This window comes from Rhipicephalus sanguineus, chromosome 2, assembly GCF_013339695.2.
Source record: "Rhipicephalus sanguineus isolate Rsan-2018 chromosome 2, BIME_Rsan_1.4, whole genome shotgun sequence".
Taxonomy (NCBI): Eukaryota; Metazoa; Arthropoda; class Arachnida; order Ixodida; family Ixodidae; genus Rhipicephalus; species Rhipicephalus sanguineus.
In genome coordinates, this window is record NC_051177.1 from 186,659,200 (window position 1) to 186,731,288 (window position 72,089).

Consider the following 72,089-nt stretch of genomic DNA (forward strand, 5'->3'; position numbering starts at 1 on the left):
TTTCTCTTCGTTGTATGGATGGCTCTCTCACTTTCTCTCTAATTTCCTACTATTCTTTTATTCCCTCCTTACCCCCACCCCTACAGGGCGCTTAGCCGTGTCGCAGACGCAGACAGAAATTAGCGCCCTTTTCCTTTCCCTCAAGAACAACTCAAGAACACTGCTTCGCATCGCCTCATGGTCCCCTTTAGCGGGAGATGGTGTGATTTTTTGGCAAGATTTTTTTTCAATTTCTTGCTATTTTTGTCCTTTTGATCTGGCAACCCTGCCGGTGCCCGGCTACTGACTCGAAAGTCACGGGTTCGATCCCGGCCGTTGCGGTCGCTTTTCGATGCAAGCGAGATGCCAGAGGCATTTGTTCTCTGTAATTTCAATGCACATGAACACCAGACGGTCGAAATTTCTGGAGTTCTGCACTACAGCGTGCCTCATAATCATGTCGTTGTTTTACCACGTAAACCGCATGGATATATTATTAACCCTTTTAGCTATCCCATCGACGAGTGACGTCTTCAGAAGACACTTGACGCCATCCACTGGTCGCCTGCCCGCCCCACCGGCGTCGACTACGGCCAGCTTGCGCACTGTGATCGCTCCTCTCCCACGAAGAGCGAAATGTGCTCGCAGGCTGAGCGGCTGCTCGTCGCATTCGTGGCCTCCTTCGAGGAGACTAGGACCCGAGTCGCGCCCGGGGCCCTTCGGCCTTCCCCACCTGGCGCCGGCCTCCAAGCGGGTCTTCGGGGAGCTGCTCCAGGAGTGCAGGCACGGGACGTCCGTCACCTTCGACCTCGTGCTCAAGGAAATGTAAGAGCGTGGGAAAAACGCTGATGCCTCTTTGTAGAGCGTGGCGTCGTTAGGAAAAAAAAAGGACTTATGTCACCATGAATCTTATTACTGTAACACCGTTAAGCGTTTCTGGTTAATACGTGAAGATTAAGGATAAGCCACGGACGCTTAGCGCAAGCAGCGCTGTTGAATAAGCGAGAAAGAAGCCCGCGAAGCGTGTTGGTGTATCTTAAAAGCGTAGCAGCAAAACTTACGGTTGAACAAAAACGTCACGCTTGACATCGTACCACTGCTGTAAAATTTATAATATTAACTGTTGGGATTTAACGTCCCAAAACCACGATGTGATTATGAGAGACCCCGAAGTGGAGAGCTCCGGAAATTTCGACCACTTGGGGTTCTTTAACGTGTAGCTAAATCTAAGTACTCGAGGCTCAGGCATTTTCGCCTCCAGCGCTGTAAAATTTGAATGAAAGGGAATTGTTCTGTACACGATTTTACATAGGACACATGGGCGCCGCCGTCTTGGGCTGTTAAACGAATGTTTTCTTATTTTTGTGTATCGCGACGTGAATGGATAAGGTCTGGAAACGGCGAATGCACCAACCCTAACCGTTTTGATGCGTATGCGTCCACCGTATCACTGTTTGCTTACTTGATAAATATACTAAACGGCGAGGCTACAGTCCAACATGGCGACACCGAAACCCATCCGTAAAGTAGTCTTTGTAGTAAACTTGGCGCCAAAAACACGACCACGTATGAACACAAGGGAACACACACACAGAACGGGCGCCCTTCCTGTCTTTGTGTTCCTTTCTCTTCATCGTGTTGTTGGCGCCAAGTTCACTACTGATACTAAACATGCACCAACTAGTCCAACAGCGAGTATTACTATAGGGCAAGGTTCATCCTGGCGTGGAGTGAGCATCGCTATTTTGCCAGTGTCACTGGTTAACCCGTGTCACGAAGGGGGGGGGGGGGGAGGGCAGCAACGTATGCCGTGCCGTTTCACGGTTCTTGCACTGCCAGAACCAGACTCGACAGCGACGCGTCTCTGTTACGTTGACGTCTTCCGTGAGGTTTCTGCTTAAAGAGTAGCTGAAGCGCTTAAAAAAAAGACTTTGGAGCGTGTCACGACAGTTTGGACCCTGCTGAATTCGAAAAGTGATGTGGGCGTTCTCGAAAGTGAACGCAAATACCACTTTTTGGGAAAAAAAAAAAACATGCTGTGGTCGCAGGGCTTCTTGAGATGCTGAGCGAATGCGGCGGCGTCATCCTCGGTACGCCGCGTTATCTGCAACAGCAGCGCTGCTGAAGCGTGGCCTCCTCGATTAGCTACGCGACGGCGCGTCACGAGTTAGTCACGGAGGCCACGGTTGAAGTTACGAGAGACGCTTGTTCACGTAGCGCTCGACTGTTTGTCGTTATTCCAGATACATTTATCCAGCGTCAGGACATTCAGCTTCGCTATGCTTACTTGAGCCTTCGTCACATAAACAACGCTAGTGCCGTTCGAATGAGTGAGCGGCCGGAACATTCCGTCGGAGTGCAGCATGGCTTCGCCAAAGGAACCGAGGATGACGTAGGTTTCCATGCCCACACTTTCGACGCGCTCGCGTGGGCGGAGCAAGACACTTTTCTTTCTTTCGCGTATTCTGAAGCTCCTGCTGCAACAACTGCGGAAAAATTACGACATCCTCGACAATAATGTCGGTTCTTGCTAACCACGAAGTTCTATCGAATTCTAAAACCTCTTCAGCCTCCCTTTAACGGGAAGTTTTGCTGCTGGACTCTTCAGGGTATGGAACTTCGCGCGCAGTCGGCAGAAGATTTATTTCCAGCGATTCTATAGTTCCTACCTGCTACATGAAGTGGGGAGATAGCGTTGGTAGTAAATGTGACATTCTTTGCCGCTTTTATTTATTTTGATGCACGTCGCGTTAGACGTGATTTCTGTAACGTGAGTGTTCTTGGAGAAACGAAACTGAAAGTATCGGAGAATATTTTAACGGAATGCATACCGGGGGACGGGAAACGCAGCCGAGGGTGGCATAGATTTATGTGGACTGATCACATTGTAGCGAACAAGAAGAAAAGCAAGTGGAGCAGTGGGACACGATCTGAGCACGATGCGCGAGCGCCTATCGCAAGCTGTTGGCGTTGAGAATGTCATCGCTGTGCCGGTTTTCCGCCTGCTACCTGACGTCAATAAAACCCCTTCGAAAAGTAACACTCCGCAGGCACAAAGTGGAATCAGCGCGCTCAAGGTCGGGTACATTGGAGATCATTGGAGAGGCCTTCATTCTGCAACGCACAAAAAATAAGCTGATGTGTTAATGATGACAAACTAAAAATAACGGTGAGCGGTTAAGAAAATCACTAGCGACGAAATTACGCTGTCACTGTCATAGTGTTGGGAGAGTTTGCACAACGTAACAAATGTCGCACATAATTCCTGTAACAGCCAAAATCCCATTGAGCGTCTGAGAATAATGCGACGTATTAAGGAGAAAAACAGGTTACTAGACAAAATTTATGCGAAGGAAAAAGATATTTTTATTCGTTTAATAATGTGTTTGTTTGGGAGAACAACGCAAATACCTAATACAACTTTTTTATGATATATTACTGCATAATGACTGTTAAAAAATTGCATGACAGCGATGCTTCGAAATCTCAGATCTATAATTGTGTTTTTTAGTAAGCTATTTCACAGCTTGATGGCGCCAGTCAGTGCTGAAAAGTGAATACCTCGTGTTCGACCGCAGATGTATCGATAACGGCCCTGATAATGTAGGTGGCGTGAAATGCTATATGTGCCGGGTTGAGATCACAGTCTAAACAGATTCTAACCGTGAACTGTCCTATGCGACAGACAAAGAATTGGGATGTGTCTTGTGTCACCTTGTGTCACACGAGGTGACACAAGGTGTCACTTTGTGTCGGACACGCTAAAATAGTGAGTAATAGCTAAGCGGCTCAGCGGACCAGCGGTCCCAGCGGAAGAGCGGAGCGATCAGCGGAGCGCGAAAGAAAGGAAGAGTAATAGCTAAGCGGCCTAGCGTCGCCCCGCTCGTTGAACGTAGAACGCACCTCGCGTTCCGCTGTGGAGTCAGTTGAGCGTAGCGTGAAGGTGCGTCCACTAGGTTTCGCCGTCGTTTTGCAGCAAGCTGACCGCGTCTCGACAAGACGCGCTTGCGAAAAACGCGAAATGTATGCAGTTCTCTGCACGTCTGTGAACACGCGATCAAATGTAATCTGTACGAAAAGATGTCAAAGTAGCACCTATACTTTCTCAAGTTTCTTGTGTCTTCTTGTCTCGAATTTCGAATAAAAGATCAACACGAGCTTTCGATGATTTGAATCCACTTTAGGTCATCTCCAAATGCCCTCGTCTTCAGAGGTCTTCTTATGTTGAAAATCAGCGCCGGACTTTTTTCGCCTGGAGCAGAGCGAGCGCTATGTTGGCGGGTATCGCCGACAACATGCGCTGCCGCTTGTGTTGGGGGTAGCCCTCTTGTCTCGCGAAAACGCTGGTCCGCCGGCCACGCTCCGCTGAGCAGAGGATACCAGCGGCTGAGCGGTCCGCTCCGTAAAAACGCTGATGGCTCCAGCGTGCCGCGCATGCGCAGTTGGCATCTCGCTCGTGCGCTGGGCCCGCTGGCCCGCTTAGGCGCTTAGCTATTACTCTCTAATGTCGCTTACGGCCAAGAGGTAAAATGCATGATACATTTTTTGAAGAGCTTCGTTGGAGCGATTAGGTAACCCCTGAGAGGTGGTCACACGGCGCATGCGTGCTGTAGTTGTAATGTGATTCTGGGATTTTACGTTCCAAACCACGGTAAAAATACGAGGCACGCCGTAGTGACCAGGAGGGACTCAGAATTAATTCTAACCACCTTTAAGTTCACTAACTTCAGCATAAAAGTAAGCGCACGGGGATCCTTGCATTTCGCCGATATCGAAATGTGGCCGCCGTGGCTGGGAATCGAGCCCGCGCTCTCGAGCTTAGTGGGCGCGGGCGAGCTTAGTGGGAGCTCAGTAGGGTGCGACAACTTGCCTGCTCAGCTAACACGGCGGGTGTACTGTTCTGGTTGAGAGCAAATCAAGGTTAATATGTATGCGAATAACTGAACGATGCTCCCTGGAGGCTGCGCTTTTATAGCCCAGAACACGTGGTGGTTTGGCGGCTATCTCTGCGTGGTGTCGACCATGATAGGTTGTGGGTTGGATGGATACCCAAATAATTATCGCAGCTGACGTGAGTTAACGAAATATTGAGTAAGTGAACGCACTTTTTCATTCATTCATTCATTCATTCATTCATTCATTCATTCATTCATTCATTCATTCATTCATTCTTCTGTGTCAGGCTGGCCGAATGTCATTATCTTAAAATCATAACTGTTCAGGGTAGGCCTCTGGGCATTTTGAAGCTCTTTTACATATTCAAACGAATATTACATTATTCTAATTCGCTTCGACAAGAATTAAATATTTGTGAAATAAATTCCCGAGTGTTCGAAACGAACGAATAAACGTATCTTACTGCATTTAACCCACCTGTAAAGGTGCTTTCACTGCAGTGTGCGCCCCCAATGCCGTGAAACCGCCTAATCAAGGAACATACACGCTGAAGCGAAGCCACTCTTTATATTTAAGCGTGTATATTACCTGCGCCCCGCTTACTTTTAGCGGCGAAGCTCCTTAAGGCGGCACCCGTTCGTCCCTCGTAGTCGTAGTCGTAGTAGTCGTAGTGCGTAACCAGTCTTACGCTTTGACCTCCAAGGTGGTGCCGGTGGGAGATTTTTCCTGTGCGTTTGTTGAACAATAAAAATTCGCAGCGTGCGCGTTAACTAAAAGCCGAATTCTTCTGTCTCTATTCCCCATTAGCAGCCATTGGCATGTTCCAGTAGGAAACGTTAGTAGAAGTAGAAGTGTAAGTGTTAGCTAAAAGCCGACTTCTTCTGTCTCTCATTCCCATTAGCAGCCATTGTTTACCTCCAAGGTAGTGCCTGGTGAGATTTCTCCTGTGCGTGATTAAACAATAAAAATTTTGTTCAAAACGCCGTTGATTGATGAAATAAACCAACGAAAGACGCCAGATGTTTTGTAAAAGCAAAACGAAAGAACGCCAGATGTTTCTAAGCAAAACGAAAAGACGCCAGCTGCTTAACGAAAGACGCCAGATGTTTTCTAAAGCAATGGTTTTCTAAACAATGAAAATTCACAGCGTACATGTAAAATTAAAGTGAGCTGCAAGTCGTCATAACTCATCGAACCTTTAGTATAAACGCGCCCGATCTCACGTCGGTGATGATGTACCGGGCAGAATTCACGGAAGATTCACGGTTTACCGATGAACCTCCGCAGCTTCGCCCACTCATCATCATTCACTCCGTGGATATGCTGTGATTTTCGTTTACATTTAAGGTCGTGTTATGCGGCCTAAGTATCGCACAGTTAAAAATGAAACGCAATTTGCCGCTTATAACTTGTACCCTACTACTATTAAAATCCTGCTGTACATTGAATTCCCCTCGAAATTATTCGATGCTAATTACAATTCGTTTCCTTCGCTTCGAACAAAAAAGAAATACAAAAATAGATATTCGCACATGCAGCCATCTGCTGAGAACACACTCCAATCACATCATGATCTTGGTGAAGTGCCAGAGAGTCGGAAGAGGAGCGAATTTTCTACAGATGACAAGTTCATCAGGGAACACTCGTATGGTCGATGTGATCAAACATAAATAATCGTTACTGAACACGAAAAATAACGCATCTCAGACGCTTCCCACGGGGGAACATTAGATGTTCACGTTTGTGAGCACGATAAGTTGTGGATAGTCGTGCGTGAACTTCTCGTGGAATCAGTGGGTTATCGAGGAAAGAGATGCTTCAAGAATCTAAAATGAAATAAGAAATTGTTAGATATCAATCGGAGCGTAGCTGCGCGATTTAATGTGCCAGTGTGGACCAAGACGTGGCATCTATGTTGAAAGAACTTTGTAGTTCGTGTATATTTTGTCCCGCTCAGAGCTGCTGCGCTATCGTGCACTTTTATAAAGCGCTTTATAGCTTTATATAGATATCTCACAAAGCTTGGGCATGTGCTCTCTTATGCAAAATGTGTAAAGTAGTTTTTCTTAAGGCAACAATATGGCCCTTTGCTTTGTTTAAAAAAGTAAAACGTTTCAGTAATGTACAGCTTTGTCTTGGCTGTGAAACGTTTCGTATAATTTGCATAACATCGATCAATGAACGAGGTGCAATCGCTGCGTGTCTAATTATCCCCTGTACAATCAGCGGTGCCCGCGCGTGCATCAAGCTGAGCGAGAGCCCGGACTCTGAGCTGTTCTGCGTGTTGGGCAACTGGCGTCGCTCCGGTGATCAAGGTGCTTCGCTTCGAGTACGTGGTGCGCCACCGGGACCTGGTGTTGGCCGAACTCAGAGTGGGAAGGCAAGTGCCCTTCAGTCTTTATTTGTGAGAACGTTGTAAACCGGCTAATTAGCATGGTACTAATTCACAGTGCGAAAACTTGCGCGGAACGGCGGAAAGAGAAAGTTAGACGCTATGTTGCACCGTCTATAACACTTCGAAGGCATAACTCTGCTACACGCTTGGTGATTCATTTAAGTTATACAATCGGGGACCAGACTTCTTGCAAGATACCACGAGCCACAGTGTGGCGTTGTGGGATTGCATTGTTTCTCACCCTCCCCTCACGTGGTGTTGCATACACCTCCGAGATTGGCCGACCTTTGACCCAAGCGAGAATGTCATCAAATGACGTCACAAATTTTGATGATCTGCGGCGTCATGATGACGTCATAACTAGACGTCATCATTACCCCCCTGCACGCTTCTAGCTAGGAGAACGTCACGTGGGTTTTTGTACCACTTCATTCACCTGCAGCGCGTGCTTCGCTCGAGGTCACTGCGCAACGAGGCACGGAACACAGAGAACGACTGTACGAGGCGTTCAGTTAGCACTTCGGCCGGTCGTTCTGTGTCTCATGGCCTGCGCAGGCTCTTGGCGCGGAGTATTCAAACATCAATTGCCCGAAGCTGTCTTTGTTTCTATAACTTTGTCCTATCGTGGAGTTTCTTTGCCGATTACTACTGAGCCAGGGTCGGAGATTGCGCAGTCAAAGATGTACGGCGACCTGGTGGCCGATGATGACATTACTGCTGTTATATCCGTACACGCATAGGTGTTGGTGTGGTTAGTGTAGAACAGGTTGCTCCGGAGGCAGTGCAATTAACGACAGCGCTAAAGCTTATTCTGATGACGCTATTGTACAACTGCAGGCGCACGATATACCGGGTGTTTCAAGAAATGCGTTTGGAAGTCCTCAAAAATAAAGAAAATGGAATATTTATTCGCTGCCTTCGTAATTACTTTTTTTGTAGGGGAAGAGTTCTCAAGATGACTAATACATCAGTTTCGGCAGTAATTGAAGAAATTAATATAATTACCTTTTTAATTAATGCAGACAGGCGGTGGGTTCGTATGGGAGAACTGAATCCATTTAGCGAAGAGCACATCGCCGCTTTCAGATGTCGAAAACGAAGCGCCTGGTAATTCTAGCGGAGTAATGAAATTCGACAAAGTTCACCAGGGAAACCAAACCCGATGTGCTCCATGACCGCAACTAGCAGGCGACCAGAATGACGGCACTGGTCATGATAACGATTGCAGTGTTGTTAGTTCTGGATTCGTTAAGGTATTTGCGCCATGCTTGTATAATCGCAAGCGCAGCCCTCACACCCACAAAGCGAAGTCTATCGATGGTTGATACAACGACACTTCCTTACTCTGGACGTCTGAGAAGAATATGACAGTTGCGTTCTTACGCGTTTCGGTTCGCAGGCGAAATGGTCAGATCTCATTACTCTGCGAAAAATTTCGAGCGGCCGCTTTTTGGAAATCTCAAAGCGGCAAGGGTCTCTTCGCAGGAAGAGCTCAATTCTTTATTTGACGCCACCTCCTGTCTCCACTACTTAAGACGTTAATTTAATTTTCTTAATTGCTGCGTAATTGATGTCTCTGGTCATCTTAAAAGGGCCCCTGCAACACTTTTCCAAGTAATCGTATAATGGCTTCACTAAAAGAGCTTATCGCCTCACGAATAGACTGCCGCAAAAATGTTTAGAATCCGTCAAGTACGAGCGGAGTTACAGGGATTTGCCACACGCTTTAAGCGCTTTCTCGCTCCTCTCGTACAAGCGAGCGATCTGAAAGCTACGCAGGGAGGGGTATGACGAGAGGGCAAAAAGATGCGTCCCCTTCGTCCGCACGCTTCGTGACGCTGAGCACTTTTCATTTTTTCTTCGAATGCGCGGCTTACTTTAAGTGTGACCGCGAGCACGCGCGGGCACATGGCGAATCCCGCGGCGGCCACGGTAACTATGCAGCTCACGATGCTATAATCAGCTAACGGTCGGGACCTTAGGTAGATGACGCAGTAATTTGGGTATATGGCATCATTTGTTGAGAGAAGACGGAGCAATTTTAGCTGAATTTAAGAATTTTAATTGCAGGCGCGTGCTGTGCGATCACGTTTTGGCTCGCGTGCTCTCAGGAGCCTCTACTAACGATCGGCAACGTTTTCTGACAATGCTGAAAAATTGTTGCCGGGCCCCTTTAAGACGTCTGCCGCCACAGAGAAAAAGTAATTGCGAAGGGCAGCGAGAAAAGTATCGTATTTCGCCTATTATCTAGGATATTGAGGGACATTTCTTGAAAATACCCTTCGACGATGTTTTTTAACAGCGGTTTCGAAGATCTAGGAGAATACTGCCAGCACACGTGGTTCATCTGGAACGTTAAGGAAATGTCTAGAAATTGTATTGCCATTATTCTGAGGCACCTCCTTAGTAAAGCTCAGCCCCACCTCCATTTAATTCAAATTTGTTGCTCACGGAAGTTACCACCTTTTCAAAGTCTCTAACCACTACAGAAGATCAAGTAATCGTCCGCATAACGAAAACCCTTAATAACCGAATTACCTAAGGCGCCTTCCAAACGATTTCAATCTTGCTAAGGTATAAATCACTAAGAACCGGAGCAACCTTAGAACCAATACATATCCCTGATTTCTGCACATAAACGCCTTCCTTCCAACCTACAAGCGTCGACTTTAAATACATGGAAAGGATTTCTCGAAATGCCCCGGTAGAAATACCACATTTACCGGTGAAAACCGTCTGGTGCGCTTGTTCTTTAATACATTCATTAACACAATTTAACAAGTCCTCATGCGGCAAAGAATAATACAGGTCTTCAATATCCATACTAAAGCTTTACAACAGCCGGGGTTCTCCTCTGAGAGGAACTGAACTAGCGCCTGAGAATTACGCATACGAAAAGGGTCTGAAAAACTCAAAGGGGTTAAGCAGTTCTGCAAATAACTAGATACAGCGACTTGCCAGGTGCCTTGCTCTGAAACGATTGCTCGAAATGGGATCTCGTTTTATGTGTTTTGGCTGAAAAAACAATTCTAAAGTAAGTGATTTAGCCTTCTTGACATTACAAGCTATTCTCTCAAGATTATGTCTTAACAAAAGGTCGACAGCACGTTGCCTAACTACCGATGGCTTAAGTTTTACCGTCCTAAAATTCTTTTCTACGGCTGTTAATGCTTTTTCTGAGAACAAACTGTCCGGCATAATTACAAAATACCCTTCCTTATCTGAAATTACTGGCCTGAGTTTCTTCTCGACACAGTAATTAACCAAAGGCCGGATAGGATCAGAACACTTGAGAAGCATATTAGAACCCTTGATGCTAGCAACGCAGTCTGAAATGCAGTGGGAACGCTCTTCTTCAGGAACAAGTCTAGTGATTGTACGCGGCAAACTTAAAACGTCGATTGGTTTCAGGTTCGGCTTAAAACAGTATTTAGGACCTAAGGCTAGGGTTTTGCAGTGACTATCATCTAAGGCAGCTCCTCCAAGGACAAGCAAGTTATCTTGCGGTGAAACAGTAGAAATAATCTTCCTCTTACATGGTTGAAGTTCTCGAAGTTTTACCCTCCATATGAAACTTCGACAACTTCAACCATGTAATAGGAAGATTATTTCGACGATAACTTATTTGGCGCTTTATCGAGGTTCAGGATGGGTGCATAGTGGACGTACTCGGTTCTATCCCGCCCAGCCATGGCGCAGCGGGGGAAAGAACGAAGAGCGGCTGTAATGTTAATCTACAAAATATTCGAGAAGAAGCACTTGCGGCGCTAGTCTTAGGGCGAGAAGACGCTCGGTAAGCGAGAAAACACGCAGCAATAAAATACATGTGGCGACGCCGCTTTCAAGTTCCCGCAACAACTCTATACGTGGCGTCACCAATTTGACAGCGTCTGCTGTAGTACCTGCGTAATTATCTGTCACTAAGAATCAATGGCGTTATGTTCTAGTGGATCGAGATACTTAACGTGACAAGAATCTGGAAGTTTCGTTGAGACAACGGGGTCAAAATAGGAAAGACTTTGAAATTTGTGACGTCACACTGAGATTCGCGTGCCCAGGTTTTGGCGAGAAACTCAAAAACGAGATATCAGCCTCTACTTTGTCTTTAGTAATCAACCGATGACTGCGAAATTAACGACAGCAGCGTTCAGGAAAAAAGTCACTTTCGATGTAAGGGCGAAGTAGTAAATGCGATAGCAACAAATGGTAATGCTATACGAAGCAAGCTTAGCAGCTCACACCTTTTGCATGCGATCTGGCGCAAGGAAACGCTGCCGCTGCAGCGAGCGAAGCCATATCGTGCTGTGTATGGAATGAATGGGAACTTTGTGATGTGAACGGAGCGTACACGAAGCTATGAGCCGTTTGCTGATCCCTGTATATACGGGGTGTTTCAAGAAGCGTGTCGAAAAACCTAAAAAAATTAGGGAAATGCGATATTTCTTCGATGTCGTCACATTTGCTTCTTCTATAGCGGCAGGCATCTTAAGATGGCTAAAGACATCATCTGGGACAGTAATTAAGAAAGTTAAATTAGTAAACTTTTTAATTAGTTCATTTAGGTGGTTATGTCAAATCGGAGAATTGAAGTTCTTCATGCGAAGAACCCATCGCAGCTTTGAGATATAGAAAAAGCGGCCCCTAGTAATTATTGTGGCGTAATGAAAGTCAACCAAATTCAACGGCGAAGACCACTGAATTTGGCTGAATTTCATGACTGAATTTCATTACTTACTAGCGGCCGCTTTTTCGAAATCTCAAAGCTGCAAATTGATCTTCGCATGAAGGACTTCAATTCTCCCATTTGACATAACAATCTAAATGAAATAATTAAAAAGTGACAAATTAAAAAATGCGACAAACTAAAATTATCCGATTAACACCGAATTTTATGGGCGATCGAGTTGTTACACGCCTGGTTATTTTGTGTTAATGACTCTACAATCAATGCTGCGCGTTTGTGTTCCTCCGCAGAGCTCTGCAAAGCATCGTTGCCAATCTGCAGACCAGCACCGCGGGGCTCTCCCGTTTGCGGACGTGAGTTCTCGTTACACAGTGGCGCAGTGATTGTGAACATATCTCTGTGACACAAACGAACGGTACTGGCACCGGCGGTCTGAGCGAAACCTCATCAGCAGGCTCGCGCTTAAAATGCAGGACGTGTGGGCGGGTGACCGCGTTGGATTACAACGACGTGCGCAGTGAAAAGTGAAAATTCAAAGCACCAGATGCTTGGCCGCCTTTCTTTGTGAACACAGCATTCTCAATAGGAGGTTTTTCAAAAGCAGATAGCTTTACAAGTGTCGTCCAAGCACAGGCGTTGCCCTGCAGAGCCAGCCAAGTGGCGGCTGTTCAAAAACCATTTACAGTGTGCGTATATTATAACAACGTTAACCAGCGTGGTAACTGAAGCCTAATGAAGTTAGAATAAATAGAAAAACGTCTCTCTCTTATAGTCGAGAGTGAATGTAAGCATGAAATGGCTGCCGGCAAAGCAGATTGGTTGGAGGTGATACTAGCCACCATCTCAATATGGATATAGTGAATGTTCGCAAGGGCACAAACTACTGCACTTGTGAGGTCGACATCATTGAAATGAACGATGCAGAAGCGTATGCGGCTACGACGGTATTCAGGCTTGAAAGCTTACACAGCCGAAATGAACCTGTTTTGAACTTTTTTTTCTCCCTTTTGCATCTCGTGGAGCAGTTCCCAAAGCTGTGGGACATGACTCTCGCGGTATACGCGGACGCGAGACTGAAAGAAAACTAGCGGTGGCGTCCCACACGACAGCTTCTGAAGAAATGAAGAAACTGCTCTTACGTCACTCGAAGCAGCTTCTGGTATTCCTCGGTGCCGCTGGCCAACAGCTCTCGGTACACGTTGGTTTGACCGAGATACTTGTTGACATAGGCGTTGTCAGGGTTCCCCACTAGGGGAGGGGGGTAAACATTTATCGCAAACATTTATCGATCCACAACTGATATTCCTCGTACACAGAGCAATTGAGAGCTTAGTTCTATGACGTCACGTGAATAGGCTGCTGGCGTCACGAATTGTGACGAAAGACGGATAACGCCAGGGGAGATCAACGCGCTCGTTCTTTGTATTTTCTGAGGATGTTCAGGGGCCTTTTAAAAACACTATGCAAGTGCATTACGATCGTAATTGGATCGTGTTACTTGTTCCCTCTCTCTATACCTACTGACTGTTTCTCACTCCAAAAATATAACAGAGGGCTTTAAGCAACCCGACAATTCATGCTCGAATTAGTAACTGCAGCACTATCCAGTTGTATTTCTCAGCTCTTGCGTGCTCGTATGTCCTGTAATATTTGTAACTTCTGAGTTTTTCACTCAAGCCTTCCGTTCACGTTGTCACGTGCTGTGTATACATTGTGTACGCGATGTGGTTTTGAGTGACGTCAAAGAAAAGCAGCATAAACTGGTCCTTGGGTGGAGGTTACTGCAATCATACTTGATTTGTATTAATTTAACTTGCAGTGTGCTGCGTATCTTTAATGGTTAATTTGCATGCGTGTTGACAGATAGGATATTTGAAACGCGGCCAAAGGCGATATATATTAAAAGAACTTGTGCGTGTGCTTCGAGCCGGTGATTAAATTATTTAGACGCGAGGGCGCAATATGGCCGACTGCACAATTAATACATATGTAGATACTCTGTAAACATCATGGTTCATCACAATAGTTTCATAGCGCCACCTTAACTCCTTAACTTTATTGCAACTAAGAATTCAGCGCCTTTTTGTAATAAATTATTCATAAGTTGACGCGTGCATCAGCTTGCTTCGCTCCTGAAGAAGATAAACTCAGTATAGGCGCATTTAAAATATTCGAAATTTCAGGTATATATCGTATAGTCTTTGCCGTTCGATGTGTTTACGATTCGAGAAGTCACTATTCAAAATTTTCGTATATTTGTCTCTATTCGAACATGGGGGATAACAACGCTTGATTCAAGTCGCAAGGCAAAGCAACTTATGCAAGTGGCGACTGTTCAGTGCCATTCTGCTTAAACGAATTAGTCGTTGCTGTGCAGAACCATCACTCCCAATGCGAGTGCAAAGGCAGACAACATCCGCTAAATAATATCTAGTTAGGTCACGTTTGCAGTTGTCTCCTTCTCTTGTACGGGCTACGCGCGAACTAGCTATGACAACTTAGACAAACCAAATGTGATAATTTGGCCGCTCTCAGACCATCTTTGCATTGATTTAAAGCAGTCTGCGATGCTCCAGTATCGCCGACACCTCACTTTAAAGGAGCACAATATGTCATCTGCATACGTCTGTATGATGACGTCCTGATCACATATTAATTTAATGTCATTCATTGTTACCGTAAGATAAGCAGGTGATTGAAAGTCTTTCAGACTTACAACTGTATCAAATGTGCAAGCTTTTCAGTTGACGTGGGCGATTGAGAACAGGCTTAGAGTACCGAAACTTTACTAAAATTTAAGTATATCTATGATTATAAGTTGGATAGCCACTACAAGGCGAGTAGAACTCGTGGCTCATGATCATCTATGTCTCGAGGAGCCCAAGCTGAAACGAACATTCGTGAACAGTTTTCTCTCGGGGTGACCAAATCGTGTGTTAATATGTACAGGGCTGCGTGGTATGATATGCCTGGTTGTGAGCCGCTTTGTTGCACCGACTCTGCGGTTCCGTTGCATTGATCCTTATACTTCTGACAGCAGCAATTGTTGCTATTTGTGTAGTCACGTGACATTTCTACGTGCACCCAGGGCATACTGCGTGTGGGGAAAGTATCCGGAACTGTTGACCAGCGCCTGCCGCAGCTTCCGGGAGCGAAAGAGTTCCGGTTTTGTCACCGACGGTACGTCTCATATTGTAATAAGTGCATATATCACGTGGTATTCACATACGGTGTACGTTTTGCAAATTAAGAACCAACGTGCGTGTGTGGGAATACCACGAGTGAATCACAAAGTTTTTCCGTGCTACCCATAGGCAGAACTAGGCAGGTATGTGACTATAGTCATCGAAGAATGAAGGAAGGTTTAGTCGAAGAATACGCCTTAGCGAAAAAAAAAAGAGAGAGCAAGCATCGGCTAATACTGACCAAACGTACGCTGCTATCACGGAATGTGCATTCTAACATCCCGTGACTCTGATCGTATATACTATTTCTCTAGTACTGTTGCACGACTAGTGCAGCGCATTTAACACCTGCGGTGCAGTGCCACTTATTAAGGGTCGGCGCTGCCCGTACTGATCCCGAATTCGAGTTAAACCTGACCCGAAAGAGTGTGCATGATTCAGGCGTCTGTCCGCTTAACGCCGTGCATACTCGGGGATCATTGGGTGCGCGCTAAAGAAAGTGTGTCTTAGTGTAGATTTCTGAAGACGCTTAAGTTGTTTTAATTGAGCAAATAAGCGATGCTGTCCTGCAAGTTTCCTAACGTTTATAAGAGGTTTCAGAGCGCTGCACACACGCCCAAAAAAGACAGAACTTCAGAGGAAGATGGAGGAAAGAAGTGATGAGAAATCGTTGAACAGGGAAAGTCGATTGAAACAACGTGTTGCTGCCCTGACGAAGACAAGTCCACTTGTCGAAACGTTGGCTTCAGCGACATTCCCTGCTCAACCATTTCTAATTAGTCATCACCCATATACGTGTAACTTCACAGTGTTAACGAAAGCGCAGGCCCGTATAAAGTTGCGGCAACAAAGTTTACCATGGCTATAGATGCCAGGTAATTTCCTCGAAGATGACGAATCAATATTTTTGCGAAGCTGTGAACTTCGAAGGTGAGATATATTCCGAGATCAGCCAGAATGCACGTGAAAAACACTTGTTTTTATTATTACTGTGGCGCAGACGGGCACGACCTCTCTCTACCTTACGTGGTTCTGCACATGACCTTCGCTGGCTGGCCGCTTAGTAGCGCTACGGTAAGGATGTACATTTGATTCGTTCTCAGTGTGCATGGGCAACCGCAGAAAAGCGTATGCAGCGTTCAGTAATTATAACTGCACAGTGAGGTTTTTCCCCTCTTTATAGAGTCTGCCCCGTAGCACTATCCCATCAGTCGTGCATAGGGTCCTTGTTGTCGGTCACGACCTTTCGTCGAGACTTTCCTTCTTCTTCTGCCTCTTGGTGTTTCTTGCGCGTCTGGCGCTACGGTATCATGTCCTTCTTTCGCTCCAAGACACTACATTGGAAAACTACATTGGGAATGGCGGGCAGCGGAAATGAAGGTATTGGGCACCGATCTATGCCTTGAAGAAGAAGTGATCACAATAGGCGCGGCATAAAACAAGCTAAGAAGCTAAAATGAAGAGGAAGAGCTGAAATATTTTTCGGGGGCCTTCAACACATGCCAGGAACAAGAAATCTGGAAGATCCCACGCATTGTGGGAATAAAGTTCATGCGAAGCAGTCAGGCAGTAGCAGTCTGTGCCGGATTGTTCACTGTGAGACAAGTGTTACGGGGTGGTTGGTCGACTTGGTATAAACTTAGTAGTTGCGCGCATGTCGTGTGTTTGCCAGGCACGCCGAGTACACGGACGTGTAAACGGTAGCTCATGGTCTGACGTAACGTCGGCACTCTCGTTAGAAGAAAAAAAAAAATTCACCATCTCCCGCTAAAGGAACCATGTGGGGATGCGAAGGAGCGCATGGGTCGACTTAAAGTTCAGTTCATCACGGGCACCTTGCCCCGATGTTAACTCGTCCTTGCATGTGGAGCCCACCATGATTCACTGTTGCTGCTGTTGCTGTTACTCATCCCGAACTCTTGTTGGAGCACGCCACGCGGGTTCATGGCGCGTCTGCAGAATCTCATTCCCCGATGCCATCACGTGATTGCCGAAAGAATGTAAGGGGGAGAGGCCGCGGCGTCTAACCCAGCCCCTTACACAGGCCCGAACGTGCTCACACGTGGTTTTGTCTGCGTTACGCCAAGCTAGGACAGCTTACGGCAGCGCTGGCCCCTAAAGTGCTCTGCACGTATCATCATCAGGCGGTTCGAAGAACAAGACCGAAGAAGACTTCTCCTTGGCGCGAGCGCGGCGCTCAGTATGTTACAGATAGCTATGGTAGGTTTCAGAAAGCGGACGGTCGCCAATGGAACTACGGACAAAGCCCAGCGCAAAAGCTGCTTCGTATCTAAACACCTCATATGAATCGTAGCGCGTTATGGCAACCCCGTATTAATTCCTATGTGAACCGTAACGCATTATGACTTTACGTATTCCTATGTGAACCGTAACACGTTATGACTCCCCGTACTCCTAGTGAACCGTCACCGTTACCAGTGGTGGAAGTGCCTCTCCAGACTGCTCGAAAAGAGAGCTACATGTGCTTGTGATACTGTAACATGCGAACTGTGACATTATGACATGCTAAACATGACATTTCATAGCAACTGCTCCGAACCTGCCTTGAAACAGCACTTGTGAAAATGAAGACGAGAAACTTTAACCGTGTGACCATTTCGCAAGTCTGAAAGAAACAGTAAAAAATCTGTGTAATCAAATCCTAGTATGTAGATTTATCGGCTCTAATCTCATTTATGCAACAAGAGCTGGCATATCAAGCAAAACAGCTAAACAGCTTTTTTGTTTTTAACTTGACATGCAGGCTATTTTGGTGAAATGTGAAAATTACCGTGCTTGCCTTGATCTCATACCAATTATCGACTGCTGCTTTCGCAAGTAATATGTGACTATGGTTACTTCTATATGTGCTGTTCAACTTTACTGGTTTGATCTCATTTGTGCCACAAGTATTTGTATCTCAGATATGTAGCTCATTTCACGGCACATTCAATAACCCTCTCTTTAACTGTTCATTTCTTGCAATTTGAATATTGAATTGAATTTAATTTTATTTAGAGTCAGTGTCTGGGATGAAGGGGCTAAAGGCAGATGAAACTGCCTGACAAAGTCCCCTACCCATACATCGCTCGGGGTGGAAAACCGCGTGAACATAGTTCAACAATACAGAAACAAAAAAGGTCTAAATGTATGCAACAGCCTACAGGCAACTAAATATACAAAGTAAGATGGTAACGTTTTATGCATACCATAGTAATACGTAACAAGGAAATATTGTACAAGCAATAATGCTAATCAGTGTTACGAAAACAGTATACAAGAAATGGGGAAAATTTTTTAAAATAAAATACTAAGCGATATAAAGTCCGCAAGGAAAGCTGCGTAACGTAAAGGAGTGTTAAGAGCTAAGCAAAAAGTAATCTTTCTAAGCAAAAGGTAATCTTTAATCCTTTTCCTGAGGCTGTATGCCGAACTGCAGTCCTGAATCATATTGGCGATTTCTGGATTATAATTAGGGAAATGTGGTATCAACTAGGCGAGCGTCTGAGTACCATATTTAGTTCTGAACATGGGTGTCCTAAGTCGATTATGCCTTAGGTGATATTGTGAATTATTAGTTAACGAAGATGAGGACAGGGTGTGTGGGTCATGCAAAATTTTGTCTATGTGTATGCGTAGCAAGCCTTAGTTAGAATAACTGATCTACTTTGAATATGTTTTAGCTTTGAAAAGGATGGCGCTGAGTGGCCATTTAGTTTAAGGTTTCTATGCAACGCACTGCTCTTTTTTTGTAAAATATTAACATATCAAATTTGTCTTACGAGTGGTTCCCCATATTAGTAGACAGGAGTGTAAATGAGAATGACCAAGGACATAATATAACTGTTTCAACCATTTAGGCGCCAAGGTTCTAATATAGTGCAATATTGAAATTGACCTGCACATACTTGCGTGAAGCTTGTTTACGTGAGGTGTCCAGCTCATGTTCTCTTCAAAAATAACACCTAGAAATTTATAAGTAGGAATCCGTTCGATAGCGGAGTTGTTAAATCTAATTACAGGCATTATAGTGGTCAGGTTTATTACGGCTTTTGAAAATAATATGCTTAGTTTTTTTTACATTTAGTTGAAGTTGGCTTAAATGTAACCAGTTTGATAGTTCAGTTAGCCATCTGTTAGCTACCTTTTTAAGTTGGAGTAAATGTTTACCTGTAAAAAAAAGTACTTGTATAGTCTGCATAGAGAATTATGTCAGAAGTTCACAGTGTGTTCACAATCTCATTCATATAAAGAATAAAGAATAACGGATGGAGCCTTGAGGAACGGCATATTTTATTGGTTGTGTTTGGGAACAAGAACCATTTAGGCTGGTAAACTACACTCTGTCGGATAAATAACTGCGTATCGGATTTCATGCCATTTACTTTGTATGTTGCCTGTAAAATATCCTTGATAATAGACATTAACATTAATGAGACGCTTCGGAGATGCTTTGCACTACAGGAGTTGTATGGCATATTTTGCCATCTTCTAGTAAAACACCAATAGCTGCTCCAACTAGCATTTGTTGGCCTCGTAATCTGCTGCAAAACGTAAGAAATCACTGCCATCACTGCGTTATGACTCCGCGCGTTCCACGATTAACAATAACGCGTTACCTTACACGGATGCACGGTTCCTTAAGAAAGTAGCTCGCCAGGATGCCTGCGCATTAAACTGGCGCATCGTTCTTTAAAGAAGTAATGCATAGTCTCTACAGAGGTTCTGGTTTTTCAGCTGGAGAGCCCATTGCAGCTGTGGTCGGTGGTGCAGCAGGTGGCGCTCACCCTGGCCGTGGCGGAAGAGGCGCTCGAGTTCGAGCACCGATCCCTGAGCGAAGACCACGTGCTCGTCAAGAAGGCGCACCACGACGTGCTCTCCTACAGGCTCAACGGGCGCGTGCTGCACGTGAACACTTTCGGCGTGCATGCCTTCCTCGTCGACTTCTGCGCGTCCCGCCTGAGACCACGCGGAGGTAAATGCCGAGTCGAGTGCTTGTGCCTGGATGCGAAAGACAGAGAAGTATTTTATGAAACCGTTAAGCGCACAAAGACGGGAACAAGAAGACGACACACAAGCGTGTGAACGTGAGCAGCGAAAAGCCTGACATATGCAGCAAGAAACACGCCACGAGGTTCGTGTCCTGCAAATGCAGTGTCGTGTATAAGGTTCCGCTCTCATGTGGACGTGTTTACATCGGCCAAACTGGCCGATGTATCAATGATCGCCTACGAGAACATGCCAACAATTTGAAGCAAAAGTCAGGCAGCAACATGGTCTTACATTGTGCAACTTGCGGTTGTTTAAAAGCGCTCTGTGTGTCCCGTCTTCTTGTTCCCGTCTTTGTGCGCTTAACGGTTTCATAATGTCAGTGTACCAACTAGCTCGGACCCAGCCTCTTATACAGAGAAGTATTATTTCCCTGTAAAGCGCAAGAACTCTCGGACCAGTAGCCAAAGCCTTGTTAGAGGTTAAGATACGATCCAACGACGTCATGCAAACTATCTGTTCACTTGTTTCCCTCTTGCCAGGCCTGGAGATAACTGATTTCGTACAAAACGGCGAAAGAAATTCAAGTGAGAAATAATTGGCTCGCCATGCCGGCCCTGCTATATAAAGTGGATGTTTGCAAAATCTGTTGAACACCACCACTTCAACAGCTCAAGGGGTACGCAATACCTTACCGCTCTACAGTAATGGTAGTCATAATGTAAAGGAAATGCAGTAAGGAAGAGATGGTGCGTATACGGTAGACATTCTCAGGTCATGGCCGGTAACTTACAATTGTACTATAGCGGAAAGTGTGCAACCATTGTATTTTGCCACTTCTAACATCTGGGGCGAAAACCTGGAGAATATCGAAGGGTGTAAAAGCGTCCATAATTGGGTTCTGGGTTCATACCTGCTGAGGAAGCAGCGCGAAAGACAAAGATAGGAAACAAACCTCCCTGTTTGGACTTCTCTCTTCTTTGTCCTATCTTTGGCGCTGTTTTCTCAGCAAATAAAAAAACTGGAAAAAGATATTGACCACCAGCGCACAATGGAACGAAAATCACAGGCACAACCCGAAGACATATGAAGACAATGGAGTGGATCAGAAAAGGAACACGGGTGGCCGATACCCTAATCATCATAAGTCCTTGTTGTATGTTTTACGCTAAAACTCTTCCAAATACGTCTCATGTGATCTTCGCCAGCTTGCCTACATATCGGAGTTCGCAACGTGTATCCAGCACAGCAAAGACACCGACAACGAGACAGCTAATAACATTTTACGCATCCCCTTCCTCGGCACTTCATCTGCTGTGAATTGGGAGCGTCTTTCTGGGCGCGGATGGCAGACCCTGAGCTGGAAGCGCCGCGTGACCACCTCCGTTCTCTACTTATGCAACTGGTTTCTCAGCCGCTTCTATCGACCGGTTTCTCGCGACATATCAGCTGCCACACATCGTAATCCTTATTCCGGCTGCTTTTCGTCGTGCGATTCATTTACACTGATTTGACATCTGCCTTCCCAACGTTCGAGCCCCTCAATACCTCCTTACACAGCGGCACGTCTGGCCGAGCATTAACTAACACCGATGTTCGCCAGTGGGCCTGCTCGTGCCTCGCTTGCCAGACTACCAGGGTAACCCGCCACAGAACTCCCAGGCAATGTTTCTTGTCACCTGGCTGTCGCTTTGACCACGTCCGGCTCACCAAAAGTAGCACAACGCTCCGGTGCTTGGCCGAGCTGGACGCCGAAGCAGTCGCCACCCCGCTTCTGCCTCTCGCCTCTTCCATAAGCCGTTCGCCTTCGTCGGAGAAAAAAAAAACAAACGACGACGCCGTCACGTCACTCTCTCACAGCTTGATTGTGGTAATTACATTCATTTATCAAGAATGCCGTCGCACGACATAGACAGACGTTGAAGATGAGTCTGAAGTGTATTTTAATTGGCTTCTTTTCTCTCCTTCTGGTGAGGAAGCGTCATGTTATTGCAAAATGTTGTTTGGAATTGACAATTTCTTTCAGCTTTTGTCGGACAGCGTGACAAGTCCCGAAGTATAGAATGGCCTATGTTTTTTATTTTGCAGGCAGCCTGTACAGAGTCTGCATCCGATGACTGAGTGTTCTGCAATTTTCGTATTCACATATATCATTTACAGCATTCCATAAAAAACATTTCCAAATCCATCACCGCACCCATAGCTTCGCATCGATTAAAGAAAAAAAAAGTCAAGCTACAGCATAGCGCGAGTAAACATGCTATAACATGTTGTTTGAAAGTTGCTTGAACCTTGAATTCAGCGTTGTGTTGTTATCCTCTACCGCTTTTTCTTTTCTGTGGTTTGTAGGTAACTCAAGTTTAGCGCTCCATACGTATGGTTCGATTAAAACCGTTACTGGGTCTATATATTGCAAACGCATACGAACGTGTCAACGTGAACACACACTCCAGTGCAATTCGCGTTAGAGCATGAACGGATAGTACGCGCCTCAGTAGTGGATAAATTACACAGCGATCGATGCAAAGCGGACGTTAACCTGAATAAAATAAAATACCACTGTGTACTTACTTGACCCATATTCGCCTGTCTCTGTCTCAGACGTGAAGCCCTTGTTCACCGACCTGAAGAAAATGCCGAGGAACAAGTGCGAGGCCATGGGGGAGACGTTCTTGAAGATCTGCAACCTCGTCGGGTGAGTGTGAATTGTGCGAGTGCATGCAACGCGATGCGCAGTGTACAATCATATAGACTGATGCTGCCATTCAAGAAGCCTTAAAGGGTGCCGACACCAATTTTGTAAAGTGAGTTTGCTACACAGTACAGATCTCCTGTATAGACAGACGGTTCTGAGCCAGTGTGAAACACAGTACATACTGATAAGATATTTAATTTTGATTTTAAAGTCAATTTCCGCATGGTACACCTGCTGACATCGACCCTAGCTAGCGTGTCGTCAGCCTGCAGTTCTGTTGACTTCACTGTTGACTGATTCTGTTGATTTCACGCACAAGTATGGATAGTTGCGATTACGTTACGTAACAAAACTTTCAAAATGGCCGCTTGTGCGTCACCAACGGAGTCGCGGAGCGGAGCGGCCGTGAAAACGTCACGATATCTTGAGCGAGCACGTGACGAGAGGCTCATACCGTGTTGTGACGTCAGGATACAGCAGGAACTGAAACTAGCTTTCAAAAACATGCTATAATTTTTCGGGGTGTACTCGCGCACAGCAGCACATTTTCTAGTCTCGTGGGTATAACCATTCATTTGACAAAAAAAAAACACAAATCATAGGGGACCATAATTCTTGTTTTGAGCGGTGGTGTAGTAGTTATGAGGTAACCTAAATTAATTGAAGTGGACGAAATATCGCCCTTTCCGTGGGTGGGATATATACATCAAGCAGCGCAAACAGCGTGGATCTCACACGAGACAACTACATGCCATGAGGACGAGCAGGTGGCAGCATTTTGATGGAGGAGAAATGCAGAATGGTCTCCTGTACTTATTTTCAGGTACACAATAAAGAATGCTAGGTGGCCATTTTAATGTGTAGTCCCGCAGTAGGGCGTGTCTCGTGATAGTATCGTTGTTTTGGTTTGCAGATGCGAACAGTCCATGGGCAGAAATCCGGTATCCGTCGTAGAATTGCCTGCTATACGTATGAATCGTGCAACATATCTACGCCGGCGCGAATGCAGCGATGAGCCCTGGCTGTACTGCCCCAAGACGAACGTGGCTGCCCTGGAAGGGCTGACCAGGAGTCTGGCCAAGAGGTTCGAGAGCCGCTTCGCCGCAGCCGTGGACGAGGCCGAGCAGGAGGCATGGTGCGACCTGTGCTTCTGGCTGGACGAGATGCCCTACTGCGCCAGCGCCACAGAGCTCGCTCTGCAGATGGCCATGTAGACAGGGTCACGTTTAGGCTTAGCAGTGACACGTCGTCTGGCCGTGTCTTCGTCGAGGAAGCGCGAGGCTCAGCTAGCACTCGAGCAGTTGTTTGCAAATTAAAGAGAAGAAGCTGTGCTCATCACTTCCATCGGGAAAAGATAATCCTAGGCGGCAAAAGGCTCGCTCTAGAGGCAGCGAGGGTATAAAACGCGTGAAGTGCTGACATACTTAGTATTGGCGACATTCCTCGGGTGTTACTGTAATCACGATAGACAAATGTGACAGCGCATAAATACGGCAGTGCACAGATGTTCGTTTAATAGTAAGAACACCCAATCGATTTTGAAGATGAAGCGAAAAAAAGTTCCAGCGAATTCTGTTGATTTCGTCAACTTTGTTGCGACTGGCAGCAGTTGCTCTGTCGAGATTGCGCCTGTAGAGAAGCTTTACAAATAAAACCAACGAGAAATTTGTGTATTGCATGTTGTTCAAGCATGAAGGGCTTTTAGCTCCAGTTGTCGGCGACCTTCTGGGGACCCGGAGCCAGAACACAGACCTGGGCACTCAAACATATGTGGTCTCTGGTCCACAACCTTTTGTACAGAACCGCATTACATGCGCTAGGAACTTCCCAAAGAAGTTACCGAAAATGTTGCTTCTGAGCTCGTTTTCATGCTTCTTCACAGTTTTAATGAAGTGTCATCTCAAAGCAGTCTGCTTTGGCTGTTGCCATTTCATGCTTATGTCTACTCCCAATTACGGGAGCGCTTGCCTTTGTTACTTTTCAGCTTCCCTTTCATCCATTATTCACAACGATGCAATGTCACTGCTCGCATTACACCAGAATAATCTCAAGGAAAACAATTTCAGCCATTCAAAAATTCCCTAGGGATTTATGCTTAATATACATCCACGTTTTATGCACAACCTTTTACTTTATATCTGTGAAATTTAAACCGACTTTTGTCATAAAATTTCATGTCAGAAACTATTTATTTCGTTTAAATGCAATAAAGCTTCAAGGAGGCTTTTACATAATACATATGGCATCTTGTTTAAATGCAGCGCCCGTAACGCGTCTACTAAACCGGCTCCTTTAAACACATTGTACAGCGAAACTGCGAATGGCTAATCTAAAACAGAATTCGTCCGTCCTATGTGCGCAAACTCTCCGAACGCGTATGCGCCACAAACTGGGAAGCCCCACTGCTCACCACTGGTCCGTTTAAAATGAAGGGAACACACGGGTGGAAAACAGCAGCCAATATTTCTGGAAAGACTTTAATGAACCGCGGGGATGAACTCACCAGCGCTCGTGTGCGTCAAGACTCTTCTCTGTCTTCGTCTTCCGCGCATTGGGGCCGCACGTTTCAGCCACGCTGGTTAACCATCTGGAAAATCGTCACTCAGTACCTATCTTACCTAAGACAAATACTCGGAGAGAAATAATTATAAAACGAAGCAAGTTGTCTTGATGGTGCTGAGTTTCTAAACCACAACCCCCCGGTCCCCAGGCGACTTCCTCAACTACGCGGCAACACTACCACGCTTACTGCAAGTGAATAATATATCTAAATCTGATGAACCCGTTGTGCCAGCGGTACAAAGGAAATGCAAAAGCAGAGCTCACTGTAGTAAAAGTGGCGCACTTCCTCTGAAGCCTTCAGTGAAGTACTTCGTTGTAGTCGAATTTAAGTCCTCTGTACTACCTGGGAAGTCGTCATGGAGGATTGTGCACAGTAAAAAAATATGACTTTGAGAAAATTTGATGCCACCAATGCGTTTCGGTGACCGCGTGATGTGCCTCGTTTAAAACTAGCGGTGGAATTTTCACGTATAGGGTGCCTCGATGGCAGCGGCACCGCTTACAGGGTGAAGACACCTTTCGACCCATCCCGCGCCGCCGCTTCATCGCGGGGAGCCGTGCTGGTTCGAAAGTGTCAGGGGAGTGCTCTGGCTAGCGCCTTGGTGTTTAAGGTATTACATCAGTTCTTTGACCAAACGCTTTTTCATCACGTCATTTGTATTATTCATGCCATGACACATACTTTACGTTTTGTTTAATGCACATAAGGTTTTATTTATTTATTTATTTATTTATTTATTTATTTATTTATTTATTTATTTATTCATTTAAAGCATACTGCGGACCAACACATTGGTCCAAGCAGGAGGGTCAAAAGAAACATCAAGTGAATCGTAACAGCAAGACTAAAAAAAACATGCATTCGTTGTATTAAACAGTCATCAATACGCTAAAAGAGATAGCATGTCTCTGAAGCAACAAGACTATAACACATGTGAACACTAAACATCAAAAAGATAATTTCCCAGTGATGAAGCAAAATTTTCAGTTGCGAAACTCTCCTGAGGCAGGGCATTCCAGTCTTTGTTATGGGAAAATAACTGTGTTTGTAAGCATTAGTTAAATGTCTTTAACTGTTATGGGAAAATAACTGTGTTTGTAAGCATTAGTTAAATATGTCTTTAACTGTTATGGGAAAATAACTGTGTTTGTAGGCATTAGTTAAATGTCTAACTGTTATGGGAAAATAACTGTGTTTGTAAGCATTAGTTAAATAAGTGTTTAACTGTCATGGGAAAATAACTGTGTTTGTAAGCATTAGTTAAATATGGCAAATATGGGCGCCAGTGATCGATCATGTTTACGACGGGTTATCCCAGCAATGACTGATTGGACACAACATTGTACATATGATGTACCATGGAATCCTTTTTTCACTCGCCTGTCTCTGCTCAGAAATAAGGCGCTGGATCAACTTCCGCGTGCATACATACCGCGGACTGTTCAACATACTCGGGATAAGAATGACGCAGCTCCCTCTTGCTTTTCTTTACTGCACAAGTGGGCAGCACGGCGTCGACGCAGCATGATTTATCAATGGAGGTTTGTCAGCCTGCACAGCTTGACACGAATCACAAAACGCAGCCAGAAAATGATGAAAAGGGAGACGCTGTCACGGTACGGCACCGTTTATTCGACATAGGATACATTGTAGCCCGCTTTGCAGAGGTTCTCATCATTTTCGTGTGCTTTGCCCTGAAAGTGGCCATCAGGCAAAGTTGTTTTAACTCGAAAGTGTTTTATACCGGGGTGGACCAAGATTTTCAATACGTTAGCAAAATGAACACCATAAAATGGCAAAGGAAAAAAAAAACTTTTCGTTGACAGGAGTCGAACCCATGACCTCTCGGTCCGGGACGATGGCTGCCGGGTGTTTAGGCCACTAAGTTACCGCCAAACACACAACGGAGGTTACATGAACGCGCCTTTTATCTTTCAGACTTTCCTCGCGCAGTGCTCTTGCATGGATGGATGGATGGATAGATGCTATGAGCGTCCCATTTATAACGGGTAGGTGACATGTGCGCCACCAGGCTCGAAAAAACGCGCCGTTGCTACGACCGTCCCATTCGGCGCGTTTCCAATAGAAGTGTAATTGCGTTTAACTCACTGCGAGGTGGTGGCTTTAGCCCAAGCCTCGCTCATAGCATCCATCCATATCGAAAAATAGCTCTCCGATGCTCGCCTGGAACGCCTGGAGAGCCTGGATGTCGCACCGCGTACCCCGCTCGCCCTGTGAAAATTAACTGCCAGGCTAGAAGGAAGACACGACGCGCGTAGCGTTTCTCTTCGCGTTTCACGACTCTCTGGAGGAGTGCATATCGAGTATCAGTGTTTATTATGTGCTTGTTGATGCCATATTTGCGCGGGATTCACCATATGCGGTGTCCACGTAAATGTTAAGAACTTCAGTTACCAGAAGGTACGGAGATGGGCCACTAGGCGTCAACGTGAGTGCGTCCAGATCAGGCGGTGCTACATCTGCCAAACAACTGATATACCAGTGCACTAAAGCAGTCAACTGCTTCTGTGACGACGTTTCACCGGTTTCACTTTCGTGTTATACCGATTCCTATGACAGAGGGATCAACCATCTTTTTTGTAAACTGTAGCGCGACACCACCGGTGCTATGGCAGCCAGAGCTTTTTGTGCTGAAGATAGTATGGAAACGGAGCACGCGCGTGCGGTCATCGCGGCACGTTGCGGCCAGTCGCCTGGTCGAACGGCTTCGTTATGTCGCGTCTCCCTGCAGGACTTCCTTTATAGGAGCACCGCCTCTTCAGCGTTGGTTTCCAATGTGGGGCCTTTCCAGGTGCTGACGAACTCTAGATAGGAAATTAAAGATGCCACGGTTATGTCGCCCAACAACGTTTCTAGGAAGGCCGCGACGGTAGAGTTTTCTGCGATAAAGCACTACGCTTAAGCATCATTTAGACAACTCCCAAAGAAGATTCTGCGTGTTTATTTTTTATTCTCTGCCTCCGCCTCACCTTTATTCCTTCCAGATTAGTTGGCAGGCTATCAATGATTTGGTCTCAATAAAATACTGATTAACTTGTACGCGCTTGGTAAAGTAGTGTGATGGGTACTGTGCCTTCAGCAGCTGCTGACATGACAACGCCTAAATACAGGCAGTTTTCTTTAAATGATATTGAATAAGCCTATCGTGTCACAGTCTACATAATTTACACATTTATATTTGTTTTGAGAACGGCAGGGGTGCCATACCCCACCATTGCAATTGGGGTCGTACAGGCTGTTTTGTCGGATCTGAAGCGTAATCTTTACTTGCCAAAACGTGGCCTTGCGGTATCTTCTTAATGGTACAGCTGCAATGAACTGGAATCAGTAGATCACAGCTTTTTTTTTTATCCTGCGCAGAGAACAACAACTTTCGCTCTACGAAAACGACTTTCGGAGATACGATTCGTGATCTCGGTCGGATTTTATGCTGCATCGTTACTCTAAGTCACTTGAGACTATCAGCGCGCTTGGGAATGTCGGTTCTTTAAGTGGTTTGTGAGAATGTGTCTGGGAACAAAGAGGGGCGGCCGATATTCCACTTGACAATAACCGATGGAAATGAACCTGGGAGAGTCACGTAATACGTAGGAAAAACGACCGCTGGCCATTCAGTGCAACGGAATGGATACCAGTGAATGGGAAACGTAGCCGAGGAGCGCTGGAAGAACAACCAAAGCCCACGCCTTCACAACTCGAAAGGCATATTTAGCGCGCCCCTAGGGATGGTTGACTAAAATTTTTAATCGATTAATTGTTAATCATTCGTAGATTTAGCCTTTCATCGATTAATTTATTTCTATGTGATGTTTTAATCGATTAATCGACATTTTTGATGGGTGCTTTAAGAAAGATATCTCATTGTTTGAGAGGCATTGTTTGTGTTTGATCTCGGCCGAAGTCTTTCTACCAGACACGTTAGAGATCACATGTCCGCATTTGCGCCTCGGTGAGAATTCGCACTTTCCCCAATGGTTACAGGGGGCCCGTCATCTTTGGGTGATGTCACGGATTGAAGGATCTGTGGCCATCATCCATGGATGATTCGGCCGCAGGTCGTATTTCCTCGAAGCCTGCCTCCTCGAGATCACCGAAATCGGAGGCGTTGTCGGCTACCACACTGGTCGAAAAGACGCCCCGGAAACATGCAGCGGGGCGAAGTCCCGCGAAAGGCAAATCAGAGACGAGGAGGAAGAGGAAGTAAATGAGACGCTCGCACACTACAAAATTCTTGTACTTGGCGATTTTAACACACCTGGAATTGACTGGACCACACTTAATTTTTCTCATTATCATCATTTCTTAAAGAACAAAGGCAGCGTATTGTTAGATTTTCTCGCTTTTATTTCCCTCCAACAGCACAATAGTATTGCCAATTCCTGTGGTAACGTCTTAGATCTGTGTATTTCTAATAATCAGCCTATCGAAGTATCACTCTCTCACATCTCTCTTGTTCGTCCTGACAAATTTCACCCACCGCTCAAACTAACACTCTGTATTTCACCAGAAAAACCAAGCTTTCCAGAAAAATCGACAAAACGCCCAGATTTGCCTTCAAGCGAGGAGACTACGTTGGCTTGTACTATGACTTGTCCACCACAGATTGGTCACTGGTAACTGACAAACCCAATGTTGATGATCAAGTCGATCAGTTAACGGAACTTATCTTGACTAGCATGCGCAAGTTCATTCCCCAGTGTTGTGTCGGCGAGCGGTGACCGACGGCGAGGGCCCGACGACTGGCACGAGACGCGCCGCGCGCCGGCACGGCCCGCGGCACGAGTGGGAGAAGTGAGAGTCCGGAGCCCGCGGAAGCCCAACAACGACTGAGCCGGCCAGCGGCCGTTTATTCGAAAAATGACACAACGGACACGCGTGTACCCGTGATTGGCCATATGTCATCACGTGTGCCGATACGTCACGGCCTCTGCCGACAACACAGCACAATAAGACTCTAAGTGCGCGCGCAATTCGCAGATGGCGCCACTATACTACACCCAGTATACACCTAATCATTGTAAATATCCCTCCTAGTTCTCATCAGAACTTATAAGTGCACTGAAACATAAAGATCGTGCACACAGGAAGTATAAACGTTCTGCATCAACTCATTTGAAGGAAGAATTCTGTCGTTTTCGTACTCTTTGTAAATGCCTTTATAAACGGGATCACAGTCTATATATTTCACTTTTAGGAAAAAGCGTGTCTGACAGGCCGGCTGAGTTTTGGAAGTATGTGCGCAAACGGTGGAGCAAAAGTGGCGAGTCCTTCAGGATACTGGACCCAAATGGAGTAGAAGTTCAAGCCGTTGCTGACTGTTTTGCCATGCATTTCTCATATGTTTATAAGTCTCAGCCTCTGTAGCTAGTAACGGTCGACAGGTTAAGGCAGTTGGCGCAGCTCATGCTGTGTCGCTAGATGAAGGTTCCATTTCAGAGAGAGAGAGAGAGAAAAACTTTATTTGCAAGTGTGTTTGGACCCCCCGGGCCCCTGGACCACTGCGCGGTCCTACGCCACGTCTACACGGTCATGCCTCTCACCGCGATGACATCGGCAGCCCGAGTCACCGCAGCAAGTTGCAACGCCGGGTCCCCAGACGAGAGCAGGACCTCCCAGTCCTCCCAGCTGGTGATGGCAGGCTGTCCCTGCGGGGGAGGATCAGCAGGGCAGCCGAAAAGAATATGGGAAAGGGTGGCGTGAGGTTCGCCACACAGGGAACATTCAGGGGAAGTGCCACAGTAGTGGGACAACAGTTGAGGGGAAGGAAGAGTGCGGGTCTGGAGACGTCTCCATAGGATTTGTTGGGAGTGGGTAAGGGAGGGATTTGGGGGAGGGTATGTCCGACGGTTCAAACGGGGTATTTGCGTGAGTTCGGCAAAAGTGTGCGCCCGCTCCTTCGAGAAGCCCGAATCGAGGCTGTCCTGAGCCCGGCGTATTAATCCTCGGGCCAATTTATCGGCAGCCTCGTTTCCGGGGTTCCCTGAATGAGCCGGCACCCACTGGAGTTCTACCATGCGTGGTAAATTTTGCGTGGGGGTGTTCAGCAACTGCCAGGCGGGCGGGTGTATCCTGCCCCTGGCGTAGTTGTACAGAGCAGTTTTTGAGTCAGTGAAGATGTACTGTGCGTCTGATTGGACAAGGGCTAGGGCGATGGCAGCCTCCTCTGCCTCCTCAGCTGTAGAGCCTGAAGGAAGGCGGTGAATCAGAGGATGAGGCAGAGTAGGGTTGTAGGCAACTGCTACAGCTTCTTGTGCTGTACAAGCAGCGTCTACCCAAATGGCATCCTGAGCTTGTCCATAACTCTGGTGAAGGGCATTTGCGCGAGCTACGCGGCGAGCGATGTGATGCTGAGGATGCACATTGCGGGGCAGGGGTTTAACTATTATAGAGGCATGAATGTGTCGAGGAATGGGTATAAAGGTTGGCTGATTAGCGGGTATGTTTATGCGAATGGAAGCGAGAATATGGCGGCCAGTGGCGCTCACGGAAAGTCTTAAATACTGCGCCTGAAGATGTGCTTCAACTAGCTCAGAAAGGGTATTATGCATGCCCAGTTCAAGGAGTTTGGCTGTGCTTGTGCTGCGAGGAAGGTTCAGGGCTGCCTTAGTTGCGAGGCGGATCATGGCGTTCACGCGTTCAGTTTCTGTGCGGTTCAGCTTGAGATATGGGGTGGCGTATAAAATTCGGCTAAGCGTGAAAGCATGTACAACTTTCATGTTGTCCGCTTCGTCTAAACCCTTGTGCATGGAGGATACGCGGCGTAAAAGCTGCAACACGGATTGCGTGGAAGTCTTGAGTGTTTTTAGGGTGTGGTCATTTCATCCGGAATCCTGCAAGTAGAGGCCAAGGATGCGCAGTGTGGGGGTGAGGGGGATAGCGGTTCCTTCTAAAGTGATTTCAATGGACGAGTTAGCGGCTGATTTTGGTCTCATGAGAAGGAGCGCAGATTTAGAGGGGGAGCATTAGAGCCCAATAGATGACGCGTGAGCTGAGATGGTGTCGGCTGCTAATTGAAGAGTTTCCTCTATTTCCCCGTCAGAGCCATGAGTAGTCCATGTGGTAATATCATCGGCGTACAGGGTATGCTTTAGGTGTGGGATGAGATTAAGTTTGTGGGCTAAGGGGATAAGAGCAATATTAAAGAGAAAGGGGGAGAGGACCGCGCCTTGAGGAGTTCCGACCTCGCCGAACGTATAAGGGGCCGTGCTCAGGTTATCAATGTGCAAGGAGGCAGTGCGCCCAGAGAGAAAGGCACGAACGTAGTTATAAGTTTTGGGGCCTACCTGCAGTGCCTGCAGTTGCCTTAAGATGGCATCGTGTCGAATTCTATCAAATGCCTTAGTGAGGTCTACCGCCAGGATAGCTTTAGTGAGGTGAGGTATGGTATCGTCAAGCACGTCGTGCGTAATTTGGAGCAAGGCATCCTGCGCAGAAAGATGCGCACGAAATCCAATCATACTGAGGAGGAAAAGGTTATTGTCTTCCATGTACGTCGTCAGGCGAGCAAGAATTATGTGCTCGAAGACCTTGGCAAGACAGGATGTCAATGAAATGGGGCGAATATTGTCGATGGTAATGGGTTTGTGAGGTTTAGGGATAAATATTATTTTGGCGTGCTTCCAGGAGGCAGGGAGGGTACCAGCTTCCCAACATTCGTTAAAGTAGTTCACTAGATCAGATATGGAAGCATCATCAAGATTGCGGATGGCAGCATTGGTAATTTGGTCTTCACCGGGTGCTGTATTGCGTAATTTCAGTAGGGCTGCACGAAATTCTGATTCTGTAATAAGGGCATCAAGCTGGGGTTGGGGTGAACCTGTGTACTCGGGGTGTTTGCTAGGAAGACCAGGAGTAGTATAGATGCATTTTACCTGCGTAAGGAAGGCATCTGTGTCCTGCCGATGGTTATGAGTGAGGCGGCGAAGGCTAAGACGCGTCTGGTTTTTAGATTGCGTGGGGTCTAGCATGTGGCGCAACAGGTGCCAAGCGCGGGTTGTAGAGAGATTGCCACGGAGGTCCTCACAGATCTGAGCCCAGTTAGCTTTGCAAAGGGTGGTGCTGTGCTGTTCTATTTGGGTTTGCAGCTGCGCGAGCTTTAGTTTTAGTTTCCTGTTGTGCTTTTGAGTTTTCCACCTTTGCGTAATGTTATCATGAGCTTCCAGGAGATGGGCGAGCTTACTGTCGATAACGGGGATTTTTGGAGTTGTATCTAGCGTTTGGGTATGCTGGCGGATGTCCTCTTGCAACTGCCTAACCCAGGAGTCAAAGTCGAAGGGGGCCTGTGTTGGCCGCGCTTGCCTGAATTTGCGGAGCTGGTCCCACTTAACGCGCCTAACGGTAAATTTGCGCCGAGGTCGTTGATAATTCACTGCTATGCGAATTAGGTGGTGGTCACTACCCAGTGTGGTTTGCGTTCTTTCCCACTGCAGGTCGGCGATATTTCTTCCAAGCGTGAGGTCTGGACTAGTATCGGCAGTGACACTATTGCCAATACGAGTAGGCAGGCTAAAATCATTAAAAATGGTCAGTTGGAGCATGAGCGCTTCATTGTATAGGACTGTGCCCCTGTGGTTGGTGCGCCGATAGCCCCAGTCAACGTGAGCGCAATTAAAGTCGCCGATGATGAGTAGGGGGTTTGATGCGGCCAATCGAACGGCGGACTTGAGGAGAGGAGGGAGTAACTGAATCGACTGTCGTGGAAGAAGATAGCAGTTAAGAATGAACAGGGGGGATCGTGCAGGGTTCGGGGGTAAAATTTCAATGAAGGTGTGAGCGATAGGCGAAGTGATATCATGCTGCACGAAAGGCAAAGAGTTACGGACATATGTTATCACGCGAGGAACATCCGTTGAGTGATGGAATAGCACCGTACCCTGGTAGTTGCCTGCAAACATTAGCATCCTGAATAGCAATAATGTCTGGTGGTAACGAAGAATTGGCAATAATTTGCTGCAGGGGGTCGTGCTTTCGCCGAAAGCCCCTGCAGTTCCATTGGATAATTTGTAACGAATTAGGGCCCGTCGGAGGAGCCATGTTGTAAGGTGGAGGGGCGAAGGAGGGGTTGAGGAGGTAGGGCTGTGGGAAGAGAGCCTGTTGAGAGTCCAGAAGTAAGATGAGCTAAACGCTCTTCCACCTTAGTCATGATGCTGGAGAGGACATTATCCATAATACGGGTAATAGTAGATTCAATCATAATTTGACATTGTGCGGTGACTTGCGCCGTGATGCGCTCTGTGAACCTGGCTTCTAAGTTTTTGGCGATATCCTGAAATTTCGCTTCCAAATCTATGGGTTGGGCTGGGCTCTCATCAGGCCTCCTTTTTTTCTGAGGAGGCTGGTCGGATAGGGTTGGTAAAGATGGGGGTGGTGAAATTTGAGGGAGAGTTGGGCTGGAGGTAGAGAGGGCTGCCCTGAGCTGTTTTACCTCTTCCCGCAGAGCCTTCACTTCCGAGTCTTGGGATGTCGCGCCGTTCGGCCTGGTGGCCCCGGAGGACCATGCAGACGTAGATGGGTAGGTCTTGTCGAGCGGGGGAAAGTCCTCCTTGGTAAAAAACTTTGTCTTCTGAAGCGGTGGGCTGTGTCGTTTGGCGGTGGGATTTCTCGCCTTGCACGATCCGGTGCCCGTGAGGTGCTGGCCCCCACAGAGAATGCAGCTTGGGATACAGGAGGGAACATCTTGCCGTTCATGCTTGTCTCCGCACCGTGAGCAGAGGCCACTTTTGGGATGGGGGCACACGTCGTATCTGTGGCCCGGTCGGCGACAGTTCGTGCACGCATCTAGGCTTCCCTTGTACTGGGTGCACCTGTGCACTACACTCATGTAGCGTATGGTGTGAGGTACTGGTCCGTGCGCAAACGTGATCAATATTGAGAGGGTCCTACCCATTCTGCGGGCTGCGATGATATCAGCATCTCAGAATGCATTAAGCGCTTGAAACCATTCTTTTCAGCTGGCCCAGATGGCATCCCCTCTGCCATACTAAAAAGCCTATGGCAGTATACTTGTACCAGTATTGACTACCATATTTAATAAGTGTCTGCATGCTTCAACAGTTCCTAGCATGTGGAAAACTGCTCCTGTTTTTCCAGTATTTAAGTCCGGCTGTAAAAGTGACGTCTCGAACTACCGCCCTATTTCCCTTCTTTGTGCCGCATCCAGAATCTTTGAGCTTGCTCTTCCCAAAATATTGTGTTTTGATGTAAAAAATTCATTGATTGTCAATCGGCATGGGTTTCTCGCTGGCCGCTCAACTGTCACTAATCTTGCCAGTTTCATGTCACTAATCTTGCCATTTTTATATTCTGTCAATTCTGTGTCGTTGTGTAAGGTATGTGAGATCAATGATCTAGGTGTTCTTTTTGATAGCACCTTACACTTTTCTGCTCACGCTAAGCGTGTTTCTTTGCGGGGTCTTCGCACCCTAGGCTGTGTTTGCAGAATGTTTAGAGAATTCCGTTCTCCTGTGCCCTTGCGAAAATTGTACACCGCGCCATGTCTTCCTCAACTTGAGTATGCATCTGTGGTCTGGAATGGCATTCCTAATTCAAGCAGCAACGCCATTGAGCGAGTCCAGAAAAAATTCCTAAGCATTTACAACCATCGTTTCGCTAGAAATTACTCTGGATCTCGTTCTAACGCTGCTGGATTATTATCTTTGCCATCACTTTGCTGCCGCCGAAATCGCGCTGATCTGTTATTTCTTTACAAGCTTGTGAATGGTATCATATCCTGCCCTGTACTGCTCAGCTGTCTTAATTTCCGAATTCCACGTAAGCTGACCAGAGAGAATCGACCTTTTCATGTAACCGCCTGCCTCTGTGAACATTCGACCATTGTCAGGATACAACGTCTTTACGATGCTTACTTTTTGCAGCTCGATGTTTTTCACAGCTCCCAGTCGTTGTTCTGCTCCGAGCTTTGCACTGTACTTACATAGCCTCGTACACTGTTAACATTTCTTTTTTTTTCTGCCTGCGCATAGTTGTATATGTGCAATTTTATAAGGTATTTTTATCCCTGATATTTTATTATGAATGTTGCCCTTTGTTTTTTTTTCCGTGCGCCAGTACAAAGACCTTACGGTTGTTCCTGGGGACGTTAAATAAACATTTGATTTATGATTATTATTATTATTATTATTATTATTATTATTATTATTATTATATAGTCCCGCACCATGGCTCCCAGTCGGGATACATGCTTGCTATGCTCCTGCCCGTTTTTCGGTAAGCAGCAGTTTTTCCGCTGTGAAAGTTGTTCTAAACGTGTTCATGCGAAGTGTGTAACCTGGCCTGATGAAGAGCTGCAACTTCTGAAGTCTGGGTCGCGCTCATTTTGCTGCAATTTATGTGATCTGAGCAGTTCTTCTGGTAAGCCTAACGAAGACAACTCGGCGGCGTGCAGCGATGAGCCCTGCAGCTGCTCTCAAACCGGTTCCCTCTCCACGTGTGCCCCTACGGGTGGTGAGCTCGCCGGGCTGCGCCGCCTCCTCCTCGACGCGTTGGAGGGAATCTCGTTCCTCAGCGACGAGGTATCCCAACTACGCGAAGAAAACGAGCGCCTCCGCAAGGATCATTCCCGCGGTGTTGAACAACAAGCCCGTGTGGTCGCCTCCCTTCGTGCAGAGGTCCGCTTCCTGCGTGAGGAGCTGACGCGCCGCACGACCGCCGTGTCAGTGAAGGCGCCTGTGATCCCTCCAGAGCAGGTGACCGTTGGCCGATCTGTGACCTCCAAGCAACCTGCGTACTCTGAACAGCCTCTGTCCAAAATTCTTTCATCTTCGAATTCGCCGCCATGTGACGTAGACACGTCCGAGCGTGTCAGTGTGATGCCTGCGACAGCCTCTTCTGCAGCGGTAACTGAGGGTGTAAGAAAGAAGAAACCCGCCTCGTTTGGAGCATTGAAGACATCCACTATATCCGTAGCTCAGCGGCCACAACGGCCACAACGGCCAAAGGCCATTTTTGTTACGAAGCTGAGCCCGGACACCACTGCTGCTGACATCAAAAAACATATTGCTTCATTCGATATGTCTCCCATTTCCTGCCGGCGACTTCAAACAAGATTCCAGTCATATTCTTCATTCTATATCGAAGTTGACGAGGAAACGCTACAACGCCTGAATGACCCTTCGATGTGGCCCCTCGGATGCCTCTTCAAGCCATTTCGTGGGGAGCTGCGCGATGACATGCTTCATCCCTCTGAGCAAGTGACTGGAAACGAAAGTGCCGTGTAACGTAGACATATTCTACCAAGATGCTCGGGGTCTGCGTACCAAGACACTGGAGTTTTTCTCTAATGTTCTTTCGTCTTGTTTTCCTATTATCGCTATTTCTGAAACCTGGCTCGGCACTGAAATTCTCTCATTGGACTTTTTCCCCCGACTTACACCACCTTCCGCCGTGACCGAGATTTCAGTGAAACCAAACAGAAAGGCGGTGGCGTGCTGATTGCCATTGACAATTCACTGAAATCCGTTAGACGGAAAGACCTAGAAACTATCGAAGAATCGATCTGGCTAGAAATCAACCTTGAGCGCCGTGAAAAATTGTTGATTGGATGCTTCTATTTACCGCCCAGCATTTCCCCTGCCTCGTTTCACGATGTCATGTCTTCTATTGAACTTGTGATATCTTCTCATAGTGGGCACAGAATTATTGTTCTTGGGGATTTCAATGCACCTGGAATTGACTGGAGCACGCTTACCTTTTCTCATTACAATCATTTCACAGAGAAAAAGTGCAGCCTGCTCTTGGACTTTCTGGCGTTTAATTCCCTAGTGCAACATAATTCAGTCGTCAATTCCAGTGGCAACGTCTTAGACCTGTGTGTGTCAAACGATCAACCCCTTGAAGTTTCCCGCTCCAACATCTCTCTTGTACGTCCGGACAAATTCCACCCACCACTTAACGTAAGATTATCTGCATCAGCCGAAACAACGAGCTACAGCAGTTACGTAAACAAATCTCCAAGATTTGCGTTCAAGCGAGGTGATTACACGGGCCTCTATCATCACTTGTCCACCGTTGAGTGGTCACAGGTTACTGACAAACCTAATGTTGATGACCAGGTTGATCGGTTTACGGAGCTTGTACTGAGCAGCATGCTTAATTTTATTCCCCAGTATACACCTAAACAACGTAAATATCCCCACTGGTTCTCATCTGAACTTATCAGTGCACTGAAGCATAAAGATCACGCACACAGGAAATCTAAATGTTCTCCATCCAGCGAGTGGAAGGAAGAGTTCAGCTTTTTTCGAACTCTCTCTAAACGCCTATATAAACGGGATCATAGTTCGTATATTGAATTCTTAGAAAAAAGCGCCTCTGACAGGCCGGCTGAGTTTTGGAAGTATGTGCGTAAACGGTCTAGCAAAAGCGGAGAGTCCTTCAGACTACTAGACTCAAATGGGGTAGAAGTGCATGCCGTCGCTGACTGTTTTGCCACACATTTCTCATCCGTTTATAAGGCCTCAGACTCCAGCACTGATATCAGACAACAGCCCAAGGCAGTTAGCTCATCCAGTGCTTTATCGCTGGATGAAAATCTTATCAGCGAATGCATTAAGCGCTTAAAACCATCCTTATCATGTGGCCCAGATGGCATCCCCTCCGCCATACTAAAAGCATATGGTACTATATTTGTCCCAGTACTGACTACGATATTTAATAACTGCCTGGACACTTCCACATTTCCTAGCATGTGGAAAACTGCTCGTGTTTTCCCAGTATTTAAGTCGGGCTCTAAGACAGATGTTTCTAATTATCGCCCGATTTCTCTACTATGTGCCACATCAAAGATCTTCGAACTGGCTCTTCACAAAATATTGTCTTTTAGTGTGAAAAACTCACTGATTCCAAATCAACATGGTTTTCTTGCTGGCCGCTCAACCTACCACAAATCTTGCTAGTTTCATGACGCAGATCTCCACACCTATTTCTCAGAGAGGACAGGTTGACGTAATCTACTGTGACCTGAGCAAGGCTTTTGACGTAGTCAGCCACACACTGATTATGGTTAAACTTGCGAACTTTGACGTTGACTTGTCGATTGTGAATCTCTTGCACAGCTATCTGCTCAATAGATCTTGTTATGTTGCCGTAAATGGCCAAACCTCTTCTTTGTATAAAGTGACTAGTGGGGTCCCTCAAGGGTCGGTATTAGGCCCACTCCTATTTTTAATTTACGTTAATGATGTTTCTTTTGCCATTCGTAATTCTTCTTTCCTCTTGTATGCCGATGACATCAAGATATTTAAGGAAATTCATTCAGTTAACGACTGTCGCTTGTTGCAGTCAGATTTGTGTTCTTTTTCCGAATGGTGCAACGGCAATAACCTTTCTCTAAATACCGCAAAGACAAAATTCATGTCTATCACTCGCAAAACATCTAGCGTGTCATTTCAATACTTTGTCAATTCTGTGCCGTTATGCAAGGTTTATGAAATCAGTGATCTTGGTGTTGTTGTTGACAGCGCGTTAAACTTTTCTTCTCACGTTAAGCGTGCTGCTATGCGGGGCCTTCGTTCTCTCGGATGTGTTTGTAGAATATCTCGAGAATTCAGGTCTCCCATGGCCCTACACAAATTGTACACGGCAATATGTCTTCCGCAACTTGAGTATGCGTCCGTGATATGGAATGGCATTGCTCAATCCAGCGGTAACACCATTGAACGAGTCCAGAAAAAATTCCTCAGCATATATAACCATCGCTTTGCTAAAAATGACTCTGGATCTCGTTCAAATACTGCTGAGTCATTATCACTGCCATCACTTCACTGCCGACGAAATCGTTCTGATCTCTTATTTCTCTACAAGCTAGTCCACGGTTTCATATCCTGCCCTGTACTTCTCAATTGTGTTAATTTTCGAATTCCGCGTAAGTTAACCAGAGAGAACAGACCGTTTCATGTACCCGCCTGCTTCTTCCAACACTCTAACCGTTCACAGAATACAAAGTCTTTATAATATTAATTTTCTTGATCTTGACGTTTTTCATAGTCCACAATCACTGTTTTTATCCGAGCTTTGCACTGTTTTGACATAGTATGGCACAGTGTACAAGTCTTCCCTTCTCCGTCTTTCCGCATAGTTGTATATGTGCAATCTAATTTTTTATTCCCCTTCAATATTTCTCATATTGTCTTATTTTACTCCTCCCCTTTAGTGTTCATTTCTCTTTGTCTACGTGTTTTTGCTCTTTTTATTTCTGAAGACTGTCTGTATTGTATTGTTTATTTTTATTGATTTTATTTTTGCGTGCGCCTGCACAAAGACCTCACGGTTGTTCCTGGGCACGTTAAATAAATGATTGATTGATTGATTGATTGATTATTATTATTATTATTATTATTATTATTATTATTATTATTATTATTATTATTATTATTATTATTATTATTATTATTATTATTACTGCCATCACTTCACTGCCGACGAAATCGCTCTGATCTCTTATTTCTTTACAAGCTAGTCCACGGTATCATATCCTGCCCTGTACTTCTCAATTGTGTAAATTTTCGAATTCCGCGTAAGTTAACCAGAGAGAACAGACCGTTTCATGTACCCGCCTGCTTCTTCCAACACTCTACCGTTCACAGAATACAAAGTCTCTATAATGTTAATTTTCTTGATGTTGACGTTTTTCATAGCCCACAATCATTGTTTTTATCCGAGCTTTGCACTGTTTTGACATAGTGTGGTACAATGTACAATGTCTTCCCTTCTCAGTCTTTCCACATAGTTGTATATATGCAATCTAATTTTTTATGCCCCGTCAATATTTCTCGTGTTGTCTTATTTTACTCCTCCCCTTTTGTGTTCATTTCTCTTTGTCTACGTGTTTTTGCTCTTTTTATTTCTGAAAACTGTCTGTATTGTATTGTTTATTTTTATTGTTTTTTTTGCGTACGCCAGCACAAAGACCTTACGGTTGTTCATGGGCACGTTAAATAAATCATTGATTGATTGATTGATTGATTATTATTATTATTATTATCATCATCATTATTATTATTGTTATTATTATTATTATTATTATTATTATTATTATTATTATTATTATTATTATTATTATTATTATTATTATTATTATTATTTATTATTAGTGAAGGCACCTGTGAAACCCCCAGCGCATGTGACCGTTGACCCGTCTGTGACCTCCAAGCAACCTGCGTTCTCCGAACAACCCCTCTCCAAAATTCTTTCATCTTCGACTTCGCCGCCAGCTGACGTAGACACGTCGGAGCGTGTCAGTGTGATGCCTGTGACAGCCTCTTCTGCAGCGGTGACTGAGGGTGAAAGAAAGAAGAAACCCGCCTCGTTTGGAGTTATGAAAACATCCACTATATCTGTAGCTCAACGGCCACAAAGGCCACAATGGCCAAAGGCCATTTTTGTTACGAAGCTGAGCCCGGACACAACTACTGCTGACATTAAGAAACATATTGCTTCATTGGATCTGTCTCCCATCTCCTGCCGGCGACTTCAAACAAAGTTCCAGTCATATTCTTCATTCTATATTGAAGCTGACGAGGCAACACTACAACGCCTGAATGACCCTTCGATGTGGCCCCTCGGATGCCTCTTCAAGCCATTTCGTGGGGAGCTGCGCGATGACATGCTTCATCCCTCTGAGATAGTGACTGGAATCCAAAGTGCCGTGTGACGTAGACATATTCTACCAAAATGCTCGGGGTCTGCGTACCAAGACACTCGAGTTTTTCTCTAATGTTCTTTCGTCTGCTTTTCCTATTATTGCTATCTCTGAAACCTGGCTCGGCACTGAAATTCCCTCATCTGACTTTTTCCCCCGACCTACACCACCTTCCGCCGTGACCGAGATTTCAGTGAAACCAAACAGAAAGGCGGTGGCGTGCTGATTGCCATTGACAATTCACTGAAATCCGTTAGACGGAAAGACCTAGAAACTATCGAAGAATCGATCTGGCTAGAAATCAACCTTGAGCGCCGTGAAAAATTGTTGATTGGATGCTTCTATTTACCGCCCAGCATTTCCCCTGCCTCGTTTCACGATGTCATGTCTTCTATTGAACTTGTGATATCTTCTCATAGTGGGCACAGAATTATTGTTCTTGGGGATTTCAATGCACCTGGAATTGACTGGAGCACGCTTACCTTTTCTCATTACAATCATTTCACAGAGAAAAAGTGCAGCCTGCTCTTGGACTTTCTGGCGTTTAATTCCCTAGTGCAACATAATTCAGTCGTCAATTCCAGTGGCAACGTCTTAGACCTGTGTGTGTCAAACGATCAACCCCTTGAAGTTTCCCGCTCCAACATCTCTCTTGTACGTCCGGACAAATTCCACCCACCACTTAACGTAAGATTATCTGCATCAGCCGAAAAAACGAGCTACAGCAGTTACGTAAACAAATCTCCAAGATTTGCGTTCAAGCGAGGTGATTACACGGGCCTCTATCATCACTTGTCCACCGTTGACTGGTCACAGGTTACTGACAAACCGAATGTTGATGACCAGGTTGATCAGTTTGCGGAGCTTGTACTGAGCAGCATGCGTAATTTTATTCCCCAATACACACATAAACAACGTAAATATCCCCACTGGTTCTCATCTGAACTTATCAGTGCACTGAAGCATAAAGGTCGCGCACACAGGAAATCTAAATGTTCTCCATCCAGCGAGTGTAAGGAAGAGTTCAGCTTCTTTCGAACTCTCTCTAAACGCCTACATAAACGGGATCATAGTTCGTATATTGAATTCTTAGAAAAAAGCGCTTCTGACAGGCCAGCTGAGTTTTGGAAGTATGTACGTAAACGGTCCAGCAAAAGCGGAGAGTCTTTCAGACTACTAGACTCAAATGGGGTAGAAGTGCATGCCGTCACTGACTCTTTTGCCGCACATTTCTCATCCGTTTATAAGGCCTCAGACTCTAGCACTGATATCAGACAGCCTAAGGCAGTTCGCTCACCCAGTGCTTTGTCGCTGGATGCAAATCTTATCTGCGAATGCATTAAGTGCTTAAAACCATCCTTATCATGTGGCCCAGATGGCATCCCCTCCGCCATACTAAAAGCTTATAGTAGTATATTTGTCCCAGTACTGACTACGATATTTAATAACTGCCTGGACACTTCCACATTTCCTAGCATGTGGAAAACTGCTCGTGTTTTCCCAGTATTTAAGTCGGGCTCTAAAACAGATGTTTCTAATTATCGCCCGATTTCTCTATTATGTGCCACATCAAAGATCTTCGAGCTGGCTCTTCACAAAATATTGTCTTTTAGTGTTAAAAGCTCATTGATTCCTAATCAACATGGTTTTCTCGCTGGCCGCTCAACTACCACAAATCTTGCTAGTTTCATGACGCAGATCTCCACACCTATTTCTCAGAGAGGACAGGTTGACGTACTCTACTGTGACCTGAGCAAGGCTTTTGACGTAGTCAGCCACACACTGATTATGGTTAAACTTGCGCAATTTGATGTTGACTTGTCGGTTGTGAATCTCCTGCAGAGCTATCTGCTCAATAGATATTGTTATGTAGCGGTAAATGGCCAAACGTCTTCTTTGTATAAAGTGACCAGTGGGGTCCCTCAAGGGTCAGTATTAGGCCCACTCCAATTTTTAATTTACGTTAATGATGTTTCTTTTGCCATTCGTAATTCTTCTTTCCTCTTGTATGCCGATGACATCAAGATTTTTAAGGAAATTCATTCAGTTAACGACTGTCGCTTGCTGCAGTCAGATTTGCGCTCTTTTTCCGAATGGTGCAACGCTAATAACCTTTCTCTGAATGCCTCGAAGACAAAATTCATGTCTATCACTCGCAAAAGATCTAGCGTGTCATTTCAATACTCTGTCAATTCTGTGTCCTTATGCAAGGTTTATGAGATCAGTGATCTTGGTGTTGTTGTTGATAGCACGTTAAACTTTTCAGCTCACGCTAAGCGTGTTGCTTTGCGGGGTCTTCGCACCCTAGGCTGTGTTTGCAGATTGTCTAGAGAATTCCGTTCTCCTATGCCCTTCCGAAAGTTGTACACCTCGCTATGTCTTCCTCAACTGGAGTATGCGTCCGTGATATGGAATGGCATTGCTCGATCCAGCGGTAACACCATTGAACGAGTCCAGAAAAAATTCCTTAGCATATATAACCATCACTTTGCTAAAAAATCTCGTTCAAATACTGCTGAATTATTATCATTGCCATCACTTCACTGCCGACGAAATCGTTCTGATCTCTTGTTTCTTTACAAGCTAGTCCACGGTATCATATCCTGCCCTGTACTTCTCAATTGTGTTAATTTTCGAATTCCACGTAAGTTAACCAGAGAGAACAGACCGTTTCATGTACCCGCCTGCTTCTTCCAACACTCTACCGTTCACAGAATACAAAGTCTCTATAATGTTAATTTTCTTGATCTTGACATTTTTCATAGTCCACAATCATTGTTTTTATCCGAGCTTTGTACTGTTTTGACATAGTATGGCACAATGTACAAAGTCTCCCTTCTCCGTCTTTCCGCATAGTTGTATATATGCAATCTAATTTTTCATTCCCCTTCAATATTTCTCGTGTTGTCTTATTTTACTCCTCCCCTTTTGTGTTCATTTCTCTTTGTCTACGTGTATTTGCTCTTTTTATTTCTGAAGGCTGTCTGTATTGTATAGTTTATTTTTATTGTTTTTTTTTTGCGTGCGCCTGCACAAAGACCTTACGGTTGTTCCTGGGCACGTTAAATAAATGATTGATTGATTGATTGATTGATTATTATTATTATTATGTTGAGTTGATGAGCAGGCTGATCGGTTACGGAGCTTGTACTGAGCAGCATGCGTAATTTTATTCCCCAATATACACCTAAACAACGTAAATATCCCCACTGGTTCTCATCTGAACTTATCAGTGCACTGAAGCATAAAGATCACGCACCCAGAAAATCTAAATGTTCTCCATCCAGCGAGTGTAAGGAAGAGTTCAGCTTCTTTCGAACTCTCTCTAAACGCCTACATAAACGGGATCATAGTTCGTATATTGAATTCTTAGAAAAAAGCGCCTCTGACAGGCCGGCTGAGTTTTGGAAGTATGTACGTAAACGGTCTAGCAAAAGCGGAGAGTCCTTCAGACTACTGGACTTAAATGGGGTAGAAGTGCATGCCGTCGCTGACTGTTTTGCCACGCATTTCTCATCCGTTTATAAGGCATCAGACTCTAGCACTGATATCAGACAAAAGCCCAAGTCGGTTAACTCATCCAGTGCTTTGTCGCTGGATGAAAATCTTATCTGCGAATGCATTAAGCGCTTAAAACCATCCTTATCATGTGGGCCAGATGGCATCCCCTCCGCCATACTAAAAGCTTATGGTAGTATATTTGTCCCAGTACTGACTACGATATTTAATAACTGCCTGGACACTTCCTATTTCCTAGCATGTGGAAAACTGCTCGTGTTTTTCCAGTATTTAAGTCGGGCTCTAAAACAGATGCTTCTAATTATCGCCCGATTTCTCTATTATGTGCCACATCAAAGATCTTCGAGCTGGCTGTTCACAACATATTATCTTTTAGTGTGAAAAACTCATTGATTCCTAATCAACATGGTTTTCTCGCTGGCCGCTCAACTACCACAAATTTTGCTGGTTTCATGACGCAGATCTCCACACCTATTTCTCAGAGAGGACAGGTTGACGTACTCTACTGTGACCTGAGCAAGGCTTTTGACGTAGTCAGCCACACACTGATTAAGGTTAAACTTGCGCAATTTGATGTTGACTTGTCGGTTGTGAATCTCCTGCAGATCTATCTGCTCAATAGATATTGTTATGTAGCAGTAAATGGCCAAACCTCTTCTTTGTATAAAGTGACTAGTGTGGTCCCTCAAGGGTCAGTATTAGGCCCACTCCTATTTTTAATTTACGTTAATGATGTTTCTTTTGCCATTCGTAATTCTTCTTTCCTCATGTATGCCGATGACATCAAGATTTTTAAGGAAATTCATTCAGTTAACGACTGTCGCTTGCTGCAGTCAGACTTGCGCTCTTTTTCCGAAGGGTGCAACGGTAATAACCTTTCTCTGAATACCTCGAAGACAAAATTCATGTCTATCACTCTCAAAACATCTAGCGTGTCATTTCAATACTCTGTCAATTCTGTGCCGTTATGCAAGGTTTATGAAATCAGTGATCTTGGTGTCGTTCTCTCGGATGTGTTTGTAGAATATCTCGAGAATTCAGGTCTCCCATGGCCCTACACAAATTGTACACGGCAATATGTCTTCCGCAACTTGAGTATGCGTCCGTGAAATGGAATGGCATTGCTCAATCCAGCGGTAACACCATTGAACGACTCCAGAAAAAATTCCTCAGCATATATAACCATCGCTTTGCTAAGAATGACTCTGGATCTCATTCAAATACTGCTGAATTATTATCACTGCCATCACTTCACTGCCGACGAAATCGCTCTGATCTCTTATTTCTTTAGAAGCTAGTCCACGGTATCATATCTTGCCCTGTACTTCTCAATTGTGTAAATTTTCGAATTCCGCGTAAGTTAACCAGAGAGAACAGACCGTGTCATGTACCCGCCTGCTTCTTCCAACACTCTACCGTTCACAGAATACAAAGTCTCTATAATGTTAATTTTCTTGATCTTGACGTTTTTCATAGCCCACAATCATTGTTTTTATCCGAGCTTTGCACTGTTTTGACATAGTGCGGCACAATGTACAAAGTCTTCCCTTCTCAGTCTTTCCACATAGTTGTATATATGCAATCTAATTTTTTATTGCCCGTCAATATTTCTCGTGTTGTCTCATTTTACTCCTCCCCTTTTGTGTTCATTTCTCTTTGTCTACGTGTTTTTGCTCTTTTTATTTCTGAAAACTGTCTGTATTGTATTGTTTATTTTTATTGTTTTTTTTTTGCGTGCGCCAGCACAAAGACCTTACGGTTGTTCCTGGGCACGTTAAATAAATGATTGATTGATTGATTGATTGATTGATTGATTATTATTCCTTATCTGCAATTTCTGCTGTTTAGGTAGTATTGCTTCCGCTAATTTGATTCTTGTTTGTTATTGTGTTTCAATGTAGCGTAAAAGAGTTACATGTCTTCTTTCTGTTTATTTTAAGTGACAAGCTATTCAATCTGCATGTCATCTCTCGTTTGCCGATGTGCCGGGCCTAGTACTCCAAGCCACCGCCTGGCTTTGACAGGCCTGTTATTTGTTTTGTACAACTCAAGATGACAATAAAGATTATTATTATTATTATTATTATTATTATTATTATTATTATTATTATTATATTATTATTATTATTATTATTATTATTATTATTACATTATTATTATCGCAGCATGGCGCCCAGCCGGGATGCGTGTGTGCTCTGCTCGTGCCCTTTTTTCGGTAAGCAGCAGTTTTTCCGCTGCGAAATCTGCGAAAAACGTGTGCACGCGAAGTGTGTGACTTGGCCGGATGACCAACTGCAGCTCTTGAAGTCCGGATCGCGTACATTTTTGTGCAATTTGTGCGATTCCGCTCAGCATGGTGGCAGGCCTAACGACGAGACCGAGGTATGCGCGACGGCGGCGTGTTCCCTGCCGCCACGTGGTTCCCCAACCGGTCCACCTCTCGCCCCTTCGGGTGACCTGGGTGAGGAGGTAGCCGGCCTTCGCCGCCTGCTCCTCGACGCGCTGGAAGGGATTTCGTTCCTGAGTGACGAGGTCTCACAGCTGCGGGAGGATAATGAGCGCCTGCGAAAGGAACATTCCCGAGTGGCTGAGCAGCAGGTCCGTATCGTCGCCTCCCTTCGTGGTGAGGTTCGTTTTCTGCGCGATGAGCTGACACGCTGCGTCACCCCCAAACTAGGGGAACGTCCCGCAAAGTCTCCAACGGCTGCAAAGTCTCCAACGGCTGCAAATTCTCCAACGTCTCCAACGTCTCCAACGGCAAAGTCTTCCGTGAACTCCGACACCCCTGCGACCTCTGATACGACTCATAACACCGAAACGCTCCCACCTTTTACCCCACCACCAGGTTTTCAGCGTGATTTGAAGCTCCGCGTTGGGGATCGTACGGAAACCTCTTCGGCCAATGTCACAGTGAGTGCAAGAAAGGAAACGAAAAGAAAAACACATGTATCTACTGGAGCCATGGACTCCTCCACTTTGTTAGTGGCTCAAATCCCCCAACGACCCCAGCGGCAGTGGGCTATATTTGTGTCCAAGTTGAGCCCTGACACTACATCTGCTGACCTCAAGAAACATATTGAGTCTGTTGACCTTTCTGCCATTTCCTGCCGGCGGCTCAAAACAAAATATCCTTCTTACTCCTCGTTCTGCGATACAGTTGACGAAGATACATCGAAACGTCTGAATGACCCGTCAATGTGGCCGTGCGGTTGCATTTTCAAACCATTCCGTGGGATTCTCCACGACGATATGCTCCATCCCTCAGAGTGCGCACCCGTAAGCAACGGTGCCGTGTAATTTGGATATATTTTATCAGAACGCTCGTGGTCTTCGCACTAAGACGCGCGAATTCTTTGCTAATGTTGTTTCGTCTTCTTTTGACCTTACTGCGATTTCTGAAACGTGGCTGTGCAGTGAAATTCCTTCCTGTGACTATCTTCCGTCGAACTACACCACCTTCCGCAGTGATCGGGACTTCTGTGCAACTAAACAAAAAGGTGGTGGTGTATTGATGGCTATAGACAGTTCTCTAAGATCTGTTAGACGCAAGGACATAGAAACAATTTCTGAATCAAATTGGATCGAAATTAGTCTTGATCACTGTGAAAAATTGTTGATTGGATGTTTCTAAGTATCGCCTAGCGTTTCACCAATTGCTTTTAATCAGATCGTCCCTTCTATTGAAAATGTGGTAATTTCACATAAGAAGCACAAAATTCTTGTACTTGGCGATTTTAATGGAATTGACTGGACCACACTTAAATTTTCTCATTATCATCATTTCTTAAAGAACAAATGCAGCGTATTGTTAGATTTTCTCGCTTTTAATTCCCTACAGCAGCACAATAGTATTGCCAATTCCTGTGGTAACGTCTTAGATCTGTGTATTTCTAATAATCAACCTATCGAAGTATCACTCTCTCACATCTCTCTTGTTCGTCCTGACAAATTTCACCCACCACTCAAACTAACACTCTGTATTTCACCAGAAAAACCAAGCTTTCTCAGAAAAATCGACAAAACGCCCAGATTTGCCTTCAAGCGAGGTGACTACGTTGACTTGTACCATGACTTGTCCACCACAGATTGGTCACTGGTAACTGACAAACCCAATGTTGATGATCAAGTCGATCAGTTTACGGAGCTTATCTTGACCAGCATGCGCAAGTTCATTCCCCAGTATACACCTCATCATTGTAAATATCCCCCCTGGTTCTCATCAGAACTTATAAGTGCACTGAAACATAAATATCGTGCACACAGGAAGTATAAACGTTCTGCATCAACTCATTTGAAGGAAGAATTTTGTCGTTTTCGTACTCTTTGGAAACGCCTTTATAAACGGGATCACAGTCTATATATTTCATTTTTAGAAAAAAGCGCGTCTGACAGGCCGGCTGAGTTTTGGAAGTATGTGCGCAAACGGTCGAGCAAAAGTGGCGAGTCCTTCAGGATACTGGACCCAAATGGAGTAGAAGTTCAAGCCGTTGCTGACTGTTTTGCCATGCATTTTTCATCTGTCTATAAGTCTCCAGCCTCTGTAGCTAGTAACGGTCGACAGGTTAAGGCAGTTGGTACAGCTGATGCTGTGTCGCTAGATGAAGATACCATTTCAGAATGCATTAAGCGCTTGAAACCACCCTTTTCAGTTGGCCCAGATGGCATCCCCTCTGCCATACTAAAAGCCTATGGCAGTATACTTGTGCCAGTATTGACTACCATATTTAATAAGTGTCTGCATGCTTCAACGTTTCCTAGCATGTGGAAAACTGCTCGTGTTTTCCCAGTGTTTAAGTCTGGCTGTAAAAGTGACGTCTCGAACTACCGCCCTATTTCCCTTCTTTGTGCCGCATCCAAAATCTTTGAGCTTGCTCTTCACAAAATATTATCTTTTGATGTAAAAAATTCATTGATTGTGAATCAGCATGGGTTTCTCGCTGGCCGCTCAACTGTCACTAATCTTGCCAGTTTCATGATGCAAGTCTCCACGCCTATTTCGCAGAGAGTACAGGTTGACGCTATTTACTGTGACCTTAGCAAAGCTTTCGATGTTGTCAGCCATTCGCTGCTTGTGGATAAACTTGCACACTTTGATGTTGATTCTTCAATTGTGAATCTCCTCCATAGCTATCTTCTTGATAGATTATGTTACGTTGCCGTTAATGGCCAAACGTCCTCTTTGTATAAAGCTACTAGTGGGGTTCCTCAAGGGTCGGTACTGGGCCCACTCCTCTTTTTAATTTATGTTAATGATGTTTCTTCTGTCATTCGGAATTCTTCTTTCCTTTTGTATGCCGATGACATAAAGATATTTAAGGAAATTCATTCAGTTATCGATTGTCGCTTGCTGCAATCTGATTTGTGTTCTTTTTCTGAATGGTGCAGGAGCAATAACCTCTCCCTAAATATTTCAAAACCAAGGTAATGAGTTTCACTCGAAAAACATCTAGTGTGCCATTTTTATATTCTGTCAATTCTGTGTCGTTGTGTAAGGTATGTGAGATCAATGATCTAGGTGTTCTTTTTGATAGCACCTTACACTTTTCTGCTCACGCTAAGCGTGTTTCTTTGCGGGGTCTTCGCACCCTAGGCTGTGTTTGCAGAATGTCTGGAGAATTCCGTTCTCCTGTGCCCTTCCGAAAATTGTACACCGCGCTATGTCTTCCTCAACTTGAGTATGCATCTGTGATCTGGAATGGCATTCCTAATTCCAGCAGCAACGCCATTGAGCGAGTCCAGAAAAAATTCCTAAGCATTTACAACCATCGTTTCACCAGAAATGACTCTGGATCTCGTTCTAACGCTGCTGGATTATTATCATTGCCATCACTTTGCTGCCGACGAAACGCGCTGATCTGTTATTTCTTTACAAGCTTGTGCATGGTATCATATCCTGCCCTGTACTGCTCAACTGTCTTAATTTCCGAATTCCACGTAAGCTGACCAGAGAGAATGGACCTTTTCATGTAACCGCCTGCCTCTGTGAACATTCGACCATTGGCAGGATACAACGTCTTTACAATGCTTACTTTTTGGAGCTCGATGTTTTTCACAGCTCCCAGTCGTTGTTCTGCTCCGAGCTTTGCACTGTACTTACATAGCCTTGTACACTGTTGATATATTTTTTTCTGCCTGCGCATATTTGTATATGTGCAATTTTGTAACGTTTTTTTATCCCTGATATTTTATTATGAATGTTTCCTTTGTTTTTTTGTTCTTTTTTGTTTTTTTTCGTGCGCCAGTACAAAGACCTTACGGTTGTTCCTGGGCACATTAAATAAACGTTTGATTGATTATTATTATTATTATTATTATTATTATTATTATTATTATTATTATTATATTATTATTATTATTATTATTATCATTATTATTTCCTAGCATGTGGAAAACTGCTCGTGTTTTTCCAGTATTTAAGTCGGGCTCTAAAACAGATGCTTCTAATTATCGCCCGATTTCTCTATTATGTGCCACATGAAAGATCTTCGAGCTGGCTCTTCACAACATATTATCTTTTAGTGTGAAAAACTCATTGATTCCTAATCAACACGGTTTTCGCGCTGGCCGCTCAACTACCACAAATGTTGCTGGTTTCATGACGCAGATCTCCACACCTATTTCTCAGAGAGGACAGGTTGACGTAATTTACTGTGACCTGTGCAAGGCTTTTGACGTAATCAGCCACACACTGATTATGGTTAAACTTGCGCACTTTGATTATGACTTGTCAGTTGTGATTCTCCTGCAGAGCTATCTGCTCAATAGATATTGTTATGTAGCCGTAAATGGCCAAACGTCTTCTTTGTATAAAGTGACTAGTGGGGTCCCTCAAGGGTCGGTATTAGGCCCACTCCTATTATTAATTTACGTTAATGATGTTTCTTTAGCCATTCGTAATTCTTCTTTCCTCATGTATGCCGATGACATCAAGATTTTTAAGGAAATTCATTCAGTTAACGACTGTCGCTTGCTGCAGTCAGACTTGCGCTCTTTTTCCGAATGGTGCAACGGTAATAACCTTTCGCTGAATACCTCGAAGACAGAATTTATGTCTATCACTCGCAAAACATCTAGCGTGTCATTTCAATACTCTGTCAATTCTGTGTCAATATGCAAGGTTTATGAGATCAGTGATCTTGGTGTTGTTGTTGACAGCGCGTTAAACTTTTCTGCTCACGTTAAAGGCCAACTCCGGCGATTTTTTGGCCATGTCAAAGTAATGGTGCTTTTATGTTCCTGAGACGCTCCTGTTACGGGCCCGATAGCAGAAATACTCGGCAAATTGGAGAATAATTTTAAATAGGCAAAAAAGCGCAACACCGAAACCGAAACCCAACCGAGTGTACTGTCTACGTATGACGTAGACGTTGTTACGAACGAACCGGAAGTCGTGCAATGCATGCCGGTCACGCCGGCGCGGAGTATGAAAACTGTGACAGCCGGGACGACCAGCGAAGCGCCGGCCAAACCAACGCTGTCTGTCGCCTTGTGCACAGCAGACGCTCGCTGTAGTGGCCTAAGCGCCGAAGTTAACGGTGCCCTCGGCTGCGTCACTTCCGCCGCCTTGCCAACACTGACGCCACAGACGCAATGTTGCCAATAATTGTGGGAAGCCAGGAGGGCGTTTGCAGACAATCTTTAAAATTCATTTGCAAACAATCTGCGCATGTCTCAAGCCTGTAATTTGGCATAAATGACGGAAATGTGCAAAGGAACGTACCCAGCGAATTTCACTGGGATCCATCGACCTCGAAAAATCGCCGGAGTTGGCCTTTAAGCGTGCTGCTATGCGGGGCCTTCGTTCTCTCGGATGTGTTTGTAGAATATCTCGAGAATTCAGGTCTCCCATGGCCCTCCACAAATTGTACACGGCAATATGTCTTCCACAACTTGAGTATGCGTCCGTGATATGGAATGACATTGCTCAATCCAGCGGGAACACCATTGAAGGAGTCCAGAAAAAATTCCTGAGCATGTTTAACCATCGCTTCGCTAAAAATGACTCTGGATCTCGTTCAAATACTGCTGAATTATTATCACTGCCATCACTTCACTGCCGACGAAATCGCTCTGATCTCTTATTTCTTTACAAGCTAGTCCACGGTATCATATCCTGGCCTGTACTTCTCAATTGTGTAAATTTTCGAATTCCGCGTAAGTTAAGCAGAGAGAACAGACCGTTTAATGTACCCGCCTGCTTCTTACCACACTCTACCGTTCACAGAATACAAAGTCTCTATAATGTTAATTTTTTTGATTTGATGTTTTTCATAGCCCACAGTCATTGTTTTTATCCGAGCTTTGCACTGTTTTGACATAGTGTGGCACAATGTACAAAGTCTTCCCTTCTCAGTCTTTCCACATAGTTGTATATATGCAATCTATTTTTTTATTCCCCGTTAATATTTCTCGTGTTGTCTTATTTTACTCCTCCCCTTTTGTGTTCATTTCTCTTTGTCTACGTGTTTTTGCTCTTTTTATTTCTGAAAACTGTCTGTATTGTAGTGCTTATTTTTATTGTTTTTTTTTGCGTGCGCCAGCACAAAGACCTTACGGTTGTTCCTGGGCACGTTAAATAAACGATTGATTGATTGATTGATTGATTGATTGATTGATCTGGTGTTCGTCCCAAAACCACGATATGATTATGATAGACGCCGTATTGGAGGGCTCCGGAAACTTCGACCACCTGGCGTTCTTAAATGTGCACTTAAATCTAAGTACACGCCCCTCAAGCATTTTTGCTTCCACCGGAAAAGCAGCCGCTGCAGCCAGGATTCGCGACCTCCGGGTGAGCAGTCGAGCACCGTAACCACGTGAACACCGAGGAGCGCGAACTGTGAGCGTGTCTAATGTATCAGACATTAGAACATAAAAACGAAGAAAGGAGAGCTCTAAGGGCTCGTTTTTCTTTGTTAAGCACAAAAAAAACATATATATTCTTAAAGTGGACCGAGGGATGACCGCCGCTGTAGCTCAGGTGGTAGATCATCGGACCTGTAATTCGAAGGTCGCAGGTTTGGTCCCTGCCAGCGGCAATGTCTGTTAGTTCTCATTAGAACATATTGAATTTCGTGACTGTCCTCCTTTCGCGTAACAGCAGAAGACGAGGGCCTCTATAGACTGGCTAACGTGGGAGTGCAAGCATTAGCTGAAAGCTGCATTTCTCCAGGGTCTGTTAGACCATTTTCATAATCCGCGAGTGCGCTTCCTTGCGCTGCATATTTTGTCCTTGAAGTGGAGACGAGGTCTTAGTTGCACATGTTAGGGCGCTTCTGTTACGCGTGTTTATGTCAAGAGAGCTGCTGAGTCTACATTTTCCGCGTCATAGCGCAAGCAAACTGCGCTTGAACACGCTGTTTCTGGAAGTGACTAGACTAACTGCTATGAACTGGGCTAACTCCATCGCAGGAAAGCTAGCTTTGCAATCATGAAAAGGGTATGTATACACTATAAGGTGGACATTTGGGCTAGTCGGTATATAGTAAAATAAAAAATATTGTTACCTTCCTTGACCCCTCCCTTAAAAATGTGTGTAGACATTCAACAGACTGTCGAACAATGGGTTTCAATCTATAAGCTGTCTGAATCCATTTTTGTAAGGGCTTTGTCTCATATATATATATATATATATATATATATATATATATATATATATATATATATATATATATATATATATATATATATATATATATATATATATGCTACCTGACGCCAACAGGCAGAAAAAGAGTGTTCCACACTCGCCGCCGTGGCTGCGATCGGCGCTAACACTCCTAGGTTTAAATCTACATATATACCCCATAAGTGGGCGGGCGGATGACCGCCGCCGTAGCTCAGTGGTAGAGCATCGGACGCGTTATTCGAAGGTCGCAGGTTCGGTCCCTGCCGGGGGCAAGTTATCTTTTCGTCCACTTTACTTTCTTCACATTTATATTCTAAAATACTACAGATAACACCCCCTATACTTTCCTTGGCATTATTGCCTGTTAGTTCTCATTGATATTGTGTCTAACAAACAAAAACAAGCCCTTAAAAGTCACCTTCTTTCCTAAAAGAGATCTTGGCTATGTAGCGAGATACCGATAACTTCTCTGAAGAGGGTGGATTCGTGCCTTCTTGAACGGGTTCTTCAGCGTTGTAATTTTAGTCATGACCATTTTTCTTTGGAGGATGACTCTTTGGCACATTAATAAAATGGGCGAGAAGCAGGTGATATCTAAAGAGTTTCCGTCGCTGGCTTCAAGTACTGCTTACCACCTGTATCACACATCTCTGTCGTCGTTTTTTAATCTGCTGTTAACAACGTCCACACCGCGCTCCTCTTGCGATTGCTCGCCATTATGACATGACAGTCATACACACCAAAATGAAATAATAACGCAATATAGCAGGCAAACATCACGTGCACTTTGCCGGCGGGTAACCAGCACATGATACAAGAAAGGGGGGCGTGAGGAGGTGAATGCAGTAGGCTGTGCAGTAGCCTTGGGCAGGGCTTGGAGGTAGACGCTGTAGGCGACGGAGACAGGGTGAGTTCATTTCTGCCTCTATGGGATAGGGCCGCCGCCGGCTTTGGGCTCGTTCTACTAGCGTACAAATATGCGCTGTAGTGAAAAAGAGTAGCTGCGCTCAACTTCTGCGTGTCGGCACCGCTCGGCTCGCACTTATGCGCACCGGCTAAGGGGCGGTGTTGGGGGGGGGGGGGTGGCGTAATCGAATAATCGAAGAGTTTTAATCGATTAATTCGATTAATTGAAAGACGGAAATCGATTACGAATAATTGATTAACGGTGCTCGTGTAATCGATTAATCGATTAATCGTTCATCGATTTTACCATCCCTACGCGCCCCTACTGCTAGTGCAAGCAGAGATATGAACTTTAGCGCTGCAGGATATCTGATGCACCAGCGGAGGGCGTGCATAAAGCAGGAATCTCTTGATAATTCGCTTTCTTGCGTAATAATATATGACGCAATATACTGTAAACTGCACCACAAAAATCTGAAAGAGTGTAAATGGTAGTGTGGTATATGAACACAAAAATTGGTATCACAAATAGTGTTACTTTTTTCTCTCGGTAGTCCACACGTCTTTCGAAAAGTACCTCTAGCGCACGCGGTTCGTGATAATTTTTATCTAGGTTAGTGTATTTACATCAAAGGTAATAAATTTGCATTTTCCCCTCTATTTCTCTTGATTTGGCAAAGTGCTGCTATGGTTAAGACAGATGCTAAAAATCCGGAAAGATGTACGATCGGGTTCGATGGTAGACCGTGTTTTAAATTTCAATAAAGAGCGCAATAAAAACTGAAAGATAAGAGAGCATTCTGTACTCTGTACACTGTTTCCTTTTTTTCTTGGCGCTCCCTGTTGAAACTCAAGTCGTGCTGCAAATCACTTTCCTTGGTCGAATATCTGGTACAACCCGTTCTTGGCAATTCCAATTTGTATATGCAGAAAAAATAGCGACAGTACACCGCGGCCGAACAAACATTTATGTTGAAGAGACAGGGCGTGCAAACATGGACACAAGAGAGAAGTCGAGACGCCACAAACACCGACTAACAACTGAAAAAGGCGCACAATGTCGGAAAATAAGGTAGACACAAGAACTTATCTGCGCATGCCCAGGCGTGAGGCGACTCTTATCAGTGCGGCCCGCGTTGTGGTCTACGTGAGAGATAACTGTTCAACGAGTTCATGTCTTATTCATGCAAGTTATTCAACGGTTGGCTTTGTAAGTAGCTCAGCTCTCAGTTATACTAAGCATCATTTCTAGTACACTAAGCCCTTTTTCGTGTTCCACTTATCACAAAAATCCTGCTTTATTCGCTTCCTGAAGTGTTTTTAAATGCGAAGCATTGCTTAGCGAACCTCAGGCACTTTGGGCGTTTCTATCTATCTATCTATCTATCTATCTATCTATCTATCTATCTATCTATCTATCTATCTATCTATCTATCTATCTATCTATCTATCTATCTATCTATCTATCTATCTATCTATCTATCTATCTATCTATCTATCTATCTATCTATCTATCTATCTATCTATCTATCTATCTATCTATCTATCTATCTATCTATCTATCCAGCCGCCTACTTCTGGGCGCTCTCCCTGTCGTCTCCATGGGTTGTAATAGACCAAAGTTTGCATAGCATAGCATGGGTGTATGAGGAACATGAATCACTGGTGACAACATAAATAACGCAAAGTACCTGTCGCGTACGTCATGAAACCCTTTCCCTCAGTCACGTGTGGCACATACTCGCATACCAGAGTTCATGTTACGCGGGTATGTGCAACAGGTGATAAAAGAGTCTCAATCAACGCAATAACCGCGAACATATACATTGACACAGAAGGAAAGGGATAATAATATTAATTGTTGGGGTTTTACGTCACAAAACCACGGTATGATTAAGATAGACGCCGTAGTGAAGAGCTCTGGAAATTTTGACCATCTGATATTCTTTACCGTGCACATCGCACAGTACACGGGCCTATAGCATTTCGCCTCCATCGAAATGGGGCTACCGCGGCTGCGACCGAACCAGCCAAGGTCAGCAGCCAAGCACCGTAACCACTACACCACAGCAGCCGACGCAAGGAAATTTAGTGAGCTGAAGACAGAGAAAAGATGCTGGTGTGCCATCCACTTGTCCACGTGGTCCCCAACGCCGACCACGTGGATTACGCAAAAACCGGGGTCAATGCTTCCTACACTAAATGTGCCGAGAGGATTGTGTCCCTCATGATTACCGGTCACTTATGCATTGATTTATCAAAACCCAACAACGCCTGGTTCTTAGACGGCATGAAAGACGTCTTGGATGTGGACAGGGCATCACAAAACCTCGGTGCCACGTCCAAGAGAGGAGGCATCATAGATCATTTCTTCGTAAAAGCCATCCGCGGTTTCCACCAGCTCTACTATACCTCACACTTCACTACACTTATGCCGTTCGTAGCCGCGTTCACGACCGGATTCGATAACAAGAGCTGTTCAGCTGCTGGTGCTCACTGATCACGGTGATGATTACACAAGATCTCCCAAGAACCCCTTCCACCCATGCACACGGGTCCGTAAAACGTAGGTGCGTTCTCCGCCATAACAGAGAAGTATAAGCATAACAACTGTAACGCAACTCTAATAACTGCGGCTGTGACTGTAACGTACGTGCAGTGCGCCTGCGCGTGCCACTCGGCTTGTATATATCCAGGGAAACTTTTCTGAATAGAGATTAGCTGCGAGTAGCGCCTGTCCTGGGCATCTCTGTTCCTTCATTGTCCTATTCGAATTCGCGCTATCGAGTATTGAATATTATAAGCACTACATATCAGCTTACTGCGTCTGGTGTTGGTAACACCTATGTTCCTGTTGGCATAGTTAAGCAACTGTAAACAACCGGTTATAAAACACACGTGCGACTCTTCAAACTATGCGTGGGCGTATACAATTTGCACATTTTCTAGAGTCATTCCGTAGCGTTTCGCTCAATGTGAGATTTTGCGACACAGTCACCTTCCAGCGCATGCTTCTCATAACATCGATTCCCACGGGACGTGGATCTGCCGATTTTTTTTTGCTTGTTTAGTGCTGGCACTATATCCCGTTTCCCTGTTGAACTTTTGTGCGGCTTTCTGCAACCCTCTACCGGACATGCCTGGAGGCTTTGTGCCATACTGACTGCGCAATCCTGGTGTCAAGTAAGGTTCTACTAGTAATTCCTCAAGGTCCGTTGCTCTACTTCGCGTGATGTTCGCCGCCAGAAGCAGATGTACGTCGATAGGATGTGAATAGCTAACCAGTATGCGGAACCAGGCAATAGGAAATGTTTGTTGTGTCGTGATGTTTCTTCGCGAGTTTCGGTTTCATCATCGCGTTGCCGTGTGGCGCCTCACTCGGCTCCGATGCTATGTAGGCGCCGTGAGGGGCGCTCTAAGGCGACATGTAAAATAAAGTTTTGTGATCAGTGGATCAGTGTGTGACAAGCAGAGGAACAGTCCGGCTGCTGTCTTCGTCGCTCCGCGCCACTCCGTGCCCGTGGCTCGTCGGCGTCCCCGCCGGCTGCGTCGGTCGTCGCTGCCGCGTTCCTTCTTCTTGTGGGCCCCCTAGCCACGACAGCACAATGGGGACGAGGTAAGTGGTAGAATTTTTATCCTACATCTGTGCCATTCTTTCACAGTTTTTGCCCATTTTCGCCTCTGCTCGTCTGTGTTAGCACGCCGGACGCCGCGTCGCTCCTCTTCCGTTCTTTGTCTGTGTGGAGGGGCGGCTCTCTCTTGTTATTTTGACTTTTCGACTCGTTGGCGTCTTGTTCTGAACCGTTCCTGTTACTTTTGTCTTCCCTCATTGCTTCTGAAATGGCGTCTGCAATTCCCCCGCCTTTATTTCTGTCTACGCCCGGTGACCCTCCGATACCTTGGAGTGACTGGAAATTGATTTTCCATGCGTATGCGGACGCTGCCGGTAAGGACGCCGACAAGCCCGAGCGGCGCAAAGCCTTGTTGCTGAACGCGTTGGGCCACGCCGGGCTGAAGCTTTACTACACTTCGAACGCCGCCAACGCGTCTGCGACGACACCATCGTCCGATGTTTTCCAGAACGCCGTCGCTTTATTCGACGAACACTTTAAAGACGCCTCTTGTGACTACGTCGCACATTGGAAGTTTCAAGAACGACGACAGCTTCCGAGCGAGCCAGTCGCCGATTTCATTTCAAGCCTGAGATCTCTCGCCGCGTCGTGTGGGTTCGGCGCACTAGAGAGGGATATGATCCGGCATCAAGTTTTCACCGGCATATCTTCTCATAATGTCCGTTGCCGACTTCTGCAAAACGGCTCTTCTATTACTTTAACAGAAGCCATCTCCGTCGCGCGGGAGGATGAGCTCGTTCGCTCACAGTTGGAGCAGTTCGCTCCGCATTCTATGCTGCAACGTTCTGCTGCGGGGCCACAGGACACGGGACGCGCCAACATGGCGGCTCGTCGTCTTCGTTTCGGCGCGGCGGTCAACATGGCAGTCCGCCTGCACAGTTGTTCCGTGGTGGTCATCATGGCAGCCCGTCCGCTTCGCGGGGGCGAGGAAGCCGACAAGATGGCGACTCCATGCCGCCAAATTCGTCTTTTCAAGGCCGCCAGCGAGCTTCTAGCTCTGCAGCATTCTTAGTTGTCGGTTTCCACTCCACATTGCATGATGCGGTTCTGTTCATCATCTAGCGAACTTTCCACAGTGTCCTGTTTGGAACCGCACTTGTTTGGCGTGCGGGAAACTTGGACATTTTCTGTCAGTATGCAACTCTCGTCCTTCAAATATTCCTGAAGCAGTCCCATCGTCTGCTCCTTCGAGCACAGGTGAGACCAATACGGTCACTGTGTTAAACGTGGATGGTCTCCACACTTCTTCCAAGCCATGTATTGTAGCTTCAGTGGGCAATGTGCCCCTGTCTTTTTTGTCGGACATTAGTGCCTCAGTCTCTTTGATCAGCGCCGATGACTTTCAGCATTATTTTCCTCGCATTCAATTGGCACGCTCGTCCAACATTGTGCAGCATTATTCAAAAGGGATCATTGACCACTTCGGCCAATTCACGGCCAACGTTACATACTCCGGCATGAAGGCTCGGGTAACATTCTTCGTAAGCCCAAGTGGCCGATTTCTTCTTGGCCGTGATGCCATTCAGTTGTTCAGCATCACCATCTGCGGCGCCACAATACAGTGCATGGTGTGAATTTTCTTGTGCCTTGTACAGTGTCCCAGTTTCGTAAGCCGTAAAAGAACTGATTTTTCTTATGCATTCTGCGACTATGTGTGCAGTCAATGTGTATTATCCTTATTTGATGTACTCTGCTTCCATAGTTCAGAATTTCTTACACCTTATAGTATAGTTGTATACAATGAACGCTTGTGATTCTCCAGGTGTGGTGTACGTGCTAAACTGTCTCGTGCCTTAGTCACAAGGTTGATGTTGTTTAGGAACTGTCTTTTCCCAAGAGGGGATGGTGTTGTGATGTTTGTTCGCGAGTTTCGGTTTCATCATCGCTTTGCCGGGTGGCGCCTCACTCGGCTTCCGATGCTATGTAGGCGCCGTTAAAGGGCCCCTAAACTAGAGTGTACTAGCACTGTACCTAAACCACCCAGAGGTCGAAATTTAGTTGTGGCGTTGCAGTTGTGCACGAGACTACAGCGAACGCTGGCGGAGTTGCACGCGCTTTCTCGTTTCGCTCTTTCCTTCGCTAGGCTGCGTTCGTCGGCTCGTCTGTCCACCTCTCCGAGTGCCCTTCGTCAGCGTTCCAGATGGAAACGCAAGAAGCGTGCCCATCTGCCAGCAGAAAACAGGCTCTTGTTCGCCCACTGACAGCGTCTCCTGCTCGCGACGTCACCTAATCATACAGGTGACGTCACGGCGGCTGTTGTCGACAGAGCAAAGGCACGAAGAGGAGCAGGCGAGCGTCTGTTGGTGGTTTAGTGACCCGTTAAGGGTAGTTTGACCAGTGTGTGACGAGCAGATGAAGAGTTTGTTTGCTTTCTTCGGCGCTCCGCTCCACTTCGTGCCCGTGATTCGCCGGCGTCCCCGCCGGCCGCGTCGTCCGCCGCTGCCGCGTTCCTTCTTCTTGTGGACCGCCTAGCCACGACACCACTGTTTTTACTACTATTAGGAGTTTGCTCGTTAGGTTCTTAAGCTGGGGCGAAGTCCAGCGTCGTAACCTGCATCAATCCATTCAGAGCGTCGTGGAACGCGAATAGAAACGCTACACGCGTCGTGTCTTCCCCTAGCCTGGCCGTTAATTCTCACAGGGCGAGCGGGGAACGCGGTCGACAGCCAGGCGAACGTCGGACAGCTATTTTTAGTGCCACTTTGTTGTGCGCGTCTCGAGGGCAGTTTTCAAATTGAAGGAACATTAGGAGCGTTGCGTCTGCAAGTGTCGACAGTGGAGAATCAGGCGCTCTTAGATATTTTATATGGAGAGTCTCGGCGGGTTTTTACCGTCGCCGTCGCCGCCGTCATGCATCGTATATATATATATATATATATATATATATATATATATATAATATGCAAGCCACAAAGAAAAATTATTCTGAAGTACTCTCCGACGCGCGGAATTGAATGGCCGACCTCTCGCTCCGAAACGCGTGGCGTTAGACGGCTAGACCACGACGAGTACCATCTTACAGCATGCTAACGGCGAGCTATTTATATATACCATTTACTTCAGCGTGCCGTCTTACTCACCAGCGAGATGGCGCGAAGATGGTGCGAACGCCGACGCACTTCGCCCTACAGGGCGTGGTCGCCTTCGTGCGCTTATCTCGAGGAAAGAAAGGGGGTGGAGCGGGGGGTTGTATGTATGTCTTGTGCTTTCCCCGCGATGTCCGCGCTGGAGTCACAGAGCGTACGAAGGTCACTTCGCTCGCTGCAGCGGCCGCGTTTGCGAAATGAGCGCGCTGTTCAAACAAAGAAGTAACAACTGCGACGTTTAGTTCGCGCTCGTCTTTTGTGTACCTGTTCGTTCGTTTCGTGCGTCCTGCTTTGTTTCAGCAGTGCGCTTCAATTATCGAGCTGTGACACATGATAGTTCGCGCTCGTCCTGTGTGCGTTCTTTTCGTGTTGGGTTCGAGTGATGCACTGGCAATTTCGAGCTGCTTTCCGTTCTTCGCGTCAAATTCTAATTTGTTGCTATCGCATTCATTGCCTCGCCGTTGTGGCGAAACTGTGACTTTTCTTGTACATATACTTCATCAATGTGTACATAACTGTAAATTGTGTATAGTTCATCAAAATTTAAATGAATAAAACCTTGTGTATATATGTATATATAACAACGTGTGTCACGTCTCCATATGATGGTAGAGGACATGTACGGAAGATTCAGGGGTTTTCCCGACCTTCGCTGAGCCAGCTCCTTAATCATCATTCACTTCGTGGACATGGCGTGATTTTTTTCCACCACCAAATAACTTGCTAGTCCTTAGAGGAGCTGTCTTAGACGATAGTCACTGCAAAACCCTAGCCTTGGGTCCAAACTATTGCTTTAAACCCAATCTAAAATATATAGACGTCTTCAGCCTGCCAGGCACTATCACTAGAGTAGTCCTGAAGAAGAGCGCTCGCATTGCACTGCAGACTGCATTGCTAGAATTATTGGATCTAATAAGCAACTTAGCACTCCTGAACCTACCCTGCCTTTGGTTAATTATTGTGTGGAGAACAAACTCGTGCCAGTAATTTCGGATAAGGAAGGCATGAAGACGCACGTAAAGGCGAGACAGCGAGAGCAGACGACGGAGTGGCCGATCGCTGGAAGCAGAGGAAAAAGAAACAGCGCGTGCATCGGAAGAGAAGAAAAAAGGGCTCGCGCACGCGAGTCAGCTTGTAACACGTTTTTATATTTTCTTTTTTCCCCCAAATTATCGGTTTTATTGATTCAATTCTACTCTATAATATTATTATTAGTAGAATTTTAATTCTAATTCATTTATACTTCTTTCTTAATAATTAAGCAAAGTTTGAACTTCAATTTCAATTTTGCCTTTAAAAACTAACCGGTTCTTGGCCAATACTCCAGTGTTGGTATGAGCCACAGATTCCAGGGTCTACTCTACTCTACTCTACGGTCTCCTTGTAGGCGGCACACAAGCAAACGGTCAGAAAGGGCGAGAGGTCTATCGAAGAGGAAGCGTCAAGGTGGCGTCGAGACGTGGCGCTGTCGAGGCCTGGTGTCGAGACCTGATGTTGTCGAGACCTCGGCGCGTGTCCCATGCGGCCCCTTGTCTCCTACGTCGAGTCTCACCTGCCCGCGACGACGTCACCGCCACGTAAAACTATCGCCTAGTTGTACGTTCTTGCTTTATGTATTTCGTGTGTGTGTGCCTTCCGATATAAAAACGAAATTCCTCCTCGAGCAATTATCAGAGAAAGGCATATGACAATTCGCTGTTTCTAGTTACTTGAGGAACTGCTTAACACATGCCTTGTTTTCAGGCGCTAATTCAGTTTCTCTCAGAGGAGAACCCAGTGGTTGTAAATCATTTAGTATGGATATTGTAAACCTTTTATACTCCTTGGGCATGAAGCTTCATTAAATTGTCTTAAGGAATGAATTAAAGAAGTGCATGAAGCGGCCTTCAGTGAGGAATGCCGTGTGTCCACGGGAACATTTTTGAAAATCCTTTCCATGTATTTCAATCGACCCTGTAAGGTTGAAAGGAAGACGTTTATGTGCAGTCTATTGCATTGGTGCTAAGATTGCTCCGATTCTTAGCGATTTATACTTAGCAAGATAGACGAATGTTTAGAGGATGCCTGAGGTAATTATATTAAGGTTTTTCGCTGCGTGGACGGTTTCTTGATTTTCTGTAGTGGTGATGACTTTGAATCCGTGGTTCCATCAGGGAGCGAACAATTTTAATTAAATGGAGGGCTGAACTTCACCAAGGAATTCACTCAGAATGATGGAATACAATTTCTTGACTTTTCCTTAACGTTTCAGAAGAACCACGTCATCATCAGCCTGTCTACGCCCACTGCAGGGCAAAGGCCTCTCCCTTGTTCCACCAATCAACCCGATCCTGTGCTTTCTGCTGCCACGTTACACCTGCAAACTTCTTAATCTCATCTACCCACCTAATTTTCTGTCTCCCCATCGCGCGTTTGCCATCACTTGGAATCCAGTCAGTTACCCTTAATGACCACCGGTTATCTTGCCGACGTGCTACGTGCCCGGCCCATATCCATTTCTTCTTCTTGATTTCAACTATGATGTCCTTTACGCCCGTTTGTTCCCTGACCCACTCTGCTCTCTTCCTGTCTCTTAAGGTTACACCTATCATTTTCCTTTCCATCGCTCGCTGCGTCGTCCTCAATTTAAGTTGAACCCTCTTTGTAAGTCTCCAGGTTTCTGCTCCGTAGGTAAGTACCGGTAAGATGCAGCTGTTATATACCTTCCTCTTCAGGGATAGTGGTAGATTACCATTCATGATTTGATAATGTTTGCCGAATGAGCCCCAACCCATCCTTATTCTTCTAGTTATTTCACTCTCATGGTTCGGCTCCGCGGTTACTACCTGTCCTAAGTAGACATACTCCTTTACAACTTCCAGTGTCTCGCCACCTATCGCAAAGCGCTGTTCTCTGCCAAGATTGTTCCACATTACTTTAGTTTTATGCATATTAATTTTCAGACCTACTCTTCTACTTTCCGTATCCAGTTCAGTAATCATGAGCTGCAATTCGTCTCCCGCGTTACTCATCAATGCAATGTCATCAGCGAATCGTAGGTTACTGAGATACTCTCCATTAACTCTTATCCCTAACTCTTCCCAATCTAGGGCCCTGAAAACCTCCTGTAAACACGCGGTGAATAACATTGGAAAGATCGTGTCTCCCTGCCGTACGCCCTTCTTTATTGGGATTCTGTCGCTTTCTTTATGGAGGACTATAGTGGCTGTGGATCCGCTGTAGATTTCTTCCATTATGTTTATATAGGCTTCGTCGATGCCTTGATTCCGCAGTGCCTGCATGACCGCTGATGTCTCCACCGAATCAAATGCCTTCTCGTAATCTATGAAGGCTATGTATAGGGGTTGGTTGTATTCCGCGCATTTCTCTATCACCTGATTGATAGTATGAATATGGTCTATTGTTGAGAATCCTGTACGAAATCCTGCCTGGTCCCTTGGTTGATTGAACTCTAATGTCGTATTAATTCTGTTAGCAATTACTTTTGTAAATAGCTTGTAGACAACGAACAGTAAGCTTATGGGCCTGTAATTTTTCAGGTCCTTGACGTCCCCTTTCTTATGGATCAAGATGATGTTGGCATTCTTCGAAGATTCTGGTATCCTCCCCGTCGAGAGGCACTTCGTATACAGGGTGGCCAGTTTCTCTAACATAATCTCTCCACCGTCTTTCAACAGGTCTGATGTTACCTGATCCTCACCAGCTGCTTTGCCTCTTTGTATTCCCTTTAGGGCTTTCTTCACTTCTCCTGTCAATACTGGTGGGATGTCAGATTCCTCTGCGCTATTAATCCTTCTTACGTTATCATCCTGAATGCCTCGGCCGCTGTACAGATCTCTGTAGAACTCTTCCGCTACCTCAACTATTATATCCATATTGTTTGTGACCTTGCCTTCCTTGTCCCTTAATGCATACATCTGATTTTTGCCTATGCACAGTTTTGTCTTCGTAGCTTTGAGGCTTCTTCCGTTCTTTAGAGCATGCTCAATTCTCTCCATATTATATTTTCTTATGTCGGCTACTTTACGCCTATTGATTAACTTCGAAAGCTCCGCCAGCTCTATTTTGTCTGTTGCATTTGAGGCTTTCATAGGTTGACGTTTGTTGAACCACGTATGTTGGCAATATTCTCCTAGATCTTCAAAACCACTGTTAAACTTCTCGTCGAAACATTCCAACATTGTAACAAGCAGTATAGCAATTTCACTCCATCAATCTTCTCTAAGTCGTGCGAGCAGAAAATGAGTGCTCCTGTCGGGCAAGATCTGCGCTCGGGCCGGGAAAGCCGGCTACGCGAAATATTTTTTGGGTTCGTATCGGGCACGGGTCTCACCTTGAATCAGCGGGCCAGGTTCCGTCGAGTGAGCTTAAACAAGTGCCAGGCCCGTGCAGGAGCCTGGCCGAGAATCATGACCCGTGCAGTGCTCTACTGCGTAGAAGCCAGCGCACTCGAAAACCGCCACACGGAACTCTCTATGCGCTCTATGCTCGCACAATGCGCACAGTCTTGTGTTCTCAGACATCAACGACCAGGGCAACAACCACCAACGAAAATACCATCGACCAGGGCAACGATGGCGTCACGGGCAATTAGTTGATTTTAATTGAACACGTCATACTCTACGTCTAGCAAAGTGACACTGTCGCAGACAGTCATAATTTCAAAATTAGACCACAATCTTGTATATATGTTCTCCAGGGAAGGCCGTCCGTATGGTATGAAGTTAGCTGACGTCTTTTTAACAGCGGAGGTGCTTATGCCTGCCGTAGCCTGTCCAACTCGAACAAAAAAAAATTCGGCAGATCCCACGTACCGTGAAAGTCGATGTTATGCGAAGCATGCGGCGGGAAGGTGAACGTGGCCTATTTTTTTACTGAGCGAAACGGTACAAAGTGACGCTAACGAGCGAAAGCGATGAACTCAAACAGCCAAAATAGAAGGTGAGACAGCGCTGTCACTATCTATCTATCTATCTATCTATCTATCTATCTATCTATCTATCTATCTATCTATCTATCTATCTATCTATCTATCTATCTATCTATCTATCTAATCTAATCTAATCTAATTTATTGTAATGAACGAGACACAGAGACAGCACCCGTTCCTGGGCCGGCTGTTCTATATTCTAAACTTCTTCCACCTTTTCCACCTTGGGGCTCTTGCGGCCATTCTGTTAATTTCATATATACCAAAACTTGTATGGCGTGACACGAGTTCATGACAAACATGATGACTGGTCCCAACACATGACCCGCATGTCATGTGCGGCATGATTTACATGGCATGGTCTCGGGGCGCTCGCGGCCGTTTAAATGAATGGATATATACGAAAACTGGTATGACGAGACATTTCGACATTTTGAACATAATTGACACGTGGTAACATGAAAATCATGACACGCGTGTCATGCACGACATAATTTACATGCCACGCTCATGACGCACTCGCGGCTGTTTCGTGGGCTTGATATACACCAAAATTGGTATTGCATGACGCGACTGTATGACGAACGTAAATTAGAGGTGGTAACATGAAAATCATGATATGCGTGTAATGTGCGACATGATTTACATGGCACGCTCATGGTGCGCTCGCGGCCGTTTCGCTAGATTCATATGCACCAAAATTGGTATTGCGCGATGTGAATTTATCAAGAACATGAATAATAGGCGGTAACATGAAGACCATGACATGCACGTCATGATTTACATGCGACGCTCATGGTGCATTCGCGGACGTTTCACTAGCTTGATATACGCCAAAATTGGTATTGCGCGACGCGCCTGTATGACGAACGTAAATAAGAGGTGGTAACATGAAAATCGTGAGAGGCAAGTCATGTGCGACATGACTTACATGCCACGCTCATGATGCGCTCGCGGCCGTTTCGCTCGCTTGATATACACCAAAATTGGTATTGCGCAACGTGACTGTATGAGAAACATATATGACAGGTGGTAACATGAAAATTATGATTTGCATATTATTTACGGCATGATTTACATGCCACGCCCATTGTCCTATCGCGGCCGTTTCGCTCGCTTGGTATACACCAAAATTGGTATTGCGTGACGCGAATGTATGACGAACATAAATGACAGGTGGTAACATGAAAACCATGACATCCATGTCATGTATGGCATGATTTACATGCCGCGCTCATGGTGGACTCGCGGCCATTTCGCTCGTTTGATATACACCAAAATTGTATTGTGCGATATGACTGTATGACGAACATAAATGACAGGTCCTAACATGCGAATTATGTTATGCATGTCATGTACGGTATGATTTACATGACACGATTATAGTGCGCTTCCGGCCGTTTAGATAGCTGGATATATACCAATATTGGTATGGCATGACAGGAGTGCGTGATGAACATAAATGACCGGTCATGCAGTGTATATACCAGAATATACGTTTCATTGGCATGGTATATACCACATTGTGCATGCACGCGTGCATGGCAAACATGCGATATATGGTGAACTAGATGCCACGGCATGAATGATTTCATTTGGCTCAAAAATTAACAAAGCGATGTATGCAGCTCTTTGCTGGCTGCTTCGCATTACATCGATTCCCACAGCGCGTGGGATCTGCCGGATTTTTTTTAGCACTCAATTGCGAAGTGTGCGATTTTTGAACCCCGTATACGCAACAGGGAAATGGCATCACTGATAGGCATGCAAAACGAGGGCCATTCAATTTAGGCCCTGCTGCGCCGACAAGAGCGGAATACGTCTAGCTGCGCGCGGCCGAAGATGTGCGTAACCGCTGCACACGAGGCGAAACAATGACCAGGGGTCAGAGTTGAAATTCATTTGGGAGCAGTTTTTGGAGCAGCAAAATTTCAATTTTGGAGCAGATGAACCGCGATATGGAACAGTTAGCGGAAATTTTTGTCATCTCAGGAGCTTGAAAAACAGATTTATAGCAACTTGGGGAGACAAGTACATATTAAATTGGCCTAGGATTAGACGTCGCACAGAAGCAGCCTTTGGAGAATGTATCGCCAGGTATGAACTATACTACCTCTTTAAATACTATGCGACCTGTCTAGCCCGAGTAAGAAACACATGAGAATTGTAAAAAAAGGTACATTCAAACTAGGTTCACTTCATAAAAATTTAAAAAACAACAACGAAAAGAATATGATTGCACAATAATTGCAATTACATAGCAGTAAACCTCTCTCAGATCAGTGATATAATTTAGCAGATTACTGCTTTGGTTTTATTGCGATGGCACTTAAATGGACATTCTGAACAGGTTGTTGCCGTCGGCATCGCAGTCATGTTCCGTATAAAGTCCCAAATGATAACATCCCCCACGCATCATATGTTTTACCCTTCGGTAAAAGTGCGCGAGCGAGTGCAACGAACGCGACTGAGGCAGAGATGAAAGGAGCCGACCGATCTACGTTGCACGGAGGGCGCATGCAGCAACATAACACCTCATGCCAGGCCTGCCGTTGATTGCTGCTCTTGCAGTGAGGAAACACGCCGCCCGTCTTGAAGGAGCACGAAGGAACGCGAGGGAGGGGGGTCGCTCGAGCAGCAACTGTGGACTTTTTAGGCGCGGTCGCGATCACTGGCGCGCGCGCTGTCTCGGCTGGCATCACAGACGGCTCGTGTACCCTTCCAAGTGCTTTGATCTCAACTCTTCTCTCCTTTGAGCAGCCGTATTCTCCTACACCAGCGATTTGTAGTTACACGAGAACGGATCTACAAGTTTTAGCTAGCTGGCAGGCTTACTTCGCATAATATTACAATTTCATGCTATCGCATTCACTGCTTCCCTTGCGGTGAAACTGACTTTTTGTAGATCTGCTTATTCAACTTTTCGAGCTCCTCCAGAGCTTCCTGTAGGTCAGTGTTTGTAAGGAGGACATGACAATAAGCGCCTTCAGCTCGGCCGTGCGGTTGGCGTAGCGTCAAACCTACTGCACGCTTTGAACAGGAGAGAACAAGGGCGCGCTACCGCTGTTCGCTGCCCCCTCGTGTGGGACCGCCTACGAGAACGCGGCGCGGGCACTAAGATACCTCGCCGCATTGACTATCTCATAAAGCTATCTCGCACTGACTATCGCGTACGGTACTGCCAGCATAGCGCCGTTGTAAGCGTACTGCACGCTTTTATCGGGGAACGACACAAAGGCGTTTCGCATCAGTCCGTTGCTGGCTTCGGCTTGAAAGACCGCCAGAGCATCGCGGAGAGGCGCCGCATGCAGGAAGCTAGTTGTCGCCCTGGTGATGGAACAAGGGTGATGCCGCTGTCGTGCACAGTGTGGGTTGAAACTGTACACACTCCCACAGCAAACGACAGGACAATTATGAAAGGCTGCTCCGCGCACGAAGGTCGATTGAACAGGCTATCGATGACTGGGATGGACGCTAAATGATAATAGGGGCGTGCCGTCTAAAGAAAAAAAATCTACGAAAGAGCGGCTGCCACATGTGAGTGAATCTTTTATTTCGGTCCTTCATCGCGCGGTCACCCTCGCCCCTTTAAATGTGCTTCTTCATTTGTACGAAAGGAAAAGAAAAAAATCCCTACACTGCATCAAATGCTGCCTACGGTCTCATGTAGCATTTGCTCCGTGGCTACCGCTTTTTCGTTGAAGAATCTTTTGTTGTTGTTCTTGAAACGTTATGCGCATTTTGTCGCTTAACGTCCACCGCAGTCACCGATAACGTGTTCCACCGATCTGCATGCACGAATCAACCTTTGATAATTTGTTCAACTTACATTTGAGGGCACTAAAAGCGCCGCGCGTTTGGCGGCAGTCACGTGGTATTTTTAAGTTCGCGCCCTTTAAAGAAAGGCCGGAAAAAAATTAAGCAGGGGAGTCATCTTAGCATGGATAAAAAAATTCGATGTTTCGAACAAGAGCTACAACTTTTGTATTGAAGGTTTTGCTCTAGAGTTACTATATACAAAAGTCATTAGGTAATGTTTGTTAATTAGCGATCTTAGCGATTTCAAAACAATATTCTGAAGTGCTCTATATGGCTCAGAACAATACTGCACTAATTGGAGACGCGTAGTGCCTATGCCTATTTTTTTATAATAGATGCTTTTTAGCTGAAACGCGCTGTATAATTCACTTATATGCTATGCCTTACCATGAAGCGAGCAAATATCTGTCAAGTATAAAGAAGACCTTAGCATCCCTTTTAATGGTACGTAACCTCTGATACCTCTTTTGTGGAGACCAAAATTTATCGGTTGTAGAAATGGCAC

The 72,089-nt window shown here is 45.5% G+C and overlaps 1 protein-coding gene and 1 non-coding gene across 2 annotated transcripts; both read left to right on the forward strand.

Annotated features, from left to right (window-relative positions):
* The first annotated feature begins 16,144 nt into the window (after positions 1-16,144).
* LOC119383921 (uncharacterized) lies at positions 16,145-24,474 on the forward strand. The gene is made up of 4 exons (XM_037652193.2): positions 16,145-16,213; positions 19,877-20,114; positions 22,730-22,823; positions 23,833-24,474. The coding sequence occupies exons 1-4, from the start codon at positions 16,178-16,180 to the stop codon at positions 24,035-24,037; spliced, it is 573 nt and encodes a 190-aa protein (XP_037508121.1). The 5' UTR covers positions 16,145-16,177; the 3' UTR covers positions 24,038-24,474.
* A 30,074-nt stretch (positions 24,475-54,548) lies between these two features.
* On the forward strand, positions 54,549-54,621 carry Trnat-ugu (transfer RNA threonine (anticodon UGU)). Its single transcript has one exon. It is a non-coding gene; the product is annotated as a tRNA-Thr (tRNA).
* The last annotated feature ends 17,468 nt before the right edge of the window (positions 54,622-72,089 follow it).

Bases quoted from the DNA above. Each gene is read 5' to 3' on its own strand.
- LOC119383921 (XM_037652193.2), top strand. From the start codon at position 16,178: ATGACCTTCGCTGGCTGGCCGCTTAGTAGCGCTACG. The intron at 16,214-19,876 runs GTAAGGATGTAC...CTGGTTTTTCAG, and splicing joins GGCCGCTTAGTAGCGCTACG to CTGGAGAGCCCATTGCAGCT. The intron at 20,115-22,729 runs GTAAATGCCGAG...TCTCTGTCTCAG, and splicing joins CCGCCTGAGACCACGCGGAG to ACGTGAAGCCCTTGTTCACC.